Source organism: Lolium perenne, chromosome 1, assembly GCF_019359855.2.
Source record: "Lolium perenne isolate Kyuss_39 chromosome 1, Kyuss_2.0, whole genome shotgun sequence".
Taxonomy (NCBI): domain Eukaryota; kingdom Viridiplantae; phylum Streptophyta; class Magnoliopsida; order Poales; family Poaceae; genus Lolium; species Lolium perenne.
This window is the reverse complement of record NC_067244.2, coordinates 99,463,803-99,535,891: the sequence shown is the minus strand read 5'-3', so window position 1 is coordinate 99,535,891 and position 72,089 is coordinate 99,463,803.

The following is a 72,089-nucleotide window of genomic DNA, read 5'->3' as shown; positions in this document are numbered from 1 at the left end:
ACAGGCCGAAAAGGTAAGTTCGGGCCGAAAATATAACTTAAGTCGTGCAGGCCGGTCAGGAGGCCGGTCGGCCGGAACTTTGTGACCGGGCAGGCCGGTCAGGGGGCCGGTCAACCGGGCTTGTGACCGGGCCGGCCGGTTTCAGACCGGGCCTGTGACCGGGCGGAGACCGGACGAGGCTCCAAGTCCCCTGGATGGCGCCCGGATGTCACGAGCGCGAATCCCGGTTGCTGACCGGGCGGGCCGGTCAGGAGGCCGGTCAGACCGGGCTGTGGACCGGGTGATCCGGTCAGGGAGCCGGTCGACCGGGTTCTGGACCGGCCGTCCGTCTTCTCTTCCTTGCGCTCTTCGGGCGACTTCCTGTCCAGCTCCATGTCCATCTTCGTGTCCATCTTCTTGTCCAGCTGCTCCTCTCCTCCCTTTGACCATGGCGTATCCTCCTCTTGGTAACCTTGATGCTCCTTGTACCTAATGACACATAACACGTCGGCATGAGGTAGCAATCCATCCAAAGGTGTACCAAGATCAAGGGTGGTGAGGAGCGAGTTCACCTCATCATGGAGTGCCTTTACTCGGGCTCGTGTCATCGGTCCACTTGGGGGACTTGTTGTTCTTGGTGTGGAGGTGACCGAAGGCCACCCCGCATCATCTAGAGGAAAACAATATCAACCAGTCGCCGGCTGACGCGGCTGATAGACAGCGTGGGGAAGTTTTGGTGCGCGGCCTGGGTGTGTCTAGAGAAGAACATGGAGCCGAAGGAGGTGTCTAGAGAAGAACAAGGTGGGTTGGGTGCTGGGTTAAAGGCGAGCTGGGTGTGTCTAGAGAAGAACAGGGCACCGAAGGAGGTGTGATGTAGCCCCGGTCACCGACGTCGCTACACCAAGACCAACAAGTCCCCCAAGTGGACCAATGACACGAGCCCGAGTCAAAGCACTACATGATGAGGTGAACTCGCTCCTCACCACCCTTGATCTTGGTACACCTTTGGATGGATTGCTACCTCATGCCGACGTGTTATGTGTCATTAGGTACAAGGAGCATCAAGGTCACCAAGAGGAGGATACGCCATGGTCAAAGGGAGGAGAGGAGCAGCTGGACAAGAAGATGGACATGAAGATGGACATGGAGTTGGACAGGAAGTCGCCCGAAGAGCGCAAGGAAGAGAAGACGGACGGCCGGCCCGAGAACCGATCGGCTCCTCGACCGGACCACCCGGTCCACAGGCTCGGTCTGACCGGCCTCTGGACCGGACCGCCCGGTCAAGAATCGGGATTTGCGCTCGTGACATCCGGCGCCATCCAGGGACTTGGAGCCTCGATCGGTCGCCGCCCGGTCCCAGGCCCGGTCTGAAACCGGACCGCCCGGTCACAGCCCGGCCGACGGCCCCCGACTGCCCGCCCGGTCACAGTTCGGCTCGACCGGCCTCCGACCGGCCTGCACGACTTAAGTTATATTTTCGGCCCGAACTTACCTTTTCGGCCCATGACGCCTTGTAAGACTATAAATACCCCCAGGACGCCCCTTTAGCTCTTTAGACTTGTTTTGAACTCAAACCTAAATTTGAGCTTAGTCTCCCTTGGGTATCATCCCTCTGTAATCAAGGCACCTTGGTTGTTGATTTGGAACTTGTTGAGTGAGATTCTAGTACAAGATACTCTCTCTCTGATGTAGCCCCGGTCACCGACGTTGCTACACCAAGACCAACAAGTCCCCCAAGTGGACCGATGACACGAGCCCGGGTCAAAGCTCTTCATGATGAGGTGAACTCGCTCCTCACCACCCTTGATCTTGGTACCCCTTTGGATGGATTGCTACCTCATGCCGACGTGCTATGTGTCATTAGGTACAAGGCGCGTCAAGACCACGGAGAGGAGGAGACGCCAAGGTCAAGGGAAGGAGAGAAGCAACTGGACATGGAGATGATCATGAAGCCGAAGCCGACGTCGCACGAAGCGCTCCAAGGAAGAGACGGACGCTGGCCGGTCCAGGACCCGGTCAGACCGGACCTACAACCGGACGCCCCGGTCATAGGCCCGGTCGACCGGGCGCAAACCGGGCCAGCTCCCTCGTCTTTGGACGACGACCGGACCCGGGACCGGAAACTTCGCGGTTTCCGGTTTGCGCCGATCGGCCGGACCCATGACCGGACGGCCCGGTCACAGGCCCGGTCAGACCGGCCCCAAACCGGACAGCCCGGTCCCAGGCCCGGTCCGACCGGCCCCAAACCGGACTCGACGAGAATGCCCCACCAAATCGCCTTAACTTATCCATTCGCGTGCACTGCTCGCCCTTGCTGGCCGTGTATGACTATATAAGTAGCTGGAACCCCTCATTAGCTCTTTAGACTTGTTTTGAACTCAAACCTAAATTTGAGCTTAGTCTCCCTTGGGTATCATCCCTCTGTAATCAAGGCACCTCGGTTGTTGATTTGGAACTTGTTGAGTGAGATTCTAGTACAAGCTACTCTCTCTCCCTCACCAAGCTCTTCTTCTCCAATCCCAATCTCTCACCGGGAATTCTGCCGCGTGCCTCTTCCGGGTGATTCTATTGGCGTGGTCCATCGAGCCACGGAGGTAAGCATCGGGTGTATCGGGGTGTGTGTGTGCGTGAGTCTCGGAGTTCCTCGTGTTCATCGCCGTGTTCTTCGTGTTCCTCGCGTTTTTCCCATCTTCCCCCTTGGTTTCGAAGTCAATCCGCAAGATCGGGCCACACACGGGTCTTAGACCTCATCATATGGTATCAGCAGCTCTTGGTTACCGCGGATTTGACCTCCCACCCACCCGATTTCGTTCCTAGAAAATTTCTCAAAAAATCCCCAAAAATAGCCCTAAATTGCCTCTTGACCGATCTGTGATTTGGTTGCGTTTTGAGTGGTTTTGGTCCGTGGATCTGGTGTTGTTGTGCTTGATCTACTATTTCCCCAACTTTTAGCCTCCAATTCCATCGTTTCCCTTCGATTTGGTCGATTTGGCTTGGTTTTCGTGAAGAACAGGAGAGAGAAACCTTCATCCCGCGAAATCCGGTTTCGAGCCCGGTCAACCGGGCCACAGACCGGACGGCCCAGCCTGAGAACCCGGTCGACCAGCGGCAACCGGACAGGCCGGTCCAGAGCAGTCCAACCGGACCCCAGACCGGGCGCATCTACGTCCCCTCCTTCGACCTCGACATCCGGCGATCTCCACCACCACCACCACCACCACCATCATCGCAGGTATAACTTGCAGGTCACCTTGTAACCCCTCTTCCTTTTGCGATCTATCCCATCGAGCATTGCTTGTCTAGTGTTGCGAGACATTGCACGTGGCCCCGCATTGTGAGGTGTGTGTGTCGCGTTGAGTAAGGCACCCAAGCAAACACTCGTGTGGCAAGATAGCAAAAGCGAGGCTAACGCTAGCATAGTGCGTCAAAAAGCCCCAAAAACACAAAAAAAAAAAAGTGCGAGTAGCACCATACATCCATACATCCATACATCCATACGCCCATATACACAACAGTGTCCACGTGCCACCAAAGATACAAACGAGTGCAAGTGCCGCCATATACAAAAGAGAAAAAGCTTTTAAGCAAAGAGAGATAGGAGAAGAGAGGCCACGTGTGAATCTTGTTGTCTCTTCCTTTGCAACCAAAGCTTTGGCTCTCCTTGTGTTAGTGTGACACCGAGCACTTATACATACACTTTTCCGCTCACTTTTGGTTGCACTAACCCCGCTTATCTCGTGTGTGTGTTCCACATCTTTTTCCGTGTTTATAGTGATCTTCACATTGACATTTGGATTTTTGGACCTCACCCACTTTTAACAACATACTTGATCTTGGCTTTGTCTTTTGGCTTTCCACAACACTCGCCTAACACCATATTTGCTAGCTTTTGCGTGTGGTTTTGCGTGTGTCCCCGATACACTTGATCTTGCTTTCGGTTTGGTGGATTGCCTCAATACTATCTTACCTTGGTAAGGGTACGAGGTAGTCTCCTTCCACTAACATACACAACATAGTTCTTGTCTTTGCATCATGGATAGGACCGGAGATACCAATAGGGATGAAGAGATCCTTCGCAACACCGAGAGGTTGGCTACTCAACACAACCTATGGACGCAACGACAAGAGTTCAAGGAGCAACTCTCTCTTCGAGACGCGCATCGATGAGCAATACAATGAGGTGGCTCACAACTTCTCCACCGTCAACCAAGACTTGGCCCTTCTTCGTGAAGCTACGGACAACTTGAATGGCCAAATGGCGGCCAATGATGCCAACATGGAGCGGCGCATGGATAGCCTCGAGCGCCATCACCAACTTGGGTCGTCATCGTCGACACCGCTCTACTTCCTCTTCATCAAGCTCCTCCTCAAGGCATGAAGACCATTACTCTCATGGTGGCATTTCGTCCCCAAGCTCTTCTTCAAGGCGTGAAGACCATCATCGACCTCATCGCTCACATGCTCGTCATGAAGACTCCCGCTCCAACTCTAGGCGTGGAGAAATACATCGCCATGCTCGTCCACATGAGCGTCCTCCACAAGCTCAAGACCTTCAACAAGATCGTCACCAAGTGGATCGCCATGCTCACCATGGGCGTGATGGTCATCCACAAGACCAAGACCCTCGAGATCCACCTCGGCGAGATCTTCGTCGCCACCCTCACCATGATCAACGTGGACGAGGAGAACTACACCATGATCAAGATGAGAGACCCAACATTGAGCATCGTCCTCAACCGCGACAAGATCTTCAACCACATCCTCACCGTGAACCAAGTGAAGCAAGTGTTCAACTCCACCACCAACCCAATGCTATGGTTGGCCATAGAAGACCTCCTATTCCACCTCTAGCCGCAAGAGTTGACGGCGCCCCGCCTCGTAGAAGAAACTTGGAGGATGAAGAGAACATGTATGGCAAGCTCAAGTTCAACATGCCCAAGTTCAAAGGTGAAGACGACGCCGAAGCTTACCTCTCATGGGCACTCAAGGTGGACAAGATCTTCCGCATCCACAACTACTCCGGTGCCAAGAAAGTGGCTATGGCATCACTCGAGTTTGAAGACTACGCCAACACTTGGTGGGAGCAAGTCCTCACTCTCCGAGAAGAGAAGGGTGACCCTCCAATTGACACTTGGGAAGATATGAAAAAGGAGACGCATGCTCGCTTTGTCCCAAAGCACTACATGAAAGACCTCTTCAACAAGCTCCAAAACTTGAAGCAAGGCACCAAAACCGTTGAGGAGTTCTACAAGGAGATGGAGCTCACTATGATGCGAGCCAACATCCAAGAATCCGAGGAGCAAACCATTGCTCGCTTCTTCAATGGCCTTACTTATCCCATCAAGAGGATTGTCGAGTTCCAACCTTACTCCAACATGGTTGAGCTAGTCCACCAAGCATCGAAGGCCGAGCGCCAAGTGATTGAGGACATCAAGTACTCCAAGGCCAAGTCCTATTTCTCCTCCAAGCTCGCTACATCGACTCCTCCTACTACGTCAACTCCTTATGCTACAAGTGCCAAGGCCGACGCATCCTCTACACCGTCCAAGAAGACGACTATCCAAAGTCGCATGAAGCAAACGGTCTCCTCCACCGCCTCCTCTAAGGCATCCACGGGACCCTCTAGTGTCACTTGCTTCAAGTGTGGCACCCAAGGTCACAAATCGTTTGAGTGCAAGAACACCAAGGTCATGATCACTATGGAGAATGGTGACATCGAGACTCTTGATGAAGATGAATATGAAGCCCTTGTGCAAGCCGCCGTGGCAAGTGAAGAAGCCTATGAACAAGAAAGTGGAGAAGATCCTCTCTTATGTGAGCATGACCCAAGTCCCTCACTTGTGGTCACAAGGGTGCTAACCACACAACCTCATGATATGGAAGAACAACGGTGCAACATCTTCCAAACCCGTGCCGGAATTGGTGGCAAGTCTATCAAGGTCATCATCGATGGTGGAAGTTGCCACAACCTTGCGAGCACCGAGTTGTGTGAGAAGCTCCACCTCACTCTCCGCAAGCATCCTCACCCCTACCATATCCAATGGTTGAGCGACAAGGGCAACGTCAAGATACAACATACCGTCACCGTCAACTTCAAGATCGGCCCTTATGAGGACACCATCGAGTGTGACGTGGTACCCATGACGGTGTGCCACATGTTGCTTGGCCGCCCTTGGCAATATGACAAGAAGGCTATACATGATGGACTCTCCAACACATACACCTTCAAGGTCAACGACAAGAAGTTCGAGTTGCGCCCGATGACTCCTAGCCAAATCATCGCGGATAATGCGAAGGCTTTAGCGAGGGCACAACTCCGCACCCACCATAGTGAGATGAGAGGAGAGGGAGCGACCCACCACAAAGAGAGTGAGCGCCACAAGCCATACATGAGTGAGCCCAAGAGTGTCCTTCTAGCCACCAAGAGTGAGTGGAGAGAGCTCCAAGAGAACCCATCCACCATATTGCACTATGTGCTCATATGCAAGGGACCCTCGTCGGCGACTAACGACTTGACCAACATTCCTCCATCTTTGTTGTCTCTTTTGCAGGAATTCCAAGACGTCTTCCCCGACGAGCTCCCTCATGGACTACCACCACTCCGCGGCATAGAACACCGCATCGACCTAATACCGGCGCTCCGCTCCCAAACCGTGCCGCCTACCGCACCAACCCCGAAGAGACCAAGGAGATCAACCGTCAAATTCAAGATCTCCTCGCCAAAGGGTATGTCCGTGAAAGCCTTAGCCCTTGTGCGGTTCCCGTGATCCTCGTGCCTAAACCGGATGAGACGCAACGGATGTGTATGGATTGTCGCCCCATCAATGCCATTACCGTCCGTTACCGCCATCCCATTCCGCGTTTAGATGACATGCTTGATGAACTTAGTGGTGCCACGATTTTCTCTAAAGTCGATTTGCGTAGTGGTTACCATCAAATCCGCATGGCTATTGGTGACGAATGGAAAACGGCATTCAAGACCAAACTTGGTCTCTATGAATGGCTCGTTATGCCTTTTGGTCTTTCCAATGCACCATCTACTTTCATGCGCCTCATGAATCACATCTTGCGTCCTCTCATTGGCAAGAGCGTGGTTGTCTACTTCGATGATATTCTTATTTATAGCAAAAACCTCGAGGACCATGTGCAACATGTGAGAGAAGTCTTGTGCATCTTGCGCCATGAAAAGCTTTATGCTAACCTTCCCAAGTGCACATTCGCTCAAAACAAATTGGTTTTTCTTGGTTTTGTGGTTTCCGCTAATGGGATTGAAGTTGATTCTTCCAAGGTGGAGGCCATCCATAATTGGCCTACCCCTACAAATGTTGGCCAAGTCCGAAGCTTCCATGGACTTGCCGGGTTTTATCGCCGCTTTGTGAAAGATTTTAGCACCATCGCTTGCCCTTTGAATGAGCTTACCAAGAAGAATGTTCCGTTTGTTTGGGGCAAGGCCCAACAAAATGCTTTTGATGAGTTGAAGAAACGCCTTACCGAAGCTCCACTTCTTGTTATTCCAAATTTTGCCAAAACTTTTGAGATTGAGTGTGATGCAAGTGGGCTTGGTATCGGTGGTGTTCTTATGCAAGAGGGCAAACCCGTGGCATACTATAGTGAGAAGTTAGATGGCGCACGCCTCAACTATCCTATATATGACAAGGAGCTCTACGCTTTGGTTCGTGTTCTTGAAGTTTGGCAACATTACCTTTGGCCAAAAGAGTTTATCATTCATTCCGACCATGAGTCCTTGAAATATTTGAAAAGCCAACACAACTTGAACAAACGACATGCAAAATGGGTCGAGTTCCTTGAGTCCTTCCCATATGTGATCAAATACAAGAAGGGCAAGGACAATGTTGTGGCGGATGCTCTTTCCCGCAAAAACACCCTTTTGTTAACTCGTTTGGATTTTCATGTTTTGGGACTTGAAGAGATCAAAGAACTCTATCCTTCCGATTCTTGCTTTGCTCCCATTTTTGAGAAGTGCTCCGTTGAGCGAGGAGTGGATGATTTCTATTTGCATGATGGCTATTTGTTCAAAGCCAACAAGATTTGCATTCCCGCGTCTTCGCTTCGAAAATTGCTTTTGCACGAGTCTCATGGAGGAGGTCTTATGGGCCACTTTGGCCGTGACAAGACATATGCCATGCTCTCAACCCACTACTATTGGCCAAAGATGAAGCGAGATGTGGAGCGCCTTTGCCGTCGGTGCACAACATGCTTACAAGCTAAGTCTACCTCCAACCCTTATGGTCTCTACATGCCATTGCCTATTCCTTTTGCACCATGGACAGATATTAGCATGGATTTCGTTCTAGGCTTGCCTCGCACTAAGCATGGTCATGATTCCATATTTGTTGTAGTGGATAGATTCTCTAAGATGGCTCATTTCATACCTTGCCATAAGAGCGACGATGCTTCACACATTGCTTCATTGTTTTTCAGGGAAATCGTTCGCTTACATGGAGTACCGCAAAGCATTGTGTCGGATCGAGACGTCAAGTTCATGAGCTATCTTTGGAAGTCGATCATGGCGAAGTTTGGAGTCAAGCTCTTGTTCTCATCATCATCGCACCCGCAAACGGACGGCCAAACGGAAGTGGTCAATCGAAGCCTCTCCACCCTCCTACGAGTCCTCGTGAAGAAAAACTTGAGGTCATGGGAGGAGTGCCTTCCTCACGCCGAGTTCGCCTACAACCGCGCCAAGCACAAGACTACATCAAGGAGCCCCTTCATGGTCGTCTATGGCTTCGAACCTTACACGGCACTCGACATACTTCCGCTTCCTCTCCACGAGCGCATCAACATGGACTTCGACAAGCGCGCCACCGCCATCAAGAAAATACATGAAGAGACAAGGGCAACCATACAAGAACATGTTCTTCGTCAAGCCAACCGCCTCAACGCCAAGAAGAAGGCAAGGATATTCGAAGAAGGAGACCTCGTTTGGATCCACCTCCGAAAGGAAAGGTTCCCTCATGAGCGCAACTCCAAGCTCAAGCCAAGAGGAGATGGCCCCTTCAAGGTCCTCAAGCGCATCAACGACAACGCTTACGTCATCGACATACCAACATCCAAGTACTTGGTGAGCAACACGTTCAACGTCTCGGACTTGTCACCCTATCATGGAGATGAGGAGGTGCAAGAGTCGAGGACGACTCTTTCCCAAGGGGGAGATGATGTAGCCCCGGTCACCGACGTTGCTACACCAAGACCAACAAGTCCCCCAAGTGGACCGATGACACGAGCCCGGGTCAAAGCTCTTCATGATGAGGTGAACTCGCTCCTCACCACCCTTGATCTTGGTACCCCTTTGGATGGATTGCTACCTCATGCCGACGTGCTATGTGTCATTAGGTACAAGGCGCGTCAAGACCACGGAGAGGAGGAGACGCCAAGGTCAAGGGAAGGAGAGAAGCAACTGGACATGGAGATGATCATGAAGCCGAAGCCGACGTCGCACGAAGCGCTCCAAGGAAGAGACGGACGCTGGCGGTCCAGACCCGGTCAGACCGGACCTACAACCGGACGCCCGGTCATAGGCCCGGTCGACCAGGGCGCAAACCGGGCCAGCTCCCTCGTCTTTGGGCGACGACCGGACCAGGACCGGAAACTTCGCAGCTTCCGGTTTGCGCCCGGTCGACCGGACCCATGACCGGACGGCCGGTCACGAGCCGGTCAGACCGGCTAAACCGGACAGCCCGGTCCCAGGCCCGGTCCGACCGGCCCCAAACCGGACCTGACGAGAATGCCCCACCAAACTGCCTTAACTTATCCATTCGCGTACCTGTTCGCCCTTGCTGGCCGTGTATGACTATATAAGTAGCTGGAACCCCTCATTAGCTCTTTAGACTTGTTTTGAACTCAAACCTAAATTTGAGCTTAGTCTCCCTTGGGTATCATCCCTCTGTAATCAAGGCACCTCGGTTGTTGATTTGGAACTTGTTGAGTGAGATTCTAGTACAAGCTACTCTCTCTCCCTCACCAAGCTCTTCTTCTCCAATCCCAATCTCTCACCGGGAATTCTGCCGCGTGCCTCTTCCGGGTGATTCTATTGGCGTGGTCCATCGAGCCACGGAGGTAAGCATCGGGTGTATCGGGGTGTGTGTGTGCGTGAGTCTCGGAGTTCCTCGTGTTCATCGCCGTGTTCTTCGTGTTCCTCGCGTTTTTCCCATCTTCCCCCTTGGTTTCGAAGTCAATCCGCAAGATCGGGCCACACACGGGTCTTAGACCTCATCACTCTCCCTCACCAAGCTCTTCTTCTCCAATCCCAATCTCTCCCCGGGGAATTCTACCGCGTGTCTCTTCCTCGGAGATTCTATTGGCGTGGTCCATCGAGCCACGGAGGTAAGCATCGGGTGTATCGGGGTGTGTGTGTGCGTGAGTCTCGGAGTTCCTCGTGTTCATCGCCGTGTCCTTCGTGTTCCTCGCGTTTTCCCATCTTCCCCCTTGGTTTCGAAGTCAATCCGCGAGATCGGGCCACACACGGGGTCTTAGACCTCATCATATGGTATCAGCAGCTCTTGGTTACCGCGGATTTGACCTCCCACCCACCCGATTTCGTTCCTAGAAAATTTCCAAAAAAATCCCCAAAAATAGCCCTAAATTGCCTCTTGACCGATCTGTGATTTGGTTGCGTTTTGAGTGGTTTTGGTCCATGGATCTGGTGTTGTTGTGCTTGATCTACTATTTCCCCAACTTTTAGCCTCCAATTCCATCGTTTCCCCTCGATTTGGTCGATTTGGTTTGGTTTTCGTGAAGAACAGGAGAGAGAAAGTTCATCCCGCGAAATCCGGTTGAGCAGCCGGTCAACCGGGCCCACGACCGGCCGAGCCGGCCCAGCACCCGGTCAACCGGGCGGCAAACCGGGCAAGCCGGTCCAGAACCCGGTCCAACCGGGCCTCCGACCGGGCGACGCAACGCCCCCTTCGACCTCGACATCCGGCGATCTCCACCACCACCACCACCACCACCACCACCACCATCGCAGGTATAACTTGCAGGTCACCTTGTAACCCCTCTTCCTTTTGCGATCTATCCCATCGAGCATTGCTTGTTTAGTGTTGCGAGACATTGCACGTGGCCCCGCATTGTGAGGTGTGTGTGTCGCGTTGAGTAAGGCACCCACGCAAACACTCGTGTGGCAAGATAGCAAAAGCGAGGCTAACGCTAACATAGTGCGTCAAAAAGCCCCAAAAACACAAAAAGAGTGCGAGTAGCACCATACATCCATACATCCATACATCCATACGCCCATATACACAAAAGTGTCCACGTGCCACCAAAGATACAAACGAGTGCAAGTGCCGCCATATACAAAAGAGAAAAAGCTTTTAAGCAAAGAGAGATAGGAGAAGAGAGGCCACGTGTGAATCTTGTTGTCTCTTCCTTTGCAACCAAAGCTTTGGCTCTCCTTGTGTTAGTGTGACACCGAGCACTTATACATACACTTTTCCGCTCACTTTTGGTTGCACTAACCCCGCTTATCTCGTGTGTGTGTTCCACATCTTTTTCCGTGTTTATAGTGATCTTCACATTGACATTTGGATTTTTGGACTTTACCCACTTTTAACAACATACTCGATCTTGGATTTGTCTTTTGGCTTTCCACAACACTCGCCTAACACCATATTTGCTAGCTTTTGCGTGTGGTTTTGCGTGTGTACCCGATACACTTGATCTTGCTTTCGGTTTGGTGGATTGCCTCAATACTATCTTACCTTGGTAAGGGTACGAGGTAGTCTCCTTCCACTAACATACACAACATAGTTCTTGTCTTTGCATCATGGATAGGACCGGAGATACCAATAGGGATGAAGAGATCCTTCGCAACACCGAGAGGTTGGCTACTCAACACAACCTATGGACGCAACGACAAGAGTTCAAGGAGCAACTCTCTCTCTTCGAGACGCGCATCGATGAGCAATACAATGAGGTGGCTCACAACTTCTCCACCGTCAACCAAGACTTGGCCCTTCTTCGTGAAGCTACGGACAACTTGAATGGCCAAATGGCGGCCAATGATGCCAACATGGAGCGGCGCATGGATAGCCTCGAGCGCGCCATCACCAACTTGGGTCGCCATCGTCGACACCGTTCTACTTCCTCTTCATCAAGCTCTTCCTCAAGGCATGAAGACCATTACTCTCATGGTGGCATTTCATCCCCAAGCTCTTCCTCAAGGCGTGAAGACCATCATCGACCTCATCGCCAACATGCTTGTCATGAAGACTCTCACTCCAACTCTAGGCGTGGAGAAATACATCGCCATGCTCGTCCACATGAGCGTCCTCCACAAGCTCAAGGCCTTCACCAAGATCGTCACCAAGTGGATCGCCATGCCCACCATGGGCGTGATGGCCATCCCCAAGACCAAGATCCTCAAGATCTACCTCGGCGAGATCTTCGCCGCCACCCTCACCATGATCAACGTGGACGAGGAGAACTTCACCATGATCAAGATGAGAGACCCAACATTGAGCATCGTCCTCAACCGCGACAAGATCTTCAACCACATCCTCACCGTGAACCAAGTGAAGCAAGTGTTCAACTCCAACGCCAACCCAATGCTATGGTTGGCCATAGAAGACCTCCTATTCCACCTCTAGCCGCAAGAGTTGACGGCGCCCCTCCTCGTAGAAGAAACTTGGAGGATGAAGAGAACATGTATGGCAAGCTCAAGTTCAACATGCCCAAGTTCAAAGGTGAAGACGACGCCGAAGCTTACCTCTCATGGGCACTCAAGGTGGACAAGATCTTCCGCATCCACAACTACTCCGGTGCCAAGAAAGTGGCTATGGCATCACTCGAGTTTGAAGACTACGCCAACACTTGGTGGGAGCAAGTCCTCACTCTTCGCGAAGAAAAGGGTGAACCTCCAATTGACACTTGGGAAGATATGAAGAAGGAGATGCATGCTCGCTTTGTCCCAAAGCACTACATGAAAGACCTCTTCAACAAGCTCCAAAAGTTGAAGCAAGGCACCAAAACCGTTGAGGAGTTCTACAAGGAGATGGAGCTCACTATGATGCGAGCCAACATCCAAGAGTCCGAGGAACAAACAATTGCCCGCTTCTTCAATGGCCTTACTTATCCTATCAAGAGGATTGTCGAGTTCCAACCCTACTCCAACATGGTTGAGTTAGTCCACCAAGCATCGAAGGCCGAGCGCCAAGTGATTGAGGACATCAAGTACTCCAAGGCCAAGTCCTATTTCTCCTCCAAGCTCGCTACATCGACTCCTCCTACTACATCAACTCCTTATGCTACAAGTGCCAAGGCCGACGCATCCTCTACACCTTCCAAGAAGCCGACTATCCAAAGTCGAATGAAGCAAACGGTCTCCTCCACCGCCTCCTCTAAGGCATCCACGGGACCCTCTAGTGTCACTTGCTTCAAGTGTGGCACCCAAGGTCACAAATCGTTTGAGTGCAAGAACACAAAGGTCATGATCACTATGGAGAATGGTGACATCGAGACTCTTGATGAGGATGAATATGAAGCCCTTGTGCAAGCCGCCGTGGCAAGTGAAGAAGCTTATGAGCAAGATAGTGGAGAAGATCCTCTCTTATGTGAGCATGACCCAAGTCCCTCACTTGTGGTCACAAGGGTGCTAACCACACAACCCCATGATATGGAAGAACAACGGTGCAACATCTTCCAAACCCGTGCCAGAATTGGTGGCAAGTCTATCAAGGTCATCATCGATGGTGGAAGTTGCCATAACCTTGCGAGCACCGAGTTGTGTGAGAAGCTCCACCTCACTCTCCGCAAGCATCCTCACCCCTACCATATCCAATGGTTGAGTGACAAGGGCAACGTCAAGATACAACATACCGTCACCGTCAACTTCAAGATCGGCCCTTATGAGGACACCATCGAGTGTGACGTGGTACCCATGACGGTGTGCCACATGTTGCTTGGCCGCCCTTGGCAATATGACAAGAAGGCTATACATGATGGACTCTCCAACACATACACCTTCAAGGTCAACGACAAGAAGTTCGAGCTGCGCCCGATGACTCCTAGCCAAATCATCGCGGACAATGCGAAGGCTTTAGCGAGGGCACAACTCCACACCCACCATAGTGAGATGAGAGGAGAGGGAGCGACCCACCACAAAGAGAGTGAGCGCCACAAGCCATATATGAGTGACTCCAAGAGTGTCCTTCTAGCCACCAAGAGTGAGTGGAGAGAGCTCCAAGAGAACCCATCCACCATATTGCACTATGTGCTCATATGCAAGGGACCCGCGTCGGAGACTAACGACTTAACCAACATTCCTCCGTCTTTGTTGTCTCTTTTGCAGGAATTTCAAGACGTCTTCCCCGACGAGCTCCCTCATGGACTACCACCACTCCGCGGCATAGAACACCGCATCGACCTCATACCCGGCGCTCCGCTCCCAAACCGTGCCGCCTACCGCACCAACCCCGAAGAGACCAAGGAGATCAACCGTCAAATTCAAGATCTCCTCGCCAAAGGGTATGTCCGTGAAAGCCTTAGCCCTTGTGCGGTTCCCGTGATCCTTGTGCCTAAACCGGATGAGACGCAACGGATGTGTATGGATTGTCGCCCCATCAATACCATTACCGTCCGTTACCGCCATCCCATTCCGCGTTTAGATGACATGCTAGATGAACTTAGTGGTGCCACGATTTTCTCTAAAGTCGATTTGCGTAGTGGTTACCATCAAATCCGCATGGCTATTGGTGATGAATGGAAAACAGCATTCAAGACCAAACTTGGTCTCTATGAATGGCTCGTTATGCCTTTCGGTCTTTCCAATGCACCATCTACTTTCATGCGCCTCATGAATCACATCTTGCGTCCTCTCATTGGCAAGAGCGTGGTTGTCTACTTCGATGATATTCTTATTTATAGCAAAAACCTCGAGGACCATGTGCAACATGTGAGAGAAGTCTTGTGCATCTTGCGCCATGAAAAGCTTTATGCTAACCTCCCCAAATGCACATTTGCTCAAAACAAATTGGTGTTTCTTGGTTTTGTGGTTTCCGCTAATGGGATTGAAGTTGATTCTTCCAAGGTGGAGGCCATCCATAATTGGCCTACCCCTACAAATGTTGGCCAAGTCCGAAGCTTCCATGGACTTGCCGGGTTTTATCGCCGCTTTGTGAAAGACTTTAGCACCATCGCTTGCCCTTTAAATGAGCTTACCAAAAAGAATGTTCCGTTTGTTTGGGGCAAGGCCCAACAAAATGCTTTTGATGAGTTGAAGAAACGCCTTACCGAAGCTCCACTTCTTGTTCTTCCAAATTTTGCAAAAACTTTTGAGATTGAGTGTGACGCAAGTGGGCTTGGTATTGGTGGTGTTCTTATGCAAGAGGGCAAACCCGTGGCATACTATAGTGAGAAGTTAGATGGCGCACGCCTCAACTATCCTATATATGACAAGGAGCTCTACGCTTTGGTTCGTGTTCTTGAAGTTTGGCAACACTATCTGATATGGGGTTGCCCGATCTTCTCAGTAAGCGACAGTGGTGATGAACACACGATGGTAGCAGCGGATGAAATCGATGATGATGAAGAGGATAACTTGTATGACGCCGACGAAGTCTCTCGATTGATTCCTGATGCCAATGCAACAGCTCTCAACCCTGCAAGATATTCGCAACTCCACACACTTGCGCACGTAGCCGCCGACCACGAAGCGGTAAATTGCAATCTTCTAATCCCCAATGGAACAGCAGATCACACACAAACTTTCAGTAGCATAAAACTCCAGATCGATGCGAATTGGAGAGTAGTATTCAATAGTTTTGCAGAGCAAACAACTAAGAACTAGGGTTTATCTTAAACGTGGTCTAAAACAACTTTGGGGGCGTCCCAGGGACTTATATAGGCGTTCGGGACGACCTCAGGTCGAAAAAGTACGGAAATAACCGACCCAGAATAGATCTGGTCGAGACAGACTCGGACTCGGCCGGTCTGGGGGCCGGTCAACCGGGCCTGGGACCGGGAGGTCCGGTCCTAGACCGGGTTCAGGACCGGGCGGAAACCGGACGAAGGGTCCGTGTTCCCTGGATGTGGCCCGGATGGCACCGGTTCAAAATCCGGTTGGTGACCGGGTGGCCGGCGCCGGGGCCGGTCGGCCGGGCTGGGACCGGCCTGAAGAACTCCTCCTCTCGCGCATGCCTCCCGCTCCTCCCTCGCGCGTCCATGGGATGTCTTCACGTCCGGCTCCATGTCCAGCTTCACGTCCAGCTTCTTGTCCAGCTGCTCCTCTTCTCCTCGTGCGATGCTTGGTTCCTCCTCATACCTGATCATACATAAGTAATACGACTTAGGTAGTATAAAATTCTCGTCAATCAAAGTATCGTTTAGGAACAAGTTCACCTGTTGTTTAAGTAGCTTCGCACGAGCTCGTGTCATTGGTCCAATCCTAACTTCATTGGACTTGAGCTTCACAGCTTCATCTTCATCTTGCAATGACGGAGGTAGTAGTGAGGTAGGGATGTCCTCATCATCTCCCCCCCCTTCAAAAGGCGTCGACCTCGACGCTCCAAGGTCTTCTCCGTCATATGGTGTCAAATCAGCAACATTGAAAGAATTACTGACACCAAACTCATCAACTGGAAGATCTATCGAGTATGCATTATCATTGATCTTGGCAAGCACTTTGTAAGGACCAGCACCACGAGGCTTCAATTTAGACTTCCGCAGCTTCGGGAACCTATCCTTGCGAAAATGTACCCAGACCATATCACCAGGCTTGAACAACATCTCTTTGCGCTTCTTGTTCATCCTTGCAGCATTGCTCTTGCCTTTCTTTTCTATCAACTCTTTAGTCTTCAGATGTATTTTCTTCACAAAATCTGCCCTCTTGGATGCCTCCATATTAACTCTCTCATGTATGGGCAAAGGCAACAAGTCAAGTGGAGTAATGGGTTTGAAACCATACACCACCTCAAAAGGACACAGCTCTGTGGTAGAGTGTACCGCCCTGTTGTAAGCAAACTCCACATGCGGCAAACACTCTTCCCACTCCTTCAGGTTCTTCTTGATCATGGATCTCAACAGTTGTGACAAGGTTCGATTCACCACCTCAGTTTGACCATCGGTTTGGGGATGACAAGTAGTGCTTGAGAACGGTAGCTTTGTCCCCAGCTTCCCCAAAGTGTCTTCCAGAAGTAGCTCATGAACTTCACATCACGATCAGAAACAATAGTCTTCGGGACTCCATGTAGTCGAACAATCTCCCGAAAAACAGGTTAGCAATATGCGACGCATCGTCGCTTTTGTGGCGAGCAAGAAAGTGTGACATTTTAGAAAATCTGTCCACTACCACAAATATAGAATCATGGCCTCTCTTAGTACGCGGCAAACCCAACACAAAATCCATACTAATATCTTCCCAAGGTGTAGTAGGTGCCGGTAAAGGAGTATACAAACCGTGAGGCTTCAGCTTGGACTTGGACTTGTTGCAAGTAATGCACCTCTTCACATACCTGTCCACGTCCCGCCTCATCTTTGGCCAATAAAAATGATCAGCGAGCATGAGTAGCGTCTTCTCACGCCCAAAGTGACCCATCAAACCTCCAGCATGTGATTCCTGCAATAAGAGCAAACGCACAGACGATTCTGGAACACATAGTTTGTTAGCTCTAAACAAGAACCCATCATGTATGTGATATTTTTCCCATGCTTTACCAATAGCACACAAGCGGTATGGTTCAGCAAAATCATGATCAGTCGCATATAAATCACATAACACCTCTAATCCAGGAATTTTAACATCAAGATGGGTTAATAGCATAGTCTTCCTAGATAGAGCATCAGCAACAATATTATCTTTTCCCTTTTTATGCTTAATAATGTACGGAAAAGACTCAATGAACTCAACCCACTTAGCAAGACGCCTATGCAAAGTAGATTGGGCTTTCAGATATTTCAAAGCTTCATGATCAGAATGTATGATAAATTCTTTTGGCCACAAATAATGTTGCCAAACCTCAAGAACTCTAATTAAAGCATACAATTCTTTATCATAGATAGGATAGTTCAACTTAGCACCAGAAAGTTTCTCAGAAAAATATGCAATTGGGCGACCCTCTTGCATCAACACACCACCAATTCCAATACCACTAGCATCACATTCAATCTCAAATTGCTTATTGAAATCAGGAAGTGCAAGCAACGGTGCGAAGTTAACAATCGTTTCAGTTCATCAAAAGCATGATCTTGGGCAACGCCCACTCAAATGCAACACCCTTTTTAGTCAATTCATTCAAAGGTGCAGCAATAGTAGAAAAATTGGGCACAAAACGGCGATAAAACCCAGCTAGACCATGAAAACTTCTAACTTGACTCACATTCATGGGAGTAGGCCAATTTTGAATAGCTTCAATTTTAGACACATCTACTTCTACTCCATGCTTAGAGACAACATAACCCAGAAATATGACCTTATCTTTGCAAAATGTGCACTTCTCAAGATTACCATAGAGTTTACTATCACGCAACACTCGCAAAACATGTCGAATATGTATAATATGATCAGATTCATTGCGGCTGTAGATTAATATATCATCAAAATATACAACCACAAACTTGCCAATAAAATCACGCAAAACATGGTTCATCAGTCTCATGAAAGTGCTAGGTGCATTAGTTAAACCAAAAGGCATTACTAACCACTCATATAAACCAAATTTTGTTTTAAAGGCGGTTTTCCACTCATCCCCTTCTTTCATCCTAATTTGATGATAACCACTACGCAAATCAATTTTAGTGAAAACAGCAGCACCACTCAATTCATCTAGCATATCTTCTAAACGAGGAATAGGATGACGATATCGAATAGTAATGTTGTTTATCGCTCTACAATCTACGCACATACGCCATGTACCATCTTTCTTAGGAACAAGAATAACGAGACCAGCACAAGGACTAAGGCTTATGCGGATATAACCTTTGTCGAGTAGCGCTTGTACTTGCTTCTGTATCTCCTTCGTTTCTTCGGGATTCGTTCTATATGGCGCCCTATTGGGCAGCGATGCTCCGGGGATCAAGTCAATTTGATGCTCAATACCTCGCAATGGTGGAAGTCCTGCGGGTACCTCTTCCGGAAACACGTCGCTGAATTCACTGCAAAACATTAGAAACACCAAGAGGAAGAGGGGTCATGTCGTTAGAAACCAAAACCGTACCCTTGTACATGAGCACAATAGGCATGGCTGTAGGATCCTCACAAAATTCTCTCATATCTTGTTTGGTGGCTAATGATACTAAGGAATTCACTCTCGCACTTTTCGTTATATCACTCACGGCATTACAATTCTCTCGTCTATCTATGGATGCATCCTCCAAGTTTACTTCAATCTTCTGACGAGACTCATTGACAATTTGCTGTGGTGACATAGGCTGTAAGTTAATTTTCTTGCCCTTGAACTCCAAGTGATATGTATTGGCGCGGCCATTGTGTTGCACAGAACGGTCATAGAGCCATGGCCGGCCCAACAGCAGGTGACAAACCGTCATAGGAACCACATCAAATTCAATGGAATCCTTATACGGTCCAATCTCAAAATCAACTCGCACCATGTGGCTCACCTTCATCTCACCATTATTGCTCAACCACTGAATATAATATGGATGTGGGTGCGGTAGATACTTCAGTTTCAGCTTGGCACATAACTCTTTGCTTGCTAGATTGCGACAACTCCCGCCATCAATAATGACCTTGCAAGCTTTATCGGGACCAACTAGTGCCTTTGTTTGGAACAAATTACAGCGCTGTGTAGATGCACTTGACTGCACATTAAGAACACGCTGCGAGACAACAATAGTTTGAGCTTCAGAAGGGAAAGCATCAAACCCATCACTGTCATAATCATCCTTATCTGGAGCATCTGGATCAGCATCATCTCCAGTTTCATACTCATTGTCCTCATTAATTATCATAACTTTGCGATTAGGACAATCCTTCTTGAAGTGACCCTTGCCACCACATGTATGACAAACCATATCACGGTTGCGCGCTGTCGACATGTTAGAACTAGTTCCACTTGCTGCAGGAGCGGGCTTCTTTGTGTTGGTGACACTAGAGACCGACTTGCTAGACGAAGTAGGATCATCTGCAGGGCGCGAAGATGGCGCCATGGAGGGCGGCGCGCGGGGTGTGTAGCGCCCAGCGCCTGTAGCACGGCCCTTCATTTGCAGTTCTTCAGCCAACTGTGACTCAGCTTCTCTTGCATGATGTAGTAGCTCATTCATAGTAGCGTAGCTGTGATGACGCACAATGCCCTTGATGTTAAATCTGAGACCATTCAGAAATCGCTGTAATGTCATCTCAAGAGACTCACGGACACGGGCACGCTGCATAAGCATCTCCATCTCCATGTAGTAAGCATCAACCGTCAACACACCTTGTTTCAATTGGGTCAACTTGTCAAAGACGGAACGCAAGTAATTGGTAGGCACAAAACGAGCTCTCATTGCAGCCTTCATAGCACGCCATGTGATAATAGGCAGCTCACCATCTTCTTCTCGAGCACTCACAAGTCCATCCCACCAACGCAATGCATAGCCATCAAATTCAGAGGAAGCAAGCTTGATCTTCCTATCTTCGATATAGTCGGGATGTAAACGCCATAATCTCTCAATCTTCAGCTCCCATGTAAGATATTCTTCAACATCAGTACCTCCTTCAAATCTGGGAATTGAGAACTTGGGCTTACCCAAACCATCGTCTTGTTGTTGAGGAACACGTTGGGCTCCGACGGGGACAAAACCACGACCACGGAACGCATCACCAACGCCACGTCCAAGACCACGACCAACACCACGCCCTTGAGCATTAGCAGCTTCAGCATTGTCACCTTGCACACTGCCATCTTCATCAGGTGGTGGTTGTTGTTGCACCATGGTACGTATCTCACCAACGGCGGTTGTCAAAGCTTGTATAGATGCTTGAAGAGTCGTCACCGATGTTTGAACGGTGTTAACCGCTGTAGTAGTCTCATCGACCTTCAAGTGAACACTCTGAATATCCTTGTCCAACACATCACTAGCAACTCGTATTTCACGTTGCATGTGATCACGAAGTGCCTCAAATTCACGCCAAGTAACTGGTGTAGCGGCGTCCTTTTTCTGCATCACATCAACATTCTCGGTAGAAGACATGATTAGTAGGTTAGTGCACTAAACAAAGGTCTTTGGTGGTACGCTCACAACTCACTCAAAACTGATAAGAAAGGTAAATCTTACCGCTCCAAAGTGAATTAGTATTGCTTACCAACTTGGATTGACGGACTAGTGCACGGATGTAGCGAAGCGAATATCAAGGGTCTAAGAACAAATCACACGACAAAGCAGGATATATGTGGGGCTGTAGGTGGGCTACCTATTTGCACCAATAACAAGCTCTAGCGCTGACCGTAGACAACCAAATGATACTCACACAAGGCGATATAATGGGGCAATGCAACTATATGTGGGAATGGTTGCAATGCACACGAGAGACGCTAGCAAAGCTCAACGAGACAGGCACAAGATTGCTCAACTACGGGTGCGATAAAGTAAAATTAGGCCTTCACTTGATTCAACTAGCACAACACTTTTCTTTTTGGATTTTCTATTTGTAGAACACACGCAGCTATGTAGCTCTTTTTTTTTTTTTTGTTGCTTCTTTTCAATTTTCTCTTTTTTTTTTTGACACAACTCCTTGATAACACGGCCAACAGAAATTGCAAAGCACCAAAACCCTAACGAGCAGCCTGTCGAGCGGTAAAACTAGTCTCTTCTGGGGAAGTTCCTAGTCACTTTATATCGATAGGCTGTGTCTATGGTTGGGAACAAGCACACTGTACGCTATGTGGACTCGGAGTAACAAAAACTGACACACTATGATAAACTAGATGATAGAGAAAACACAAACCCTAACAATTCTACTATAAGAAAGATAAAGATACGCAAAAACAACTACGAAAAGCAACTAAAACTCGAAATTAGTGCAATCTAAGGCTATGGCAAACCCTAACCCTAACTTTTTATGGCTTTTTCTGGATAGGAAAACACTCACAACTCAACTATGGGGTGGATTGTGGATGGCTTACCGAGGAAAACTGGAAATCTGATACCAAGATGATATGGGGTTGCCCGATCTTCTCAGTAAGCGACAGTGGTGATGAACACACGATGGTAGCAGCGGATGAAATCGATGATGATGAAGAGGATAACTTGTATGACGCCGACGAAGTCTCTCGATTGATTCCTGATGCCAATGCAACAGCTCTCAACCCTGCAAGATATTCGCAACTCCACACACTTGCGCACGTAGCCGCCGACCACGAAGCGGTAAATTGCAATCTTCTAATCCCCAATGGAACAGCAGATCACACACAAACTTTCAGTAGCATAAAACTCCAGATCGATGCGGGTGGAGAGTAGTATTCAATAGTTTTGCAGAGCAAACAACTAAGAACTAGGGTTTATCTTAAACGTGGTCTAAAACAACTTTGGGGGCGTCCCAGGGACTTATATAGGCGTTCGGGACGACCTCAGGTCGAAAAAGTACGGAAATAACCGACCCAGAATAGATCTGGTCGAGACAGACTCGGACTCGGCCGGTCTGGGGGCCGGTCAACCGGGCCTGGGACCGGAGGTCCGGTCCTAGACCGGGTTCTGTGGCCGAGCGGAAACCGGACGAAGGGTCCGTGTTCCCTGGATGTGGCCCGGATGGCACCGGTTCAAAATCCGGTTGGTGACCGGGTGGCCCGGCGCCAGGGCCGGTCTGACCGGGCCTGGGACCGGCCTGAAGAACTCCTCCTCTCGCGCATGCCTCCCGCTCCTCCCTCGCGCGTCCATGGGATGTCTTCACGTCCGGCTCCATGTCCAGCTTCACGTCCAGCTTCTTGTCCAGCTGCTCCTCTTCTCCTCGTGCGATGCTTGGTTCCTCCTCATACCTGATCATACATAAGTAATACGACTTAGGTAGTATAAAATTCTCGTCAATCAAAGTATCGTTTAGGAACAAGTTCACCTGTTGTTTAAGTAGCTTCGCACGAGCTCGTGTCATTGGTCCAATCCTAACTTCATTGGACTTGAGCTTCACAGCTTCATCTTCATCTTGCAATGACGGAGGTAGTAGTGAGGTAGGGATGTCCTCATCACTATCTTTGGCCAAAAGAGTTTATCATTCATTCCGACCACGAGTCCTTGAAATATTTGAAAAGCCAACACAACTTGAACAAACGACATGCAAAATGGGTCGAGTTCATTGAGTCCTTCCCATATGTGATCAAATACAAGAAGGGCAAGGACAATGTTGTGGCGGATGCTCTTTCCCGCAAAAACACCCTTTTGCTAACTCGTTTGGATTTTCATGTTTTGGGACTTGAAGAGATCAAAGAACTCTATCCTTCCGATTCTTTCTTTGCTCCCATTTTTGAGAAGTGCTCCGTTGAGCGAGGAGTGGATGATTTCTATTTGCATGATGGCTATTTGTTCAAAGCCAACAAGATTTGCATTCCCGCGTCTTCGCTTCGAAAATTGCTTTTGCAAGAGTCTCATGGAGGAGGTCTTATGGGCCACTTTGGCCGTGACAAGACATATGCCATGCTCTCAACCCACTACTATTGGCCAAAGATGAAGCGAGATGTGGAGCGCCTTTGCCGTCGGTGCACAACATGCTTACAAGCTAAGTCTACCTCCAACCCTTATGGTCTTTACATGCCATTGCCTATTCCTTATGCACCATGGACCGATATTAGCATGGATTTCGTTCTAGGCTTGCCTCGCACTAAGCATGGTCATGATTCCATATTTGTTGTAGTGGATAGATTCTCTAAGATGGCTCATTTCATACCTTGCCATAAGAGCGACGATGCTTCACACATTGCTTCATTGTTTTTCAGGGAAATCGTTCGCCTACATGGAGTACCGCAAAGCATTGTGTCGGATCGAGACGTCAAGTTCATGAGTTATCTTTGGAAGTCGATCATGGCGAAGTTTGGAGTCAAGCTCTTGTTCTCATCATCATCGCACCCGCAAACGGACGGCCAAACGGAAGTGGTCAATCGAAGCCTCTCCACCCTCCTACGGGTCCTCGTGAAGAAAAACTTGAGGTCATGGGAGGAGTGCCTTCCCCACGCCGAGTTCGCCTACAACCGCGCCAAGCACAAGACTACATCAAGGAGCCCCTTCATGGTCGTCTATGGCTTCGAACCTTACACGGCACTCGACATACTTCCGCTTCCACTCCACGAGCGCATCAACATGGACTTCGACAAGCGCGCCGCCGCCGTCAAGAAACTACATGAAGAGACAAGGGCAACCATACAAGAACATGTTCTTCGTCAAGCCAACCGCCTCAACGCCAAGAAGAAGGCAAGGATATTCGAAGAAGGAGACCTCGTTTGGATCCACCTCCGAAAGGAAAGGTTCCCTCATGAGCGCAACTCCAAGCTCAAGCCAAGAGGAGATGGCCCCTTCAAGGTCCTCAAGCGCATCAACGACAACGCTTACGTCATCGACATACCAACATCTAAGTACTTGGTGAGCAACACGTTCAACGTCTCGGACTTGTCACCCTATCATGGAGATGAGGAGGTGCAAGAGTCGAGGACGACTCTTTCCCAAGGGGGGGGAGATGATGTAGCCCCGGTCACCGACGTCGCTACACCAAGACCAACAAGTCCCCCAAGTGGACCAATGACACGAGCCCGAGTCAAAGCACTACATGATGAGGTGAACTCGCTCCTCACCACCCTTGATCTTGGTACACCTTTGGATGGATTGCTACCTCATGCCGACGTGTTATGTGTCATTAGGTACAAGGAGCATCAAGGTCACCAAGAGGAGGATACGCCATGGTCAAAGGGAGGAGAGGAGCAGCTGGACAAGAAGATGGACATGAAGATGGACATGGAGTTGGACAGGAAGTCGCCCGAAGAGCGCAAGGAAGAGAAGACGGACGGCCGGCCCAGAACCCGGTCGACCGGCTCCCTGACCGGCCCACCGGTCCACGGCCCGGTCTGACCGGCCTCTGACCGGACCGCCGGTCGGCAACCGGGATTTGCGCTCGTGACATCCGGGCGCCATCCGAAGGACTTGGAGCCTCGACCGGTCGCCGCCGGTCCCAGGCCCGATGCAGAAACCGGACCGCCCGGTCCACGAGCCCGGTCGACCGGCCCCCACTGACCGGCCCGCCCGGTCCACAGCCCGATCGACCGGCCTCTGACCGGCCTGCACGACTTAAGTTATATTTTCGGCCCGAACTTACCTTTTCGGCCCATGACGCCTTGTAAGACTATAAATACCCCCAGGACGCCCCTTTAGCTCTTTAGACTTGTTTTGAACTCAAACCTAAATTTGAGCTTAGTCTCCCTTGGGTATCATCCCTCTGTAATCAAGGCACCTTGGTTGTTGATTTGGAACTTGTTGAGTGAGATTCTAGTACAAGATACTCTCTCTCCCTCACCAAGCTCTTCTTCTCCAATCCCAATCTCTCCCCGGGGAATTCTACCGCGTGTCTCTTCCTCGGAGATTCTATTGGCGTGGTCCATCGAGCCACGGAGGTAAGCATCGGGTGTATCGGGGTGTGTGTGTGCGTGAGTCTCGGAGTTCCTCGTGTTCATCGCCGTGTCCTTCGTGTTCCTCGCGTTTTCCCATCTTCCCCCTTGGTTTCGAAGTCAATCCGCGAGATCGGGCCACACACGGGGTCTTAGACCTCATCAAGGTGTCTAGAGAAGAACAAGGTGGGCTGGGTGCTGGGTTAAAGGCGAGCGTTCGAAATATTGGGCGCGCGTTCGAAAGTTTAGGTGCGCGAGGGAGGTGTCTGCTGGTGAAAATTTCCCCGTCCTCTTTTTTTTTCCTTTTGAGAACACAGTTGAACGCAGACGCTCACAAACACGCACGTACAAACACCCCTATGAACGCACGCACGCACACCCTACCCCTATGAGCACCTCCGAGGGACTGAGCCGGCATATCTTGAGGTTGACGAAGTCACCACTGGCGCCTCCTCTTCTTTTTTGGGCTAATCTATTTATCTAAAATGTCTATCTATACCTCTATCTATCTACATGTTTTTTTATTTTTTTCTATTCTATACATGAGTTTTTGAATTTGAATTTTTTCACTCTGTCAGCCTTCCGGCCAATGCTCATTTGAAGTAATTGAAGCCGTTGATTTTTAGCTTAAAGGTGCTATCTACCGCTCATCATACAAGGACTCTTCAGATCTAACGGCTGTGAATGCACGGATTCGTCACCCATGCTTCCCCTTGGACTGGCGATGCTGAAAGCCTGAAACACTGGAACCCTCTAGATACTTCGGGGTACCTCACTGCTCCACATTATTAAACAGGCCTTTTTCGACATGGGAAGTCAAAAATTGGGGGCTCCATGCAGTACATATGAATGCTCGATAGCTGCATGGTCTAGAAGCAGGCTAGAGTAAATCATCAATTCATCAAATCAATTGGTGTATAATTTTTTTAGGAGCTAAGACGCCGGCATGAACCATTTTCAAGCGTTTAAATTCCTCCTACCTGAAATGATTCTTTAGATTGACATCAACAAGAGAACTCTTTTAGAAAGAGTGAGAGAAAGGGAGATATGATTGCATACACTATTCTTAGAAGGGAAATCATGTACTTGTTCATGGAGAGATACAAGTATATCGACTATCTACACTACAATTTTGAAATAAAAGAAACAAAATTGCAAATGTCTATTCTAACTAGATATGTTGATATTTCTAAATAGTACCAAAGCAATACTTATTCTATGCTGGGCACTCAACTTCTGAAATGCGCGAGTATTCGTAGGTCGATTTTTTTACGTTATTATTATTATTACTAGGCAGCACATGTGTTTGCCCGTCCAGTGAAACTCTTTCATTTCATTTTTCTTTTCCGCAAGGTCGAGAGTCGGAGGAAGAGGGATCAGACGGGAGGAGACGAAGGGAGAGCAGTCACGGGGCCCCACTTATTTATGGTGTCTATCCTTTTGCTGGTGATGTTGACTGTTGTGCAGGGTTGTCGGTGCGCAGGGGGTGCGAGCGAGCGAGAAAGTCCGAGAATGAGAGAGATGTTTTTTTAGAGGGACAACCGAATGATCCCGAAGTACCCAGATTTCCAATACGCATCAGAGCGCAGTTTACAGCAGGACACAAAATAAACAGGAAATTACGTCTAAATCCCTAAGATTTACATGGTAGACCCCAGGCTGAAAGCAAGAAATGTGATCGGGTCCTTAACAGCCACCGTCCGGATTGATCCTCGTCGCAGCCGGGGACGAACCACTTGGCGCGACCAAATCGCCATGGCTACAAAGCCTGCACACCATGGCCTCCGAGCTGAGCTAGAAACACCCTACCAAAACCGGAAGCCAACGGAGGTGGATAATTGGAGAGATGGAGAGAGAGAGAGAGTGTTGATGCCTATCTCTTGACAAAGAAGATGGCTGGGAGTTTGCCTACCTAGCGTACGTGACTTGTGCTCACTGAAGTGTGGGACCTCACGCATGGGAACCACACGTAAGTGACAGACTTGTTGCTCTAATAACTCGGGTGATTATTATATTGTAATAGTACTACATAGTTTCCTAAGGATCCTTCTTAGTCACTCCAAAATGAAGCTTTTGGGAGGTTTTTGAAATTTCCATGTTTGAAACCAAAAATGACTTCTCTTCATGCATGCTTGACTTCATAAGACAGAGTTTAGCTAGGGGTATGGGGTAGATACATGATTTTCCTGGTTTGAATATGTCTAGACCTTGTTTATCATCTTAATTGAATGCTTACTATATGACATAAGAAGACCTTGGTTTTTCATTTTTTTGTTTTTTTTTGAATTTTTATGCCCATTTGAATCTTGGTCAAATCCTAGGTTTGACCAATATTTAAACAAGTTTAAGACATGAAAATGAAAAGGGAATCCTGCATCCTTCTTAGTCACTCTAAAATGAATTTTTAAGAGGTTTTTGAAATTTTTTCCATGTTTAATTTGAAACCCAAAACCACTTCTCTTCATGATTGACTTCATAAGACAGAGTTTAGGGTTAGGGGTAGATATATACATGATTTTTTCTGGTTTGAATATGTCTAGACCTTGTTTATCAACTTTAATGCTTTACTATATGATCGACATAAGAATGCTATGTGCTTTGGTTTTTCATTCTTTTCATTTTTTTATGAATTTTTATGCCCATTTGAATCTTGGTCAAATCCTAGGTTTGACAATGATTAAAACAAGTTTAAAACATGAATATGAAAAATTAAGCATCTATCCTTCTTAAGTCACTCCAAAATGTAACTTATTGGGAGGGTTTTTGAAATTTCCATGTTTGAAACCAAAAACCACTTCTCTTCATGCATGCTTGACTTCATAAGACAGAGTTTAGGGTTTTAGGGGTAGATATATACATGATTTTCTGGTTTGAATATGTCTAGACCGTCTTTATCAACTTGAATGCTTACTATATATATGACATAAGAATGCTATGTCCTTTGTTTTTTCATTCTTTTGATTTTCTTCTGAATTTTCATGCCCATTTGAATCTTTTGGTCAAATCCTAGGTTTGACCAAGATTTAAACAAGTTTAAAACATGAAAATGAAAATGGAAGCTTGTATCCTTCTTAGTCACTCTAAAATGAAGTTTTTGGGAGGTTTTTGAAATTACCATGTTTGAAACCCAAAACCACTTCTCTTCATGCTTGACTTCATAAGACAGAGTTTAGGGTTAGTGATGTAGCCCCGGTCACCGACGTCGCTACACCAAGACCAACAAGTCCCCCAAGTGGACCGATGGCACGAGCCCGAGTCAAAGCACTACATGATGAGGTGAACTCGCTCCTCACCACCCTTGATCTTGGTACACCTTTGGATGGATTGCTACCTCATGCCGACGTGTTATGTGTCATTAGGTACAAGGAGCATCAAGGTCACCAAGAGGAGGATACGCCATGGTCAAAGGGAGGAGAGGAGCAGCTGGACAAGAAGATGGACATGAAGATGGACATGGAGCTGGACAGGAAGTCGCCCGAAGAGCGCAAGGAAGAGAAGACGGACGGCCGGCCCAGAACCCGGTCAACCGGCTCCCTGACCGGACCACCCGGTCCACAGCCCGGTCTGACCGGCCTCCTGACCGGACCGCCGGTCAGCAGCCGGGATTTGCGCTCGTGACATCCGGGCGCCATCCGAGGGGACTTGGAGCCTCGTCCGGTCGCCGCCCGGTCACGAGCCCGGTGCGAAACCGGACCGCCGGTCCACGAGCCGGTCGACCGGCCCCACGACCGGCCCGCCGGTCACGAGCCCGGTCGACCGGCCCCCTGACCGGCCCGCCCGGTCCACGAGCCCGGTCTGACCGGCCTCCTGACCGGCCTGCACGACTTAAGTTATATTTTCGGCCCGAACTTACCTTTTCGGCCCATGACGCCTTGTAAGACTATAAATACCCCCAGGACGCCCCTTTAGCTCTTTAGACTTGTTTTGAACTCAAACCTAACTTTGAGCTTAGTCTCCCTTGGGTATCATCCCTCTGTAATCAAGGCACCTTGGTTGTTGATTTGGAACTTGTTGAGTGAGATTCTAGTACAAGATACTCTCTCTCCCTCACCAAGCTCTTCTTCTCCAATCCCAATCTCTCCCCGGGGAATTCTACCGCGTGTCTCTTCCTCGGAGATTCTATTGGCGTGGTCCATCGAGCCACGGAGGTAAGCATCGGGTGTATCGGGTTGTGTGTGTGCGTGAGTCTCGGAGTTCCTCATGTTCATCGCCGTGTTCTTCGTGTTCCTCGCGTTTTCCTATCTTCCCCCTTGGTTTCGAAGTCAATCCGCGAGATCGGGCCACACACGGGGTCTTAGACCTCATCATATGGTATCAGCAGCTCTTGGTTACCGCGGATTTGACCTCCCACCCACCCGATTTCGTCCCTAGAAAATTTTTCCAAAAAAATCCCCAAAAATAGCCATAAATTGCCTCTTGACCGATCTGTGATTTGGTTGCGTTTTGAGTGGTTTTGGTCCGTGGATCTGGTGTTGTTGTGCTTGATCTACTATTTCCCCAACTTTTAGCCTCCAATTCCATCGTTTCCCTTCGATTTGGTCGATTTGGCTTGGTTTTCGTGAAGAACAGGAGAGAGAAAGTTCATCCCGCGAAATCCGGTTGAGCAGCCGGTCAACCGGGCCCACGACCGGCCGAGCCGGCCCATCACCCGGTCAACCGGGCGGCAAACCGGGCAAGCCGGTCCAGAACCCGGTCCAACCGGGCCTCCGACCGGGCGACGCAACGCCACGCCTTCGACCTCGTCTTCCGGCGATCTCCACCACCACCACCACCACCACCACCATCATCGCAGGTATAACTTGCAGGTCACCTTGTAACCCCTCTTCCTTTTGCGATCTATCCCATCGAGCATTGCTTGTTTAGTGTTGCGAGACATTGCACGTGGCCCCGCATTGTGAGGTGTGTGTGTCGCGTGAGTAAGGCACCCAAGCAAACACTCGTGTGGCAAGATAGCAAAAGCGAGGCTAACGCTAACATAGTGCGTCAAAAAGCCCCAAAAACACAAAAAGAGTGCGAGTAGCACCATACATCCATACATCCATACATCCATACATCCATACGCCCATACATACAAAGTGTCCACGTGCCACCAAAGATACAAACGAGTGCAAGTGCCGCCATATACAAAAGAGAAAAAGCTTTTAAGCAAAGAGAGATAGGAGAAGAGAGGCCACGTGTGAATCTTGTTGTCTCTTCCTTTGCAACCAAAGCTTTGGCTCTCCTTGTGTTAGTGTGACACCGAGCACTTATACATACACTTTTCCGCTCACTTTTGGTTGCACTAACCCCGCTTATCTCGTGTGTGTGTTCCACATCTTTTTCCGTGTTTATAGTGATCTTCACATTGACATTTGGATTTTTGGACTTTACCCACTTTTAACAACATACTCGATCTTGGATTTGTCTTTTGGCTTTCCACAACACTCGCCTAACACCATATTTGCTAGCTTTTGCGTGTGGTTTTGCGTGTGTTCCCGATACACTTGATCTTGCTTTCGGTTTGGTGGATTGCCTCAATACTATCTTACCTTGGTAAGAGTGCGAGGTAGTCTCCTTCCACTAACATACACAACATAGTTCTTGTCTTTGCATCATGGATAGGACCGGAGATACCAATAGGGATGAAGAGATCCTTCGCAACACCGAGAGGTTGGCTACTCAACACAACCTATGGACGCAACGACAAGAGTTCAAGGAGCAACTCTCCCTCTTCGAGACGCGCATCGATGAGCAATACGATGAAGTGGCTCACAACTTCTCCACCGTGAACCACGACTTGGCCCTTCTTCGTGAAGCTACGGACAACTTGAATGGCCAAATGGCGGCCAATGATGCCAACATGGAGCGACGCATGGATAGCCTCGAGCGCGCCATCACCAACTTGGGTCGTCATCATCGACACCGCTCTACTTCGTCTTCATCAAGCTCTTCCTCAAGGCATGAAGACCATTACTCTCATGGTGGCCTTTCGTCCCCAAGCTCTTCTTCAAGGCATGAAGACCATCATCGACCTCATCGCTCTCATGCTCGTCATGAAGACTCCCGCTCCAACTCTAGGCGTGGAGAAATACATCGCCATGCTCGTCCACATGAGCGTCCTCCACAAGCTCAAGACCTTCAACAAGATCGTCGCCAAGCGGATCGCCATGCCCACCATGGGCGTGATGGCCATCCCCAAGACCAAGATCCTCAAGATCCACCTCGGCGAGATCTTCGTCGCCACCCTCACCATGATCAACGTGGACGAGGAGAACTACACCATGATCAAGATGAGAGACCCAACATTGAGCATCGTCCTCAACCGCGACAAGATCTTCAACCACATCCTCACCGTGAACCAAGTGAAGCAAGTGTTCAACTCCAACGCCAACCCAATGCTATGGTTGGCCATCGAAGACCTCCTATTCCACCTCTAGCCGCAAGAGTTGACGGCGCCCCTCCTCGTAGAAGAAACTTGGAGGATGAAGAGAACATGTATGGCAAGCTCAAGTTCAACATGCCCAAGTTCAAAGGTGAAGACGACGCCGAAGCATACCTCTCATGGGCACTAAAGGTGGACAAGATCTTCCGCATCCACAACTACTCCGGTGCCAAGAAAGTGGCTATGGCATCACTCGAGTTTGAAGACTACGCCAACACTTGGTGGGAGCAAGTCCTCACTCTTCGAGAAGAGAAGGGTGAACCTCCTATTGACACTTGGGAAGATATGAAGAAGGAGATGCATGCTCGCTTTGTTCCAAGGCACTACATGAAAGACCTCTTCAACAAGCTCCAAAAGTTGAAGCAAGGCACCAAAACCGTTGAGGAGTTCTACAAGGAGATGGAGCTCACTATGATGCGAGCCAACATCCAAGAATCCGACGAGCAAACCATTGCTCGCTTCTTCAATGGCCTTACTTATCCCATCAAGAGGATTGTCGAGTTCCAACCTTACTCCAACATGGTTGAGCTAGTCCACCAAGCATCGAAGGCCGAGCGCCAAGTGATTGAGGACATCAAGTACTCCAAGGCCAAGTCCTATTTCTCCTCCAAGCTCGCTACATCGACTCCTCCTACTTCATCAACTCCTTATGCTACAAGTGCCAAGGCCGACGCCTCCTCTACACCTACAAAGAAACCGACTATCCAAAGTCGCATGAAGCAAACGGTTTCCTCCACCGCCTCTTCTAAAGCATCCACGGGACCCTCTAGTGTCACTTGCTTCAAGTGTGGCACCCAAGGTCACAAGTCGTTTGAGTGCAAGAACACCAAGGTCATGATCACTATGGAGAATGGTGACATCGAGACTCTTGATGAGGATGAATATGAAGCCCTTGTGCAAGCCGCCGTGGAAAGTGAAGAAGCTTATGAGCAAGATAGTGGAGAAGATCCTCTCTTATGTGAGCATGACCCAAGTCCCTCACTTGTGGTCACAAGGGTGCTAACCACACAACCTCATGATATGGAAGAACAACGGTGCAACATCTTCCAAACCCGTGCCGGAATTGGTGGCAAGTCTATCAAGGTCATCATCGATGGTGGAAGTTGCCACAACCTTGCGAGCACCGAGTTGTGTGAGAAGCTCCACCTCACTCTCCGCAAGCATCCTCATCCCTACCATATCCAATGGTTGAGTGACAAAGGCAACGTCAAGATACAACATACCGTCACCGTCAACTTCAAGATCGGCCCTTATGAGGACACCATCGAGTGTGACGTGGCACCATTGCTTGCCCTTTGAATGAGCTTACCAAGAAGAATGTTCCGTTTGTTTGGGGCAAGGCCCAACAAAATGCTTTTGATGAGTTGAAGAAACGCCTTACCGAAGCTCCACTTCTTGTTCTTCCAAATTTTGCCAAAACTTTTGAGATTGAGTGTGATGCTAGTGGGCTTGGTATTGGTGGTGTGCTTATGCAAGAGGGCAAACCCGTGGCATACTATAGTGAGAAGTTAGATGGCGCACGCCTCAACTATCCTATATATGACAAGGAGCTCTACGCTTTGGTTCGTGTTCTTGAAGTTTGGCAACACTATCTTTGGCCAAAAGAGTTTATCATTCATTCCGATCATGAGTCCTTGAAGTATTTGAAAAGCCAACACAACTTGAACAAACGACATGCAAAATGGGTTGAGTTCATTGAGTCCTTCCCATATGTGATCAAATACAAGAAGGGCAAGGACAATGTTGTGGCGGATGCTCTTTCCCGCAAAAACACCCTTTTGCTAACTCGTTTGGATTTTCATGTTTTGGGACTTGAAGAGATCAAAGAACTCTATCCTTCCGATTCTTTCTTTGCTCCCATTTTTGAGAAGTGCTCCGTTGAGCGAGGAGTAGATGATTTCTATTTGCATGATGGCTATTTGTTCAAAGCCAACAAGATTTGCATTCCCGCGTCTTCGCTTCGAAAATTGCTTTTGCAAGAGTCTCACGGAGGAGGTCTTATGGGCCACTTTGGCCGTGACAAGACATATGCCATGCTCTCAACCCACTACTATTGGCCAAAGATGAAGCGAGATGTGGAGCGCCTTTGCCGTCGGTGCACAACATGCTTACAAGCTAAGTCTAGCTCCAACCCTTATGGTCTTTACATGCCATTGCCTATACCTTATGCACCATGGACCGATATTAGCATGGATTTCGTTCTAGGCTTGCCTCGCACTAAGCATGGTCATGATTCCATATTTGTTGTAGTGGATAGATTCTCTAAGATGGCTCATTTCATACCTTGCCATAAGAGCGACGATGCTTCACACATTGCTTCATTGTTTTTCAGGGAAATCGTTCGCCTACATGGAGTACCGCAAAGCATTGTGTCGGATCGAGACGTCAAGTTCAAGAGTTATCTTTGGAAGTCGATCATGGCGAAGTTTGGAGTCAAGCTCTTGTTCTCATCATCATCGCACCCGCAAACGGACGGCCAAACGGAAGTGGTCAATCGAAGCCTCTCCACCCTCCTACGGGTCCTCGTGAAGAAAAACTTGAGGTCATGGGAGGAGTGCCTTCCCCACGCCGAGTTCGCCTACAACCGCGCCAAGCACAAGACTACATCAAGGAGCCCCTTCATGGTCGTCTATGGCTTCGAGCCTTACACGGCACTCGACATACTTCCGCTTCCCCTCCACGAGCGCATCAACATGGACTTCGACAAGCGCGCCGCCGCCGTCAAGAAACTACATGAAGAGACAAGGGCAACCATACAAGAACATGTTCTTCGTCAAGCCAAACGCCTCAACGCCAAGAAGAAGGCAAGGATATTCGAAGAAGGAGACCTCGTTTGGATCCACCTCCGAAAGGAAAGGTTTCCTCATGAGCGCAACTCCAAGCTCAAGCCAAGAGGAGATGGCCCCTTCAAGGTCCTCAAGCGCATCAACGACAACGCTTATGTCATCGACATACCAACATCCAAGTACTTGGTGAGCAACACGTTCAACGTCTCGGACTTATCACCATATCATGGAGATGAGGAGGTGCAAGAGTCGAGGACGACTCTTTCCCAAGGGGGGGGAGATGATGTAGCCCCGGTCACCGACGTTGCTACACCAAGACCAACAAGTCCCCCAAGTGGACCGATGACACGAGCCCGAGTCAAAGCACTACATGATGAGGTGAACTCGCTCCTCACCACCCTTGATCTTGGTACACCTTTGGATGGATTGCTACCTCATGCCGACGTGTTATGTGTCATTAGGTACAAGGAGCATCAAGGTCACCAAGAGGAGGATACGCCATGGTCAAAGGGAGGAGAGGAGCAGTTGGACAAGAAGATGGACATGAAGATGGACATGGAGCTGGACAGGAAGTCGCCCGAAGAGCGCAAGGAAGAGAAGACGGACGGCCGGCCCAGAACCCGGTCAACCGGCTCCCTGACCGGACCACCCGGTCCACAGCCCGGTCTGACCGGCCTCCTGACCGGACCGCCGGTCGGCAACCGGATTTGCGCTCGTGACATCCGGGCGCCATCCGGGGACTTGGAGCCTCGTCCGGTCGCCGCCGGTCCACGAGCCCGGTCTGAAACCGGACCGCCGGTCCACGGAGCCCGGTCGGCCGGCCCCACGACCGGCCCGCCCGGTCACAGGCCCGGTCTGACCGGCCTCCTGACCGGCCTGCACGACTTAAGTTATATTTTCGGCCCGAACTTACCTTTTCGGCCCATGACGCCTTGTAAGACTATAAATACCCCCAGGACGCCCCTTTAGCTCTTTAGACTTGTTTTGAACTCAAACCTAACTTTGAGCTTAGTCTCCCTTGGGTATCATCCCTCTGTAATCAAGGCACCTTGGTTGTTGATTTGGAACTTGTTGAGTGAGATTCTAGTACAAGATACTCTCTCTCCCTCACCAAGCTCTTCTTCTCCAATCCCAATCTCTCCCCGGGGAATTCTACCGCGTGTCTCTTCCTCGGAGATTCTATTGGCGTGGTCCATCGAGCCACGGAGGTAAGCATCGGGTGTATCGGGTTGTGTGTGTGCGTGAGTCTCGGAGTTCCTCGTGTTCATCGCCGTGTTCTTCGTGTTCCTCGCGTTTTCCTATCTTCCCCCTTGGTTTCGAAGTCAATCCGCGAGATCGGGCCACACACGGGGTCTTAGACCTCATCAGTTAGGGTTAGATACATGATTTTGTATGGTTTGAATATGTCTAGACCTTGTTTATGATATGATATAAGAAGACTATGTATTTTGGTTTTCATTTTTCTGATTTTTCTAAATTTTGTGTCCATTTGAATCTTGGTCAAATCCTAGGTTTGACCAAGATTTAAACAAGTTTAAAACATGAAAATGAAAAGGTAATCATGGATCCTTCTTAGTCACTCTAAAATGAAGCTTTTGGGATGTTCTTGAAATTTCCATGTTTGAAACCCAAAACGACTTCTCTACATGCATGCTTGACTTAAGACATAGTTTAGCTAGGGTTAGGGGGTAGATACATGATTTTCCTGGTTTGAATATGTCTAGACCTTGTTTATCAACTTAATTGAATGTTTACTATATTACATAAGAAGACTGTGTGCCTTGGTTAGCATCTAGTGCAGTATGTGTGAACATGTATGCACTATGTGTGCTATAACTTGTATGTCTTTCAAATTTGAACCAAATTTGAATAAGTTTGAAATATTTGAAATGGGGCTTTTGGCTTAAACGTTTGAAACCCAAAACGATTTCTCTTCATGCTAGATTTCATAAGACCGAGTTTAGGGTTAGGGGTAGCTAGATACATGAGTTGTCTGGTTTGAATATGTCTAAACCTTGTTTATCAACTTGAATTCTTACTATATGACATCAGAAGACTATGTGCTTTTGTTTTTCATTTTTCTAATTTTTTTTGAATTTTATGCCCATTTTAATCTTGGTCAAATCCTAGGTTTGACCAACATTTAAACAAGTTTCAAACATGAAAATTTCCATGTTTGAAACCCAAAACCACTTCTCTTCATGATTGACTTCATAAGACATAGTTTAGGGTTAGGGGTAGATATATACATGATGTTTTCTGGTTTGAATATGTCTAGACCTTGTTTATCAACTTTAATGCTTACTATATGACATAAGAATGCTATGTGCTTTGGTTTTTCATTCTTTTCATTTTTTATGAATTTTTATGCCCATTTGAATCTTGGTCAAATCCTATGTTTGACAATGATTAAAACAAGTTTAAAACATGAATATGAAAAATTAAGCATCAATCCTTCTTAAGTCACTCCAAAATGTAACTCTTGGGAGGGTTTTTGAAATTTCCATGTCTGAAACCAAAAACCACTTCTCTTCATGCATGCTTGACTTCATAAGACAGAGTTTATGGTTTTAAGGGTAGATATATACATGATTTTCTTGTTTGAATATGTCTAGACCTTGTTTATCTACTTGAATGCTTACTATATGACATAAGAATGCTATGTGCTTTGGTTTTTTATTTTTCTATTTTTTAAATTTTATACCCATATATTTGAATCTTTGTGAAATCCTAGGTTTGACCAGGATTTAAACAAGTTTAGAACATGAAAATGAAAAGGTAATTAAGCCTGAATCCTTCTTAGTCACACTCTAAAAAGAATCTTTTGGGAGGTTCTTGAAATTTCCATGTTTGAAACCCAAAACCACTTCTCTTCATGATTGACTTCATAAGACAGAGTTTAGGGTTAGGGGTAGATATATACATGATATTTCTGGTTTGAGTATGTCTAGACCTTGTTTATCAACTTGAATGCTTACTATATGACATAAGAAGACTATATGCTTTTGTTTTTCATTTTTCTGTTTTTTTTAATTTTATGCCCGTTTGAATCTTTTGGTCAAATCTTAGCTAGGTTTGACCAATATTTAAACAAGTTTAAGACATGAAAATGAAAAGGGAAGCCTGCATCATTCTTAGTCACTCTAAAATGAATTTTTTAAGAGGTTTTTGAAATTTCTATGTTTGAAACCCAAAAAATAATGTCATGTAAATGGTTTTTCATTATTTAATTTTATATTAGCAGGCCAAAATCGAACTCCGTAGTTGCATTTTCTGAAATTGATCCGTAGTACTGGGCAGAACCCTCGTAGGTCGATTTTTTTACGTTATTATTATTATTACTAGGCAGCACATGTGTTTGCCCGTCCAGTGAAACTCTTTCATTTCATTTTTCTTTTCCGCAAGATCGGGAGTCGGAGGAAGAGGGATCACACGGGAGGAGACGAAGGGAGAGCAGTCACGGGGCCCCACTTATTTATGGTGTCTACCCTTTTTCTGGTGATGTTGACTGTTGTGCAGGGTTGTCGGTGCGCAGGGGGTGCGAGCGAGCGAGAAAGGCCGAGAATGAGAGAGATGTTTTTTTTAGAGAGACAACCGAACGATCCTGAAGTACCCAGATTTCCAATATGCATCAGATCGCAGTTTACAGCAGGACACAAAATAAATAGGAAATTACTTCTAAATCCCTAAGATTTACATGGTAGACCCCAGGCTGAAAGCAAGAAATGCGATCGGGACCTTAACAGCCACCGTCCGGATTGATACTCGTCGCAGCCGGGGACGAACCACTTGGCGCGACCAACTCGCCATGGCTACAGAGCCTGCACACCATGGCCTACAAGCTGAGCTAGAAACGACCTGCCAAAACCGGCAGCCAACAGAGGTGGATAATTGGAGAGATGGAGAGAGAGAGTGTGTTGATGCCTCTCTCTTGACAAAGAAGATGGCTGGGAGTTTGCCTACCTAGCGTACGTGACTTGTGCTCACTGAAGTGTGGGACCTCACGCATGGGAACCACACGTAAGTGACAGACTTGTTGCTCTAATAACTCGGGTGATTATTATATTGTAATAGTACTACATAGTTTCCTATGGATCCTTCTTAGTCACTCCAAAATGAAGCTTTTGGGAGGTTTTTGAAATTTCCATGTTTAAACCAAAAACGACTTCTCTTCACGCATGCTTGACTTCATAAGACAGAGTTTAGCTAGGGGTATGGGGTAGATACATGATTTTCCTAGTTTGAATATGTCTAGACCTTATTTATCAACTTAATTGAATGCTTACTATATGACATAAGAAGATTATGTGCCTTGGTTTTTCATTTTTTTTGATTTTTTTCTAAAATTTGTATGCCCATTTGAATCTTGGTCAAATCCTAGGTTTCACCAAGATTTGAATAAGTTTAAAACATGAATATGAAAAAGTAAGCATGTATGCTTCTTAGTCACTTCAAAATGAAGCTCTTGGGAGGGTTTTTGAAATTTCCATGTTTGAAACCAAAAACCACTTCTCTTCATGCATGCTTGACTTCATAAGACAGAGTTTAGGGTTTTAGGGGTAGATATATACATGATTTTCTAGTTTGAATATGTCTAGACCTTGTTTATATATCAACTTGAATGCTTACTATATATATGACATAAGAATGCAATGTCCTTTGTTTTTTCATTCTTTTGATTTTTTTCTGAATTTTTATGCCCATTTGAATCTTTTGGTCAAATCCTAGGTTTTACCAAGATTTAAACAAGTTTAAAACATGAAAATGAAAAGGGAAGCTTGTATCCTTCTTAGTCACTCTAAAATGAAGTTTTGGAAGGTTTTTGAAATTACCATGTTTGAAACCCAAAACCACTTCTCTTCATGCTTGACTTCATAAGACAGAGTTTAGGGTTAGGGGTAGATACATGATTTTGTATGGTTTGAATATGTCTAGACCTTGTTTATCAACTTGAATGCTTACGATATGACATAAGAAGACTATGTACTTTGGTTTTCATTTTTCTGATTTTTTTAAATTTTGTGTCCATTTGAATCTTGGTCAAATCCTAGGTTTGACTAAGATTTAAACAAGTTTAAAACATGAAAATAAAAAGGTAATCATGGATCTTCTTAGTCAATCTAAAATGAAGCTTTTGGGATGTTCTTGAAATTTCCATGTTTGAAACCCAAAACGACTTCTCTACATGCATGTTTTACTTAAGACATAGTTTAGCTAGGGTTAGGGGGTAGATACATGATTTTCCTGGTTTGAATATGTCTAGACCTTGTTTATCAACTTAATTGAATGCTTACTATATTACATAAGAAGACTATGTGCCTTGGTTAGCATCTAGTGCAGTATGTGTGAACATGTATGCACTATGTGTGCTATAACTTGTATGTCTTTCAAATTTGAACCAAATTTGAATAAGTTTGAAATATTTGAAATGGGGCTTTTGGCTTAAACGTTTGAAACCCAAAACGATTTCTCTTCATGCTAGATTTCATAAGACCGAGTTTAGGGTTAGGGGGTACATACATGATTTGTCTGGTTTGAATATGTCTAAACCTTGTTTATCAACTTGAATGCTTACTATATGACATCAGAAGACTATGTGCTTTTGTTTTTCATTTTTCTATTTTTTTTTGAATTTTATGCCCATTTGAATCTTGGTCAAATCCTAGGTTTGACCAAGATTTAAATAAGTTTCAAACATGAAAATTTCCATGTTTGAAACCCAAAACCACTTCTCTTCATGATTGACTTCATAAGACATAGTTTAGGGCTAGGGGTAGATATATACATGATATTTCTGGTTTGAGTATGTATAGACCTTGTTTATCAACTTGAATGCTTACTATATGACATAAGAAGACTATATGCTTTTGTTCTTCATTTTTCTGTTTTTTTTTATTTTATGCCCGTTTGAATCTTTTGGTCAAATCTTAGCTAGGTTTGACCAATATTTAAACAAGTTTAAGACATGAAAATGAAAAGGGAAGCCTGCATCCTTCTTAGTCACTCGATCTAAAATGAAATTTTTAAGAGGTTTTTGAAATTTCCATGTTTGAAACCAAAAACTACTTCTCTTCATGCATGCTTGACTTCATAAGACAGAGTTTAGGGTTTTAGGGGTAGATATATACATGATTTTCTGGTTTGAATATGTCTAGACCTTGTTTATCAACTTGAATGCTTACTATATATATGACATAAGAATGCTATGTCCTTTGTTTTTTCATTCTTTTGACTTTTTCTGAATTTTTATGCCCATTTGAATCTTTTGGTCAAATCCTAGGTTTGACCAAGATTTAAACAAGTTTAAAACATGAAAATGAAAAGGGAAGCTTGTATCCTTCTTAGTCACTCTAAAATGAAGTTTTTGGGAGGTTTTTGAAATTACCATGTTTGAAACCCAAAACCACTTCTCTTCATGCATGACTTCATAAGACAGAGTTTAGGGTTAGGGGTAGATACATGATTTTGTATGGTTTGAATATGTCTAGACCTTGTTTATCAACTTGAATGCTTACGATATGACATAAGAAGACTATGTACTTTGGTTTTCATTTTTCTGATTTTTTTAAATTTTGTGTCCATTTGAATCTTGGTCAAATCCTAGGTTTGACCAAGATTTCAACAATTTTAAAACATGAAAATGAAAAGGTAATCATGGATCCTTCTTAGTCACTCTAAAATGAAGCTTTTGGGATGTTCTTGAAATTTCCATGTTTGAAACCCAAAACGACTTCTCTACATGCATGCTTGACTTAAGACATAGTTTAGCTAGTATAGGGTTAGGGGGTAGATACATGATTTTCCTGGTTTGAATATGTCTAGACCTTGTTTATCAACTTAGTTGAATGCTTACTATATGACATAAGAAGACTATGTGCCTTGGTTTTTCATTTTTTGATTTTTTTTTAAATTCTTATGCCCATTTGAATCTTGGTCAAATCCTAGGTTTGACCATGGTTTTAACAAATTTAAATCATGAATATAAAAATCAAGCATATATCCTTCTTAGTCACTCCAAAATGTAAATCTTGGGAGGGTACTTGAAATTTGCACGTTCGAAACCAAAAACCACTTATGTTCATGCATGCTTGACTTCATAAGACAGAGTTTAGGGTTAGGGGTAGATATATACATGATTTTCTGGTTTGAATATGTCTAGACCTTGTTTATCAACTTGAATGCTTACTATATATATATGACATATAAGAATGCTATGTCCTTTGTTTTTTCATTCTTTTGATTTTTTTTCTGAAATTTTATGCCCATTTTAATCTTTTGGTCAAATCCTAGGTTTGACCAAGATTTAAACAAGTTTAAAACATGAAAATGAAAAGGGAAGCCTGCATCCTTCTTAGTCACTCTAAAATCAACTTAATTGAGAATGCTTACTATATGACATAAGAAGACTATGTGCCTTGGTTTTCATTTTTTGATTTTTTTAAAATTCTTATGCCCATTTGAATCTTGGTCAAATCCTAGGTTTGACCATGGTTTAAACAAATGTAAATCCTAAATACAAAAATTAATCATATATCCTTCTTAGTCACTCCAAAATGTAAATCTTGGGAGGGTTCTTGAAATTTCCATGTTTCAAACCAAAAACCACTTCTCTTCATGCATGCTTGACTTCATAAGACAGAGTTTAGGGTTAGGGGTAGATATATACATGATTTTTCTGGTTTGAATATGTCTAGACCTTGTTTATCAACTTGAATGCTTACTATATGACATAAGAAAACTATGTGCTTTCATTTTTCATTTTTCTGATTTTATTTTTATTTTTGATGCCCATTTGAATGTTGGTCAAATCCTAGGTTTGACCAAGATTTAAACAAGTTTAAAACATGAAAATGAAAAGGGAAGCATGTATCCTTCTTAGTCACTCTAAATGAAGTTTCTGGGAGGTTTTTGAAATTTCCATCTTTGAAACCCAAAACCACTTCTCTTCATGATTGACTTCATAAGACATAGTTTAGGGTTAGGGGTAGATACATGAGTTGTATGGTTTGAATATGTCTAGACCTTTTTTATCAACTTTAATGCTTACTATATGACATAAGAAGACTATGTGCTTTGGTTTTTCATTTTTCTGTTTTTTTTATTTTCCGCCCATTTGAATCTCTATCAAATCCTAGGTTTGACCAAGATTTAGACAAGTTTAACACGTGAAAACGAATAAGTAAGCATGGATCCTTCTTAGTCACTCCAAAATATACCAATTGATAGATGTGTTAACTTTGCTTCATGGAAAAAATAATGTCATGTAAATGAGTTAACTTGGATTTCCTACCCTTGAATCCATAGGAAACTTTGTTCTAATGCACTATAATAATCAACCGAGTTTTTACACCAACAGGTATGTCACTTATGTGTGGTGCCCATGCGTGAGGTCCCGCACTTCAGTGACCACAAGTCACGTGCAATAGGTACGCAAACTCCCAGCTATTTTCTTTGTCAAGAGAAGATGCATCAGGATGCGTATTGGAAGTCTCTGGGTCCTTCAGGATCCTTCGTTTTTCCCTCTCACAAAAAAAACAAATCTCTCTCATTCTCGGCCTCGCTCGACTCGCTCGCTCGCTCGCACCTCCTGCTCACTGACAAACCCTGCACAACAGTCAACATCATCACCCGAAAAAGGTGAGACACCATAATGCTCTCTCTTCTTCTCTCCTTCCGAGTGATCCCTCTTCCTCCGAGTTTCACTCGACGGGCAAGCACATATGTGCTGCATAGTAATAATAAAAAGGTACTCCGTAGAAAAATCGACCAACTAATCTATAATTAAATAGGTTAAACTAGGGTTTTGCCCAGTACTACAAATCAAGGTTCAAAAAAAATCCAACTACGGGGTTCGAACAACCCCATGTCTAATCAAAGATTTTTTTCGACGTCATCCAAATAGCCTCAAATTATAGCATGGGCGGATCCAGACTATAGCCAAGGGGGGCAGCTGCCCCCACTCAATTTTCTGAAATCTTGTAATATGTTAAGTTAAAGGCTGGTTTGCCCGCACTTAGAAATGATATTTGCATCACTTATCATATGTTTGGCCATTTGAATCTTGTCAAATCCTAGATTTGACCAAGATAATTTAAACAAGTTTAAAACTTGAAAATGAAAAGGGAAGCTTGTATCCTTCTTAGTCACTCTAAAATGAAGTTTTGGGAGGTTTTTGAAATTTCCATGTTTGAAACCCAAAACCACTTCTCTTCATGCTTGACTTCATAAACATGAAAATGAAGACTATTTGCTAACGGAGGGAGTAAGCACTCTTGCTATCAAAAGTACCAAACGATGCATACCAAAATGATTTTTTAGAGGAATACTAGTTCAGATTATTTAATTTTATATTAGCAGGCCAAAATCGAACCCCGTAGTTGCATTTTCTGAAATTGATCCGTAGTACTGGGCAGAACCCTAGTTTAACTTATTTAATAATAGATTCGTAGGTCGATTTTTTTACATTATTGTTATTATTACTAGGCAGCACATGTGTTTGCCCATCCAGTGAAACTCTTTCATTTCATTTTTATTTTCTGCAAGGTCGGGAGTCAGAGGAAGAGGGATCAGACGGGAGGAGATGAAGGGAGAGCAGTCACGGGGCCCCACTTATTTATGGTGTCTATCCTTTTTCTAGTGATGTTGACTGTTGTGCAGGGTTGTCGGTGCGCAGGGGGTGCGAGCGAGCGAGAAAGGCCGAGAATGAGAGAGATGTTTTTTAGAGGGACAACCGAACGATCCTAAAGTACCAAGATTTCCAATACGCATCAGAGCGCAGTTTATAGCAGGACACAAAATAAACAGGAAATTACGTCTAAATCCCTAAGATTTACATGGTAGACCCCAGGCTGAAAGCAAGAGATGCGATCGGGTCCTTAACAGCCACCGTCCGGATTGATCCTCGTCGCAGCCGGGGACGAACCACTTGGCGCGACCAAATCGCCATGGCTACAGAGCCTGCACACCATGGCCTCCGAGCTGAGCTAGAAACGCCCTGCCAAAACCGGCAGCCAACGGAGGTGGATAATTGGAGAGATGGAGAGAGAGAGTGTGTGTTGATGCCTCTCTCTTGACAAAGAAGATGGCTGGGTGTATGCCTACCTAGCGTACGTGACTTCTGCTCACTGAAGTGTGGGACCTCACGCATGGAAACCACACGTAAGTGACAGACTTGTTGCTCTAATAACTCGGGTGATTATTATAATGTAATAGTACTACATAGTTTCCTATGGATCCTTCTTAGTCACTCCAAAATGAAGCTTCTGGGAGGTTTTTGAAATTTCCATGTTTGAAACCAAAAACGACTTCTCTTCATGCATGCTTGACTTCATAAGACAGAGTTTAGCTAGGGGTATGGGGTAGATACATGATTTTCCTGGTTTGAATATGTCTAGACCTTGTTTATCAACTTAATTGAATGCTTACTATCTTTACTATTAAATTGGGATAGGTGACTGGCTGGTGTCACACTTGGGCCGGATTTTCACAGTAATGAAAGGCCCGTAGGCAGGGAAAAAAACAGCGGACAAACTATGTTAATCACGACAGCTACTTGGAACGTAAGAAAAAAGGAAAGAAGAAACGGGCAGCTACATCTCGTTCGGTTTATGTTGCCTGTAGAAACCTTAGAAGTTACGACACTGTGGTCATGTAGGATACGATAGTACGGACTACAACAAATTGGGGCAACTAAACCGTGTCAGATCAGGTAGCTAGGCAAAGACAAGCAATCAACCAACTTGCAACGTACGTAGCTACATCCAAAGAAAATACACAGTTGTTATAACGTGCTTCATGATGTACGGTAGCCAATGCAAATCAATCCAAGGCTACTCGGTGGCTTGTACTTTACATGTTTGACTAATTTTCTTCCATTTACTTAGCTATTATTTTTTTGAGTTGTAACTCGGCAAGATCAAATCAGTTCGATCGATCGAGCATCAAATAGACGTCGATCGGTAACATGAAAAAAAAGACGTCTCTCTACACTCAATACCGACTCGGTGAGTCAATCAGGTCAAAAATATTCTCATTCCCAGTGAAAAAAAAACGACAACTATTTATTATTTGATGGTCGTTGCAACGCACAGGCTCGTGTCACAAACGGACCAAAACAGGTGACTGACTGGTGTTACAAACAGGCTAAAAAGTTTTTTCAGACCCAATGTCTCGCATAGCGTCCGACCTCATCTACATTCTGGTCTCCAAAACAAAACCGAAAGTCCGAAATGCTCTGGGTTTGCATGTTGGTCTCCAAAACAAAAAAACAAAAAAACTAACTTTGTATTGTACATTGATTACAATCCAAATTCAACTCCAAATCAACGAGGATATTCATACGACCATATATGTATATGTAGCCTAGCAAAGCAGCGCGCCAAGCACACCAAATCACGCATGGATAATGGATTGTGTTGCGTGCGTCTGATAGGAGGGGCCTCTGCCTTGAGAGGACTCACCCAAAGAAAGACCCACGAAATTTGTCTATCAGCCTGCATAGATACCCTTCGCTTAGCGCAATAGCCTCGATGGGCCGGATCCAGGCGGAAGGGAGTCAACGTCGCCGTCCAGCTTACAATCTAGCCCCGGCTCCCTTTGGCCAGAATTCTGCCTTGGTGTGTTTCTCCTTCAAGCTTGCCATAAAATTTCACGCCCACCGAAACAGTTTTCTCGGCAGTTCTGGCCAGTAGCAAAGAGGTGTCGGCGCTGAGACAGACCATTGGTAGCTCAGCTCACTTTTTCTCCCTATCCGGCACAATAATCAAGATCGCTATCTCTCACAGCGATTCGCCGCGAACCTGATAGTCGTTGCCGTACAAGAAGAGAAAAAACACATGATATATTACTGATAGACTAAGAGAGAGGGGAGAAGGTAAATACAAAAAGCGTGCAACTTGCAAAGCTCAAAATAGATCGATGAAACATGCAAAGTGTGAATAGCGGGGAGTTAACCTCCATCATTCCATTTCCATAAGTTGTTCCGACATACAAAGCAAAAAAAAAATAGATCAATGAAACATGGTCTAATGCATCACTAGATCAGGGCAAGCGGCCGGACGAGAGACTCATTCCAGCATGTAGTTAGCTGAATAGCTGTACAAAATGCAATCCGTTTTTACCTAGAATATAGAGTAAAATAGAACGGAGGGAGTATGACTATATGAGCTACTAGGATTTAGTATGCATCGATTTCCCACGATTTCCATACATTTCCTTATAAATCTAAAGGAGGCTAAATAAACATTGAACTTACAATTAAATTTTCATGACAGATTTCTTTTTAATATTAAGATCTAATAACCCGTAGCAACGCACGGGCATTCAACTAGTTATGACATAAGAAGACTATGTGCCTTGGTTTTTCATTTTTTTTGATTTTTTTCTAAAATTTGTATGCCCATTTGAATCTTGGTCAAATCCTAGGTTTCACCAAGATTTGAATAAGTTTAAAACATGAATATGAAAAAGTAGCATGTATGCTTCTTAGTCACTTCAAAATGAAGCTCTTGGGAGGGTTTTTGAAATTTCCTTGTTTGAAACCAAAAACCACTTCTCTTCATGCATGCTTGACTTCATAAGACAGAGTTTAGGGTTTTAGGGGTAGATATATACATGATTTTCTGGTTTGAATATGTCTAGACCTTGTTTATCAACTTGAATGCTTACTATATATCTTTACTATTAAATTGCAATAGGTGACTGGCTGGTGTCACAAACGGGCCAAAGTTTTTTTCTATAGGCCTAGCGTCTCTTGAAAATTTTAGGCCCAATATCTTTAAATCCGCAACGTATCTGAGATTTGAGAGCCCAGCTCAACCTAATACCGAAAAAACCGCAGACCCACGCCACCACGTAACCACAGAGTCCTCCCCAGTTTCCGGTTTGAAGTTGTATTCCAAAAAACAATAGCTGAATCAATCCATGTCCTGTACGGTAAGTCATAATCGTTCATGTAGAAAATTAATTCCGTCCGCTTCGTACGTCCGTACGATCGCTAAAGAAAACCGCATGAAGGAGTCCTACCGGATTCGTTAAAAAAACGTACGTAAAAAACACCCGGTAGTCCGCTACCTCCCACGAGCAATCTTTTGTTTCCTTTCATACGCCGCTCTATTCACTTCGTGGATGGAAACAACCCAGATCGGTCTGGTTTAGGTTTTGTGGTGTGGACACGTTTCCTAGCTCCCTATCCTGGTTCCCTACATAAACACATCTGAGATCTAGGGGACACAGGAGATTGTCGAGGCGAGATCGAGTCCCAAAAATTGCGAGCAACCGAGTTTGCAAGGCGAGATCAAATTAGTTTACCATCGATTACTTTCGGCTGCTGGTGGAACGTATACGGTGGAACCGGCGGTTTCGTCGTGTCTCCGAGAGCAGCAGCTGAGCATAGGCACAGACGAAACACCAGCACAGGCGGGATAACGTGAAAACGGCGGGCACACACATATATGCACGCGGACAAGTCAGTCGTCCAGGTTGTTGATGAACTAGAGGCGTTGTTCAGGAGCCGGACGGGAGCGTCCGCGCGCAGGTTGGGAGAGTGCTGAGCGGACCTTGGCGATGGCCTGACGTCGAGCTTGGCCGCGGGACAAGGTGCGTGGCGCGCGGCGCACGCGAGAGGATGCCATAGAAACCGAGGTCGACGGGCAACTTGGGGGCATCCGGAGTCCGAAGATGCACGGGCGGCGTCCTGGAAACGACGGCATTCGCCGAAGCTAGACAAGCTGGAGAAAGAGACGACTGGGCGAGTCCAATGGCACGGGACGTTGGAGCTAGCAGCCGGGGTGCAGCACAAGATGATCAAGGCATCATCATCATGAACGGCAATGCGGAGCGCGTCGGAGAAGAAAAGTGCAGCGCCAAACGGTGGCGAGCTGCACCACCGGGCAGGATGCATGACTGTGATGGAGATCTTGACCCAATGACTCAATGAGGCAATCCAAGCATCCGGGCAATCAAGATGGACGTTCGTTTTGGCTGGTTCTCTTTAGACTGTACATATTGTCTTCCTGCATAATGCGAGTACTGAATGGATTCAAACTATACATTGTTTTACGTTGGCTAATCCAATCACAGGCTCACATCATGCTTGGGAGTTGGGAGAAGTGGCCAAGTAGCGGAGTGTACTACGTTTTAGCACAAAATTTTGTGTTGGCCTACCTTCGTCTTAAGGGCTCATATCAAGATGATGAGGACATCTCTATGATAGATACAACCAATACTTCGCTACTACAATACTGGAATATGTACAAACTTAAATGGGAAACATGAGAGATCTGTTAAAACGGATGACATATACATATACCATGCATATACCTTGTCTCTTTTGTTAGCATGTTTACAGAATAAACATCGCCGAGGACGGCTTTTCTTTCAAGAAAGGGAGGATGATGAGGACATGATTACCTGCGATTTGAAGGCATATCTTGGTGAAAAAGATGAGACTACGTCGAGGACGACTTCAATTCAAGTAGGGGAGGATGATGAGGACATCTCTATGATAGATACAACCAATACTCCTACAACCACATCTCAGGTACATTCGTTACTATCCTTCCTGATATATATGAGAATATGATGCTGCCTAAATCAAATGTATTTATATTATTTAGGAATGGATCTAGCATGGACGCCAAGCATTGGATTAGGAACGTGCATGGAGATGGCAGCAGACCTGCAAGGATTCTGGATGGCGTTGCAAGCGAGGATTTCAGAACATTGAAGCCACCATAGTGAAGCAATGATGCTTGGATGAATTATACAAGTTACTCCATCATAAAATTCGTCCAAAGAGTTATTATTGGTGCTGCGTCACCTTATTTAATGGGCCAGGCCCATGTATTTTCGGATTAGGTATTTTAGGGGATTTTAAGAGGCCATATAAGTGGAGGAAGGCCCATTTAGGGGTGTTTTTGGCCAACCCTAGCTGGTTGGACGAAAATCCCTTGTCTTCCCCCATATATATCCCTCTGTAGCCGTCATTAGAACTTGGATTTTGATTAGATTAAAAGTTAGCCAATTGCTGCAACTTCGTGTACTTCTTTTGAGGCCAACGCCCAGAACAAGACCGACTATTCGGAATCCCACCATTATCAATCAAGCTTTCATCTCTATTCGCAATATTCTGATTGCATCTTTAGTTCTTACTTGTTCTCGATTTCAGGTAGGAATTAAGACCCTTGCTGGTCAGGCTGATCGTGCTCCCGCAAGATCAGTAACTCCCGGAGATTGTCCTAGCGATTGCATTGGCGCACGAGCTTTGCACGTGTAGTCGGATCGTCAAGCACGAACTCCACCAACAAATCGATTTATCCCCATCTCATCGAAAGATCGGACACCTTTGCCCTATCACAAGTTGAATTCAGCCAACAATTGCTTGAAGTACTGTTGCTTAGATTTTGCGAGACACAAACTCACGAGACAGAAATCTGAGATCAATAATGTATGATATCTCTGGTTTAGAAAAAATTTAGGATCTTTCGTCCCATAGTTACTTAATCAACAAATTCAGGTCCCAAACAACTCATAAATGTTACATATTCCCTCCGAGAGCTGTAAATTATACAAAAATGTTTTTTTCTGGATTGCAAGCTATCTTTTGTTTGTGTGGATCAGTTGCAACTCTTTTTTTGTCTAGTTAGAGCAATCCTACTTGTATCTTGATGTAGAGAAAGAGTGCCAGTGCAATAACTACTCGATATTGCTTTAGTATTTGGATTGTAAATTTTTCTGCACTTTTCAATTTGATACCTCCATGGCTCCATGTAGTGGAGGCTTCTCAAATGGCTAAGACCTGATCTTCTTGGTTAACACGTTGGCTGCAGTCCTCCTCCTTTTAATATTATATTAGCACATATCACTTTTCTTTAGCATAAAGAGTTAAAGACACTAAAGACATGTCAATCAAGGACTCCCTACCATTTACATTTGGTTGTACATATTTAAACATATAAAATTTGTTTATTTGATTTAATTACACCGTAGCAACGCACGGGCTCTGTGCTAGTATGACATAAGAATGCAATGTCCTTTGTTTTTTCATTCTTTTGATTTTTTCTGAATTTTTATGCCCATTTGAATCTTTTGGTCAAATCCTATGTTTGACCAAGATTTAAACAAGTTTAAAACATGAAAATGAAAAGGGGAGCTTGTATCCTTCTTAGTCACTATAAAATGAAGTTTTTGGGAGGTTTTTGAAATTACCATGTTTGAAACCCAAAACCACTTCTCTTCATGCCTGACTTCGTAAGACAGAGTTTAGGGTTTGTATGGTTTGAATATGTCTAGACCTTGTTTATCAACTTGAATGCTTACGATATGACATAAGAAGACTATGTACTTTGGTTTTCATTTTTCTGATTTTTTTAAATTTTGCGTCCATTAGAATCTTGGTCAAATCCTAGGTTTGACTAAGATTTAAACAAGTTTAAAACATGAAAATGAAAAGGTAATCATGGATCCTTCTTAGTCAATCTGAAATGAAGCTTTTGGGATGTTCTTGAAATTTCCATGTTTGAAACCCAAAATGACTTCTCTACATGCATGCTTGACTTAAGACATAGTTTAGCTAGGGTTAGGGGGTAGATACATGATTTTCCTGGTTTGAATATGTCTAGACCTTGTTTATCAACTTAATTGAATGCTTACTATATTACATAAGAAGACTATGTGCCTTGGTTAGCATCTAGTGCAGTATGTGTGAACATGTATGCACTATGTGTGCTATAACTTGTATGTCTTTCAAATTTGAACCAAATTTGAATAAGTTTGAAATATTTGAAATGGGCTTTTGGCTTAAACGTTTGAAACCCAAAACGATTTCTCTTCATGCTAGATTTCATAAGACCGAGTTTAGGGTTAGGGGGTACATACATGATTTGTCTGGTTTGAATATGTATAAACCTTGTTTATCAACTTGAATGCTTACTATATGACATCAGAAGACTATGTGCTTTTGTTTTTCATTTTTCTAATTTTTTTTGAATTTTATGCCCATTTGAATCTTGGTCAAATCCTAGGGTTGACCAAGATTTAAACAAGTTTCAAACATGAAAATTTCCATGTTTGAAACCCAAAATCACTTCTCTTCATGATTGACTTCATAAGACATATTTTAGGGTTAGGGGTAGATATATACATGATATTTCTGGTTTGAGTATGTATAGACCTTGTTTATCAACTCGAATGCTTACTATATGACATAAGAAGACTATATGCTTTTGTTTTTCATTTTTCTGTTTTTTTTTTAATTTTATGCCCGTTTGAATCTTTTGGTCAAATCTTAGCTAGGTTTGACCAATATTTGAACAAGTTTAAGACATGAAAATGAAAAGGGAAGCCTGCATCCTTCTTAGTCACTCGATCAAAAATGAATTTTTTAAGAGGTTTTTGAAATTTCCATGTTTGAAACCAAAAACCACTTCTCTTCATGCATGCTTGACTTCATAAGACAGAGCTTAGGGTTTTAGGGAAAAATATATACATGATTTTCTGGTTTGAATATGTCTAGACCTTGTTTATCAACTTGAATGCTTACTATATATATGACATAAGAATGCTATGTCCTTTGTTTTTTCATTCTTTTGACTTTTTTCTAAATTTTTATGCCCATTTGAATCTTTTGGTCAAATCCTAGGTTTGACCAAGATTTAAACAAGTTTAAAACATGAAAATGAAAAGGGAAGCTTGTATCCTTCTTAGTCACTCTAAAATGAAGTTTTTGGGAGGTTTTTGAAATTACCATGTTTGAAACCCAAAACCACTTCTCTTCATGCTTGACTTCATAAGACAGAGTTTAGGGTTAGGGGTAGATACATGATTTTGTATGGTTTGAATATGTCTAGACCTTGTTTATCAACTTGAATGCTTACGATGTGACATAAGAAGACTATGTACTTTGGTTTTCATTTTTCTGATTTTTTTAAATTTTGTGTCCATTTGAATCTTGGTCAAATCCTAGGTTTGACCAAGATTTAAACAAGTTTAAAACATGAAAATTAAAAGGTAATCATGGATCCTTCTTAGTCACTCTAAAATGAAGCTTTTGGGATGTTCTTGAAATTTCCATGTTTGAAACCCAAAACGACTTCTCTACATGCATGCTTGACTTAAGACATAGTTTTGCTAGGGTTAGGGGGTAGATACATGATTTTCCTGGTTTGAATATGTCTAGACCTTGTTTATCAACTTAGTTGAATGCTTACTATATGACATAAGAAGACTATGTGCCTTGGTTTTTCATTTCTTGATTTTTTTTTAAATTCTTATGCCCATTTGAATCTTGGTCAAATCCTAGGTTTGACCATGGTTTTAACAAATTTAAATCATGAATAAGCGTCTATCCTTCTTAGTCACTCCAAAATGTAAATCTTGGGAGGGTTCTTGAAATTTGCATGTTTGAAACCAAAAACCACTTCTCTTCATGCATGCTTCACTTCATAAGACAGAGTTTAGGGTTAGGGGTAGATATATACATGATTTTCTGGTTTGAATATGTCTAGACCTTGTTTATCAACTTGAATGCTTACTATATATATGACATATAAGAATGCTATGTCCTTTGTTTTTTCATTCTTTTGATTTTTTTCTGAAATTTTATGCCCATTTGAATCTTTTGGTCAAATCCTAGGTTTGACCAAGATTTAAACTAGTTTAAAACAGGAAAATGAAAAGGGAAGCCTGCATCCTTCTTAGTCACTCTAAAATCAACTTAATTGAGAATGCTTACTATATGACATAAGAAGACTATGTGCCTTGGTTTTCATTTTTTGATTTTTTTAAAATTCTTATGCCCATTTGAATCTTGGTCAAATCCTAGGTTTGACCATGGTTTAAACAAATGTAAATCATAAATATAAAAATTAATCATATGTCCTTCTTAGTCACTCCAAAATGTAAATCTTGGGAGGGTTCTTGAAACTTCCATGTTTGAAACCAAAAACCACTTCTCTTCATGCATGCTTGACTTCATAAGACAGAGTTTAGGGTTAGGGGTAGATATATACATGATTTTTCTGGTTTGAATATGTCCAGACCTTGTTTATCAACTTGAATGCTTACTATATGACATAAGAAGACTATATGCTTTTGTTTTTCATTTTTCTGTTTTTTTTATTTTATGCTCGTTTGAATCTTTTGGTCAAACCTTAGCTAGGTTTGACCAATATTTAAACAAGTTTAAGACATGAAAATGAAAAGGGAAGCCTGCATCCTTCTTAGTCACTCTAAAATGATTTTTTAAGAGGTTTTTGAAATTTCCATGTTTGAAACCCAAAACCACTTCTCTTCATGATTGACTTCATAAGACAGAGTTTAGGGTTAGGGGTAGATATATACATGATTTTTTCTGGTTTGAATATGTCTAGACCTTGTTTATCAACTTTAGTGCTTACTATATGACATAAGAATGCTATGTGTTTTGGTTTTTCATTCTTTTCATTTTTATGAATTTTTATGACCATTTGGAATCTTGGTCAAATCCTAGGTTTGACAATGATTAAAACAAGTTTAAAACATGAATATGAAAAATTAAGCATCTATCCTTCTTAAGTCACTCCAAAATGTAACTCTTGGGAGGGTTTTTGAAATTTCCATGTTTGAAACAAAAAAAACAACTTCTCTTCATGCATGCTTGACTTCGTAAGACAGAGTTTAGGGTTAGGGGTAGCTAGATACATGATTTTTTTTGGTTTGATAATGTCTAGACCTTGTTTATCAACTTAATTGAATGCTTACTATATGACATAAGAATAATATGTGCTCATTTTATTGATTACTTTTTGAATTTTTATCCCCATTTGTTGAATCTTGGTCAAATCCTAGGTTTGACCAAGATTTAAAAAAGTTTAAAAAATGAATATGAAAAAGTAAGCCTGTATCGATCCTTCTTAGTCACTCCAAAATGAAGCTCGTGGGAGGTTTTTGAAATTTCCATGATTTTTCTGGTTTGAATATGTCTAGACCTTGTTTATCAACTTGAATGCTTACTATATGACATACAAAGACTATGTGCTTTGGTTTATGATTTTGTTTTTGAATTTTTATGCCCATTTAAATCTTGGTCAAATCCTAGGTTTGACCATGACTTAAACAAGTTTAAAACACGAATATGAAAAAGTAAGCATGTATCCTTCTTAGTCACTCCAAAATGAAGATCTTAATTAGTAGGGTTTTTAAAATTTCCATGTTTGAAACCAAAAACCACTTATCTTCACCATGCATGCTTGACTTCATAAGACAGAGTTTAGGGTTAGGGGTAGATACATGATTTTTCATGTTTAATATGTCTAGACCTTGTTTATCAACTTAATTGAATGCTTACTATATGACATATATAAGAAGACCTTGGTTTTTCATTTTTTTTGAATTTTTATGCCCATTTGAATCTTGGTCAAATCCTAGGTTTGACCAAGATTTGCACAAGTTTTAAACATGAATATGAAGAGGTAAGCATGTATTCTTCTTAGTCACTCCAAAATGAAGCTCTTGGGAGGGTTTTTGAAATTTCCATGTTTGAAACCAAAAACCACATCTCTTCATGCTTAACTTCATAAGATAGAGTTTAGGGTTAGGGGTAGCCACATACATGATTTTTCTGGTTTGAATATGTCTAGACCTTGTTTATCAACTTAATTCTATGCTTATTATATGACATAAGAAGACTATGTGCATTGGTTTTTCATTTTATTGATTTTTTTGAATTTTATCCCCATTTGTTGAATCTTAGTCAAATCCTAGGTTTGACCAAGATTTAAACAAGTTTAAAACATGAATATGAAAAGTAACATGCATCGATCCTTCTTAGTCACTCCAAAATGAAGCTCGCGGGAGGTTTTTGAAATTTCCATGATTTTTCTGGTTTGAATATGTCTAGACCTTGTTTATCAACTTGAATGCTTACTATATGACATACACAGACTATGTGCTTTGGTTTTTGATTTTTTTTGAATTTTTATGCCCATTTGAATCTTGGTCAAATCCTAGGTTTGACCATGACTTAAAGAAGTTCAAAACATGAATATGACAAAGTAAGCATGTATCCTTCTTAGTCACTCCAAAATGAAGCTATTGGGAGGGTTTTTGAAATTTCCATGTTTGAAACCAAAAACCACTTCTCTTCACCATGCATGCTTGACTTCATAAGACAGAGTTTGGGGTTAGGGGGTAGATACATGATTTTTCAGGTTTAATATGTCTAGACCTTGTTTATCAACTTAATTGAATGCTTACTATATGACATAAGAAGACCTTGGTTTTTCATTTTTTCATTTTTTTTGAGTTTTTATGCCCATTTGAATCTTGGTCAAATCCTAGGTTTGACCAAGATTTGAACAAGTTTAAAAACATGAATATGAAAAATTAAGCATGTATGCTTCTTAGTCACTCCAAAATGAAGCTCTTGGGAGGGTTTTCGAAATTTCCATGTTTGAAACCAAAAACCACATCTCTTCATGATTGACTTCATAAGACAGAGTTTAGGGTTAGGGGGAGATACATGATTTTTCTGGTTTGAATATGTCTAGACCTTGTTTATCAACTTAATTGAATGCTTACTATATGACATAAGAAGATTATGTGCCTTGGTTTTTCATTTATTTTGATTTATTTTGAATTTTATGCCCATTTTTATGCCCATTTAAACAAGTTTAAATCATGAATATGAATAATTAGTCACTCCAAAATGTAGCTCTTGGGAGCGTTTTTGAAATTTCCATGTTTGGAACCAAAAACCACTTCTCTTCATGCGTGCTTGACTTCATAAGACAGAGTTTAGGGTTTGGGGTAGACAAAGACGCGCCAACACGCGTGGGACGCAATTTATTCTCTCTCCCCCTGACATGCACTAGCCAGTGTCTTCAACAGTCTGACACGAGCAGTGAAGCTTTTATTGGAGACCAGCGGAGAGGGGCTCCATTTCTCGAGCTGTAGCAAGGTGACATGCACCCCGTGTGACATGCGGCCTAAATCCAAATTTAAACATTGCGAAAAAATCTGAAAAAATCATGCACGTCCATAGCACATATTAAGATAACCCCTAAAAATTTCAGATCAAAATTCGAAACATACATCAAGAAACAAAAAAGAGAAACTCAAATGTGAATAGTCTACAGAGAAACTCAGATTTGAATTCGGGAACTATTCATGATAGATTTCTCTTTTTTGTTTCTCGATGTATGTTTCGAATCTTGATCTAAAATTTTTAGGGGTTATTTTAATATGTGCTGTGAACATGCATGATTTTTTTCAGATTTGTTCACAGTGTTTAAATTTGAATTTAAACCGCATGTCACACGGTGACATGCAATAGGTGCATATCACCTGATTTGCGGTGACGCTGGGGCTAAAAAGAAGACCTTTTTTTTCTCCATCATGTCAATGAAAAAATACCCCTTTTTTCACCTTGCGCGACATGAGCAGTAGTTCGACCGGGGGGAGTACTGTTATCGGGTCTGGTCGTCGCCCTCCTCCTCCCCACCTCATTTCCTCCACTGTCTCGCAAGTCCTTGATCTACTACTCCTATCCATATACATGCCACTCAAATGGATGTATTTGTAGATACATCCATTTTAGTGGTAGTTAATATGGATCGGAGGAAGTACTAATAATATGAGGCATGTTTTTGAGTTGGCCCTGTTTAGTAGAGTTTACATTTAAGAGTTTACATCTTTCTACCACCATTATTTTTGATTTAGCTTGTCTTTTGTGCCCACCATTTTATCGAGCAGGGTTAATGCAAGATCCATAGCAAACTAGCTTGTCATGACATTTTTTTTGGCGGAGTGCATCTTCTCATGGCGAGCTAGCGACTTTGCCTACTAGAGTTTTTTTTGTTGAACTATGTTTTTTGGATTTTCCCATTTTATTTGTGCACAAGCTATGAGCCGCCCGCAATTCAGCACCATATATTGGCGGGATTTTCTAGTTCAATTATTTTGTACTAGGATATTAGCAGGATGCTATCTTCTAGGGCTTTCTTTTCCCCTATATCCAGCCCCACCCACGGACAAGCAAGGGCTCTCTCCCTACCTCGCTCCTAGTACGTCTCGCTCCCTCTCAGTCCTCCATCCGTAGCCAGCTCAGCGACACCGTCAACCACACTCCGTCCGCTTCGTCGGATCTGCTTCCCCGCCTCACTGGTTCATCGTACCGGCCGGCGATATTGGTACACAAAGCGCCACCATGATCCACCGAACCAAACCGAACGGCCAACGCGCCACCTCCCCAGTCGACCAAGGTTGAACACTTTGTCCGGCAGCTTTTGTTATGTATTTGATTTCCGAGACTAGTTTATTGCTTGCTTCCACTGCTTGTTATTAGCATCTGTTTTTTTTTTGTAATGCCTGCTAGATATTCCACTCGAGAATTCCTACGAAGAATCTCGGAGGCAAAATATCTTGCAGAATAAGATAATTGCAGCCTCGATCGGCATACTGTGGAATGGGACAAAATCACCGCCCCACCCCAAGTCATTGCCGAGATTTTTCACCCGTGTGATGTGCCGCCAAAAGGACGATCCCGTGGGGCTGCTGCTGAAGAAGGTATTTAGCCGCACTGCTCAAATTTCATATGTGTTGTTTGCTGATTGATTTGATGAACTTTGATTTGCAGCAGCTAGCTGATGTCTACGGGAGCTTCTATTCTTGTAGACAGTGTTGGGCCTCCAAGAGCAGAGGTTTGTAGAACAGCAGCAAATTTCCCTTAAGTGGATCACCCAAGGTTTATCGATCTCAGGGAGGAAGAGGTCAAAGATATCCCTCTCAAGCAACCCTGCAACCACAAAGCAAGAAGTCTCTTGTGTCCCCAACACACCTAATACAATAGGTGCACTAGTTCAGCGAAGAGATAGTGAGATACAAGTAATATGGATGAGTATGAGTGATAATAACAATCTGAGTAAAATATGGCAGCGAGTAAACATTCAACAAAACAGTAAACAAACGGAGATTCGATGCTTGGAAGCAAGGCCCAGGGATCCTGCTTTCACTAGTGGACACTCTCAATAACGATCACATAATAGGACTACTCTACACCCTCTTGTTGGATGATGAACACCACTAATTGCGTAGGATTACACGAACTGATGAGGTCTAAGACCCCGGGTGTGGCCCGATCTCGCGGATTGACTTCGAAACCAAGGGGGAAGATGGAAGAACGCGAGGAACACGAAGAACATGACGAACACGAGGAACTCCGAGACTCACGCACGCACACCTACCCGATACACCCGATGCTTACCTCCGTGGCTCGATGGACCACGCCAATAGAATCTTCGAGGAAGAGGCACGTGGCAGAATTCCCGGAGAGAGATTGGGGTTGGAGAGGAAGAGCTTGGTGAGGGAGAGAGAGTAACTTGTACTAGAATCTCACTCAACAAGATCAAAGTCAACAACCAAGGTGCCTTGATTACAGAGGGATGATACCCAAGGGAGACTAAGCTCAAAGGTAGGTTTGAGTTCAAAACAAGTCTAAAGAGGTGAAGGGGCGTCTTGGGTGCTTATATAGTCTTACAAGGCGTCACGGGCCGAAAAGGTACAAGTGAAACAGATTCGGGCCGATTTGGTGACTTAAGTCGTGCAGGCCGGTCAGGAGGCCGGTCCAGACCGGGCCCTGGACCGGGCGGCAACCGGACGGGGTTCCGGGGCCCCGGGATAGCGCCCGGATGGCACAAGTGCAAAACCCGGTTTGGACCGGGTGACCCGGTCAGGAGGCCGGTCAGACCGGGTTCTGGACCTGATATGGGCATGGAGGCCTATGTGGAGCCTAGATTTAGGACTCCACCAGCTTAGTTATCTTATTTTATGTCTATGGTCATATGTGGGCCAATTAGGGTTTTTAATAATTTGAGTCAGTTTGGTTTGGGCCTGTCCAAACCAAGGTAGAGAGGCCCACTAGGGCTGGCCGGCCACCCCACCTCTCATATAAGTGGAGGCACGGCTAGGGTTTAGGAAAGTACAAGTTTAGTCTCAAGATTAGGGTTTTCCCCATTGCGTGTGTTCACGTGTATCATCCCTCCGGGGGTACGGCGCTGCCGATTATCTATATTATCCGCTGCGAAGGTTCTTGTGTTCATCAAGGATTGTCTAGCTCAGGTTTGAGGCGTATCGATTCATCGATCCGTTGCTTGCTGGATTCGTTCCCTCTTCTCCAGGCTGCGTTCATCGCGTTGTTGGGAGGATTCTCTACCCCAGGTTCTCGCTGTGAAAGATCGGGCATCAACTTAGGTGGATTGGCTTGGATTCACCGTATCAGGACCGGCCGGCCAACTTCTCTTCGTTGTGCTCTTCGGGCGACTTCCGGTCCAGCTCCATGTCCATCTTCACGTCCAGCTGCTCCTCTCCTCCCTTTGACCATGGTGTGTCCTCCTCTCCGTGATCTTGATGCTCCTTGTACCTAATGACACATAGCACGTCGGCATGAGGTAGTAATCCATCCAAAGGGGTATCGAGATCAAGGGTGGTAAGGAGCGAGTTCACCTCATCATGAAGAGCTTTAACTCAGGCTCGTGTCATCGGTCCACTTGGGGAATTGTTGGTCTTGGTGTAGCGACGTCGGTGACCGGGGCTACATGATCTCCCCCCCTTGGGAAAGAGTCGTCCTCGACTCTTGCACCTCCTCATCTCCATGATAGGGTGACAAGTCCGAGACGTTGAACGTGTTGCTCACCAAGTACTTGGATGTCGGTATGTCGATGACGTAAGCGTTGTTGTTGATGCGTTTGAGGACCTTGAAAGGGCCATCTCCTCTTGGCTTGAGCTTGGAGTTGCGCTCATGAGGGAACCGTTCCTTCCGGAGGTGGATCCAAACGAGGTCTCCTTCTTCGAATATTCTTGCCTTCTTCTTGATAGAGCAAAGGTGGCCGATCTTTCGATGAGACGTGGATAGATCGATTTGTTGGTGGAGTTCGTGCTTGACGATCCGACTACACGTGTAAAGCTCGTGCGCCAATGCAATCGCTAGGACAATCTCCGGGAGTTACTGATCTTGCGGATGCACGATCAGCCTGACCAGCGAGGGTCTTAATTCCTACCTGAAATCGAGAACAAGTAAGAACTAATGATGCAATCAGAATATTGCGGATGAAAGATGAAAGATTTATTGAAAGAGGTGGGATTCCGAATAGTCGGTCTTGTTCTGGGCGTTGGCCTCAAAAGAAGTACACGAGAGTTGCAGCAATGGCTAACTTTTAATCTAATCAAAATCCCCGTTCTAATGACGGCTACAGAGGGATATATATGTGGGAAGTGAAGGGATTTTCGTCCAACCAGCTAGGGTTGGCCAAAACACCCCTAAATGGGCCTTCCTCCACTTATATGGCCTCTTAAAATCCCCTAAAATACCGAATCCGAAAATACATGGGCCTGGCCCATTAAATAAGGTGACGCAGCACCAAAAATAACTCTTTGGACGAATTTTATGATGGAGTAACTTGTATAATTCATCCAAGCATCGTTGCTTCACTATGGTGGCTTCAATGTTCTGAAATCCTCGCTTGCAACGCCATCCTGAATCCTTGCAGGTCTGCTGCCATCTCCATGCACGTTCCTAATCCAATGCTTGGCGTCCATGCTAGATCCATTCCTAAATAATATAAATACATTTGATTTAGGCAGCATCATATTCTCATATATATCAGGAAGGATCCCTAGTAACGAATGTACCTGAGATGTGGTTGTAGGAGTATTGGTTGTATCTATCATAGAGATGTCCTCATCATCCTCCCCTACTTGAATTGAAGTCATCCTCGACGTAGTCTCATCTTTTTCACCAAGATATGCCTTCAAATCGCAGGTAATCATGTCCTCATCATCCTCCCTTTCTTGAAAGAAAAGCCGTCCTCGGCGATGTTTATTCTGTAAACATGCTAACAAAAGAGACAAGGTATATGCATGGTATATGTATATGTCATCCGTTTTAACAGATCTCTCATGTTTCCCATTTAAGTTTGTACATATTCCAGTATTGTAGTAGCGTAGAAGCTTATTAGTCCCCATTAAACATTTATCGCAACTCAGTTTGCAGATATAAGTGAAGCACATATTAACTACTCTCAAATTATAATGCTCATCATTAAACCATCCCAAAGTTGGTAAACCAAAATGTAAGGTCTCAAATTTACTAGCCACACAATGTTGAATTAAACAATTTTGCAGCAAGTTATTTGGCATAGAATGAATACCAACATTGGAGGTCATATCAAAATGAGAAAGCATATACACAAATTCAGTTTTATTGGAACTATTAGAATCCTCACACATGATGCAAATCCTATGTACCATAAAAACATTGGTGCTGACATACTCCCCAACCAAATGAAAAGTAACATCAGGGGCATAGACACTCTTTAAACAAGGGAGTTCATCAATTTTATGTCTAGCATGTGACAAAGATATAGGTGGATCCATCACAACAGAAAACAAAGAATTAGCATGAGAAATCTTAGCCAACACTTCATTGTTCATAACCAGTTTTATATGATCCATACTAGAGTCATCTTTCAAGTCACAAGGTGCATTATCAGGAGCAAGAATTTCAGTTTGTGCACTCATAGACATGGAAGAATTAGCTTGTACAGTAGCTGTACTCAACATAGTTGGTATATCATTTACACAAGTTCCTAACACATGGTCATCATTGGAAACAAAATTCTCCGTTGGTACACTCATATCAATAGAGGAATGAAAAACAGCACATGGTACACACAAATCTGTAGGTTTGTCATAACTAGAGTCAACCAAAAGATTGCTAGTCATATCAATGATAATTTCAGTGGGTGCACTCATATTCCAAGACAAATTAAAATGATCAATTGGTACCTCCAACCCAAAATCTCTCGTAGCATGTAACTCATTTAGGGAACTCAAATTGATAGATGCATGAATGTCCGCAAAAGAAGCACCCAAAACATCTGGTATTGTAGCATGCAATTTAGTGGGTGTACTTAAATCAATAGAAGAATCCAATTCAGCACTAATAATTTCAGTGGACGCGCACATCATCAAAGAAGAATTGAATACAGGACTAATTGCGCTCACAACAACATCAATCTCAGTGGTACTATCACATGCTACTTGCAAATCAGTAGTATGATCCTCTAATATAGGCGGTGTGGCCAAATCATCAGTGAACTCAACACATGGTATATTAATATCAACATGGTATTTACCAATTTCAAGTTCATTAACAAAACTAGGAAGCATCTCCATTGTTTGATCAGAAGATTGTTTCAAACTGACAACTCTATCCTCAATCAACTCAATAGACAAATCATCATGGAATTCATCAGTCACATGTGGAAGGACAAAATCAGTACCTTCATTTTTACCTTGGGACTCCAACGTAGAAGATGTTCGCAGCGACGTGTCACAAGTCTGTGGCTGGGCGACTCGCACAACAATATCCATGCGTGTAACGTTGGAAGAAACAACCGGTGCTAGTGTGCATGACTTGAAGGAGTTGGAATGGTCCAACGTTTTCTCCTGTATGTGTTTCTCAAAAGCACAAGCTCGAACATATATACCAATAGTAGAACGAGGAATATACTTAAACATAACCTTAATATCAGGGTTCAAGCCATTGAAAAACATGTTTCTAGTACTTTCCTCAAATTCCTTTATATCACAACGGTACATGTAAAATTTAAATTCCTGATAGTAAACATGCACGGTGTTACTACCTTGTTCTAACCGTTTAAGTTTGCAGATCATTTCACGTTGATGAGAAAGAGGCACAAATCTATGTCGCAATGCAGATTTTAAATCTCCCCAAGTAGTAGGTTTATTATCAATATTTGCTTTATAAGTCATATCCCACCAAATGGAAGCAAAATCTGTAAAAACTCTAGCAGCAGTTCTTACTTTCTCATGTTCAGTAAAATCATGGCATCCAAAAATATGGTCGACCTCAAACTCCCAATCAAAATAAGCATCAGTATTATATCTACCCGCATAAACTGGTAAAGAAATAACCTGATCATGATCTCCTATAAATGGTCGCACGTGCATCTCCATGTTCGTTATGGTCTTCGGGTCGGCGGATTGGTCCTCAATTCCTGCCATGGTTAGTACCCAAAAATCACAAGTGTATATGCCTACAAGCTACGCAAATATGGTGGTATCACGCGTAATTTGTCATGCAAAATACAAAGCTCTTACAAGTTCTTACCATTCAGGAGGCGGCGATCGGCAACCAACAGTATCAAGTAACTCCAAAGATTGAGCGAAGCGATTGCCAAGCACACGTATACCGCACGATGTAGAAATATGTAGAGCTGTAGGTAGGCTTAATATATGTGGAACTACAACCACAATAATCAATGTAAAGCTGAAAATTCGTTCAAAGTTGTCAAGTGCGGGTCCTAGACTAGCCCGTACTAGAGACGCGAGCCTAAGACACAAATAAAATCACCGCGCTACAGACAAAAGAACAGTATGGATAGCCTACACAAAAATTGTAAGCAGATGCCAGAGGCGAAAAAACTTGACCGTGCGGATGCGGAATAGCTGCCACGCAAAATATGGCGTGTTGATTGCTTTAAAAGAGAGAGAAAACTGATGTAGTCGTACTATCAATCAAACTGGCCTGGTCTCCAGGACATACGGAAGTATTTAAATCAAGATGCTCTTCTTAGGATATGGATGAGGTTACGATGCAAGAGGATCTGACTTGACACGGTTGAGCATACGCGTACTTTAGTTCTGATCGGCACTTCCTTTTTTTTTTTACACCTCTTTTTTCTTCAGCAATCTTTTTTTTTTTTTTTTTTTGGTGCCGATCAGATCTTTCCAAACGAAAGGTTGTTACCAAAAACTTTCTAGGACACGGATCTGACTTTCCTTGCAAAAGGCACTTGCCTTGTCGTTCAATGTTTACCAAAACAGACGCACAACGTATTCTTCCTTGGGACCAAAACGTATCCAGTTCTGATTGACCAAACTTGTCAAGTAAAATAACCTTCCTTTTTTTTTTCTTTGGACCTCTCAAATTGGCAATGATCTCAACAGAAAGGCAAGAGGCACAGCGAGTCGAATCTTTACAGGATGGATGGTGTATGCGATGAGAACCAAGGAGAAAAGAAATTGGAACGACGGTAGTACGGAATATTTGGTTGGAGACAGGCAAAGGATGTAATGGCGGTAGTGGATGGCTGATGGATGTAGTGCAGCGGCGATTTACGTGGCTAGAACTCGAAACTCTAAAGACTAGACACTAGAAACCAGCAACTTGACACACAATGCAACGAAAATTCAACAAAACAAAAATAAAGTGGTGATAGTGAAAAGGCTAAGACTGGTTTTAGGCGAGGATGAACTAATCTATCTTCTTTTTGTGGGGCTTTTTTCTGGGTTTATGGGTATGATGGCAGATGCAATCTACACTAAAAAAACTGTAAAATCTCACCGAGCAACCTGAAATCTGATACCAATTGATAGGGCAAAGGTGGCCGATCTTTCGATGAGACGTGGATAGATCGATTTGTTGGTGGAGTTCGTGCTTGTCGATCCGACTACACGTGCAAAGCTCGTGCGCCAATGCAATCGCTAGGACAATCTCCGGGAGTTACTGATCTTGCGGGAGCACGATCAGCCTGACCAGCAAGGATCTTAATTCCTACCTGAAATCGAGAACAAGTAAGAACTAATGATGCAATCAGAATATTGCGGATGAAAGATGAAAGATTTATTGAAAGAGGTGGGATTCCGAATAGTCGGTCTTGTTCTGGGCGTTGGCCTCAAAAGAAGTACACGAGAATTGCAGCAATGGCTAACTTTTAATCTAATCAAAATCCCCGTTCTAATGACGGCTACAGAGGGATATATATGTGGGAAGTGAAGGGATTTTCGTCCAACCAGCTAGGGTTGGCCAAAACACCCCTAAATGGGCCTTCCTCCACTTATATGGCCTCTTAAAATCCCCTAAAATACCTAATCCGAAAATACATGGGCCTGGCCCATTAAATAAGGTGACGCAGCACCAAAAATAACTCTTTGGACGAATTTTATGATGGAGTAACTTGTATAATTCATCCAAGCATCGTTGCTTCACTATGGTGGCTTCAATGTTCTGAAATCCTCGCTTGCAACGCCATCCTGAATCCTTGCAGGTCTGCTGTCATCTCCATGCACGTTCCTAATCCAATGCTTGGCGTCCATGCTAGATCCATTCCTAAATAATATAAATACATTTGATTTAGGCAGCATCATATTCTCATATATATCAGGAAGGATCCCTAGTAACGAATGTACCTGAGATGTGGTTGTAGGAGTATTGGTTGTATCTATCATAGAGATGTCCTCATCATCCTCCCCTACTTGAATTGAAGTCATCCTCGACGTAGTCTCATCTTTTTCACCAAGATATGCCTTCAAATCGCAGGTAATCATGTCCTCATCACTTCTTGGCGTTGATGCGGTTGGCTTGACGAAGAACATGTTCTTGTATGGTTGCCCTTGTCTCTTCATGTAGTTTCTTGACGGCGGTGGTGCGCTTGTCGAAGTCCATGTTGATGCGCTCGTGGAGGGGAAGCGGAAGTATGTCGAGTGCCGTGTAAGGTTCGAAGCCATAGACGACCATGAAGGGGCTCCTTGACGTAGTCGTGTGCTTGGCGCGGTTGTAGGCGAACTCGGCATGAGGAAGGCACTCCTCCCATGACTTCAAGTTCTTCTTCACGAGGATGCGTAGGAGGGTGGAGAGGCTTCGATTGACCACTTCCGTTTGGCCATCCGTTTGCGGGTGCGATGATGATGAGAACAAGAGCTTGACTCCAAACTTCGCCATGAGCGACTTCCAAAGATAACTCATGAACTTGACGTCTCGATCCGACACAATGCTTTGCGGTACTCCATGTAGGCGGACAATTTTCCTGAAAAACAATGAAGCAATGTGTGAAGCATCGTCGCTCTTGTGGCAAGGTATGAAATGAGCCATCTTAGAGAATCTATCCACTACAACAAAGATGGAATCATGACCATGTTTAGTGCGAGGCAAGCCTAGAACGAAATCCATGCTAATATCGGTCCATGGTGCATAAGGAATAGGCAATGGAGTGTAAAGACCATAAGGGTTGGAGGTAGACTTAGCTTGTAAACAAGTGGTGCACCGGCGGCAAAGGCATTCCACATCTCGCTTCATCTTTGGCCAATAGTAATGAGTGGAGAGCATCGCAAGTGTCTTATCACGGCCAAAGTGACCCATAAGACCTCCTCCATGAGACTCTTGCAAAAGCAATTTTCGAAGCGAAGACTCGGGAATGCAAATCTTGTTAGCTTTAAACAAATAGCCATCATGCAAATAGAAATCATCCACTCCTCGCTCAATGGAGCACTTCTCAAAAATTGGAGCAAAGAAAGAATCGGAAGGATAGAGTTCTTTGATCTCTTCAAGTCCCAAAACATGAAAATCCAAACGAGTTAGCAAAAGGGTGTTTTTGCGGGAAAGAGCATCCGCCACAACATTGTCCTTGCCCTTCTTGTATTTGATCACATATGGGAAGGACTCAATGAACTCGACCCATTTTGCGTGTCGTTTGTTCAAGTTGTGTTGGCTTTTCAAATATTTCAAGGACTCATGGTCGGAATGAATGATAAACTCTTTTGGCCAAAGATAGTGTTGCCAAACTTCAAGAACACGAACTAAAGCGTAGAGCTCCTTGTCATATATAGGATAGTTGAGGCGTGCGCCATCTAACTTCTCACTATAGTATGCCACGGGTTTGCCCTCTTGCATAAGAACACCACCAATACCAAGCCCACTTGCATCACACTCAATCTCAAAAGTTTTTGCAAAATTTGGAAGAACAAGAAGGGGAGCTTCGGTAAGGCGTTTCTTCAACTCATCAAAAGCATTTTGTTGGGCCTTGCTCCAAACAAACGGAACATTCTTCTTGGTAAGCTCATTCAAAGGGCAAGCAATGGTGCTAAAATCTTTCACAAAGCGGCGGTAAAACCCGGCAATTCCATGGAAGCTTCGGACTTGACCAACATTTGTAGGAGTAGGCCAATTGTGGATGGCCTCCACCTTGGAAGAATCAACTTCAATCCCATTAGCGGAAACCACAAAGCCAAGGAAAACCAATTTGTTTTGAGCAAAGGTGCACTTGGGGAGGTTAGCATAAAGCTTTTCATGACGCAAGATGCACAAGACCTCTCTCACATGTTGCACATGGTCCTCGAGGTTTTTGCTATAAATAAGAATATCATCGAAGTAGACAACCACGCTCTTGCCAATGAGAGGACGCAAGATGTGATTCATGAGGCGCATGAAAGTAGATGGAGCATTGGATAGACCGAAAGGCATAACGAGCCATTCATAGAGACCGAGTTTGGTCTTGAATGCCGTTTTCCATTCATCACCAATAGCCATGCGGATTTGATGGTAACCACTACGCAAATCGACTTTAGAGAAAATCGTGGCACCACTAAGTTCATCAAGCATGTCATCTAAACGCGGAATGGGATGGCGGTAACGGACGGTAATGGCATTGATGGGGCGACAATCCATACACATCCGTTGCGTCTAATCCGGTTTAGGCACAAGAATCACGGGAACCGCACAAGGGCTAAGGCTTTCGCGGACGTACCCTTTGGCGAGGAGATCTTGTATTTGGCGTTGTATCTCCTTTGTTTCTTCGGGGTTGGTGCGGTAGGCAGCACGGTTTGGAAGCGGAGCGCCGGGTATGAGGTCGATGCGGTGTTCTATGCCTCGGAGTGGTGGTAGTCCATGAGGGAGCTCATCGGGGAAGACGTCTTGAAATTCCTGCAAAAGAGACAACAAAGACGGAGGAATGTTGGTTAAGTCGTTAGTCGCCGACGAGGGTCCCTTGCATATGAGCACGTAGTGCAATATGGTGGATGGGTTCTCTTGGAGCTCTCTCCACTCACTCTTGGTGGCTAGAAGGACACTCTTGGACTCACTCATATATGGCTTGTGGCGCTCACTATCTTTGTGGTGGGTCGCTCCCTCTCCTCTTATCTCACTATGGTGGGTGCGGAGTTGTGCCCTCGCTAAAGCCTTCGCATTATCCGCGATGATTTGGCTAGGAGTCATCGGGCGCAACTCGAACTTCTTGTCGTTGACCTTGAAGGTGTATGTGTTGGCGAGTCCATCATGTATAGCCTTCTTGTCATATTGCCAAGGGCGGCCAAGCAACATGTGGCACACCGTCATGGGTACCACGTCACACTCGATAGTGTCCTCATAAGGTCCAATCTTGAAAGTGACGATGATGGTATGTTGTATCTTGACGTTGCCCTTGTCACTCAACCATTGGATATGGTAAGGGTGAGGATGCTTGCGGAGAGTGAGGTTGAGCTTCTCACACAACTCGGTGCTTGCAAGGTTATGGCAACTTCCACCATCTATGATGACCTTGATCGACTTGCCACCAATTCCGGCACGGGTTTGGAAGATGTTGCACCGTTGTTCTTCCATAGTATGAGGTTGTGTGGTTAGCACCCTTGTGACCACAAGTGAGGGACTTGGGTCATGCTCACATAAGAGAGGATCTTCTCCACTTTCTTGCTCATAAGCTTCTTCACTTTCCACGGCGGCTTGCACAAGGGCTTCATATTCATCCTCATCAAGCGTCTCGATGTCACCATTCTCCATAGTGATCATAACCTTGGTGTTCTTGCACTCAAACGATTTGTGACCTTGGGTGCCACACTTGAAGCAAGTGACACTAGAGGGTCCCGTGGATGCCTTAGAGGAGGTGGTGGAGGAGACCGTTTGCTTCATGCGACTTTGGATAGTCGGTTTCTTGGATGGTGTAGAGGATGCGTCGGCCTTGGCACTTGTAGCATGAGGAGTTGATGTAGTAGGAGGAGTCGATGTAGCGAGCTTGGAGGAGAAGTAGGTCTTGGCCTTGGAGTACTTGATGTCCTCAATCACTTGGCGCTCGGCCTTCGATGCTTGGTGGACCAACTCAACCATGTTGGAGTATGGTTGGAACTCGACGATCCTCTTGATGGGGTAAGTAAGGCCATTGAAGAAGCGAGCAATTGTTTGTTCCTCGGACTCTTGGATGTTGGCTCGCATCATAGTGAGCTCCATCTCCTTGTAGAACTCCTCAACGGTCTTGGTGCCTTGCTTCAACTTTTGGAGCTTGTTGAAGAGGTCGGTCATGTAGTGCGTTGGAACAAAGCGAGCGTGCATCTCCTTCTTCATCTCTTCCCACGTGTCAATTGGAGGTTCACCCTTCTCTTCTCGAAGAGTGAGGACTTGCTCCCACCAAGTGTTGGCGTAGTCTTCAAACTCAAGAGACGCCATAGCCACCTTCTTGGCACCGGAGTAGTTGTGGATGCGGAATATCTTGTCAACCTTGAGTGCCCATGAGAGGTACGCCTCGGCATCTTCTTCTCCCTTGAACTTTGGCATGGTGAACTTGAGTCTTCCAAACATGTTCTCTTCATCCTCCAAGGTTCTTCTACGAGGAGGGGCGACTTCATCTCTTGCGGCTTGAGGAGGAATAGGAGGTCTTCTACGGCCAACCATAGCATTGGGTTGGCGTTGAAGATGAACGCTTGCTTCACTTGGTTCACGGTGAGGATGTGGTTGAAGATCTTGTCGCGGTTGAGGGCGATGCTCAATGTTGGGTCTCTCATCTTGATCATGGGGTAGCTCTCCTCGTCCACGTTGATCATGGCGAGGGTGGCGGCGGAGATCTCGCCGAGGTTGATCTTGAGGACCTTGGTCTTGGGGTTGGTCGTCACGCCCATGGTGGGCATGGCGATCCGCTTGGTGACGATCTTGTTGAAGGACTTGGTCTTGTGGAGGACGCTCATGTGGACGAGCATGGCGATGTATTTCTCCACGCCTAGAGTTGGAGCGAGAGTCTTCATGACGAGCATGTGGGCGATGATGTCGATGATGGTCTTCATGCCTTGAGGAAGAGCTTGAGGACGAAAGGCCACCATGAGAGTAATAGTCTTGTGGCGAGCTTGATGAAGAAGAAGTAGAGCGGTGTCGACGATGACGACCCAAGTTGGTGATGGCGCGCTCGAGGCTATCCATGCGCCGCTCCATGTTGGCATCATTGGCCGCCATTTGGCCATTCAAGTTGTCCGTAGCTTCATGAAGAAGAGCCAAGTCTTGGTTCACGGTGGAGAAGTTGTGAGCCACCTCATCGTATTGCTCATCGATGCGCGTCTCGAAGAGGGTGAGTTGCTCCTTGAACTCTTGTCGTTGCGTCCATAGGTTGTGTTGAGTAGCCAACCTCTCGGTGTTGCGGAGGATCTCTTCATCCCTATTGGTGATGAGGTCTAAGACCCCGTGTGTGGCCCGATCTCGCGGATTGACTTCGAAACCAAGGGGGAAGATGGGAAAACGCGAGGAACACGAAGAACACGGCGATGAACACGAGGAACTCCGAGACTCACGCACACACACAACCCGATACACCCGATGCTTACCTCCGTGGCTCGATGGACCACGCCAATAGAATCTCCGAGGAAGAGACACGCGGTAGAATTCCCCGGGGAGAGATTGGGATTGGAGAAGAAGAGCTTGGTGAGGGAGAGAGAGTATCTTGTACTAGAATCTCACTCAACAAGTTCCAAATCAACAACCAAGGTGCCTTGATTACAGAGGGATGATACCCAAGGGAGACTAAGCTCAAAGTTAGGTTTGAGTTCAAAACAAGTCTAAAGAGCTAAAGGGGTGCTTGGGGTGCTTATATAGTCTTACAAGGCGTCACAGGCCGAAAAGGTAAGTTCGGGCCGAAAATATAACTTAAGTCGCGCAGGCTGGTCAGGAGGCCGGTCAGACCGGGCTGTGGACCGGCGCTCGGTCGAGGCCGGTCGAGACCGGGCTGTGGCAGCGAGCCGGTTTCAGACCGGGCTGGGACCGGGCGGTGACCGGACGAGGCTCCAAGTCCCCCGGATGGTGCCCGGATGTCACGAGCGCGAATCTCCGGTTTCCCGGCCGGGCGGCCCGGTCGGAGGCCGGTCAGACCGGGGCTGTGGACCGGGTGATCCGGTCGAGAGCCGGTCGACCGGGTTACGGACCGGCCGTCCGTCTTCTCTTCCTTGCGCTCTTCGGGCGACTTCCTGTCCAGCTCCATGTCCATCTTCGTGTCCATCTTCTTGTCCAGCTGCTCCTCTCCTCCCTTTGACCATGGCATATCCTCCTCTTGGTGACCTTGATGCTCCTTGTACCTAATGACACATAACACGTCGGCGTGAGGTAGCAATCCATCCAAAGGTGTACCAAGATCAAGGGTGGTGAGGAGCGAGTTCACCTCATCATGTAGCGCTTTGACTCGGGCTCGTGTCATCGGTCCACTTGGGGGACTTGTTGGTCTTGGTGTGGAGGTGACCGAAGGCCACCCCGCATCATCTCCCCCCCCTTGGGAAAGAGTCGTCCTCGACTCTTGTCCC